The 72,089-nt window shown below is 43.8% G+C and overlaps 1 protein-coding gene and 3 pseudogenes across 1 annotated transcript; 1 reads left to right on the top strand and 3 right to left on the bottom strand.

Moving 5' to 3' along the window:
* Positions 1-599: 599 nt before the first annotated feature.
* Ccnb1ip1-ps2 (cyclin B1 interacting protein 1, pseudogene 2) lies at positions 600-1,470 on the bottom strand (annotated as a pseudogene).
* A 15,850-nt stretch (positions 1,471-17,320) lies between these two features.
* On the bottom strand, positions 17,321-39,581 carry Kng2 (kininogen 2). Its single transcript, NM_012696.2, is given in 11 exon segments — positions 17,321-17,527; positions 19,859-19,930; positions 21,323-21,409; positions 21,511-21,618; positions 23,639-23,811; positions 24,783-24,867; positions 27,832-27,939; positions 29,754-29,926; positions 35,135-35,216; positions 37,290-37,400; positions 39,140-39,581. Coding segments are annotated over 11 exon segments (1,293 nt in total). The 5' UTR covers positions 39,335-39,581; the 3' UTR covers positions 17,321-17,428.
* Positions 39,582-56,013: 16,432 nt separating this feature from the next.
* Positions 56,014-67,379, bottom strand: Prkaa1-ps1 (protein kinase AMP-activated catalytic subunit alpha 1, pseudogene 1; annotated as a pseudogene).
* On the top strand, positions 69,985-71,480 carry Prkaa1-ps2 (protein kinase AMP-activated catalytic subunit alpha 1, pseudogene 2; annotated as a pseudogene).

Raw genomic sequence — 72,089 nt, 5'->3', positions numbered from 1 at the left:
CCAAGTGCTGGGATTAAAGGCTCCCACCACCACTGCCTGGCAATTTAATTCTCTTCAGAATGTAATTTAAAAAAAGAAAAGTAAAGCATCTTTATTTTAAAACAAAGATCAATAAAATCAACAAATAACTTTATCAGTATAAATTATTTTAAAATATAAACAGAACACATTTCTTTCACTGGCATAAGCACACCTCCAAACCAAAGTAGCACAAATGGAAATACAAAACTGTAAAACACATGTTAAGTGCAAGCCAACATTTTCCAAGACCATCATTTTTGCAGAAATATACTAGCAGAGAAAAACAATGCACACACTTGACATAGACACACTAGAATCCAAAACGCTATGTAAACCTATCACTGGTGCTTACACAAGCATAGACACAGCTTGGTCTGAAACAGGACCTGTGCAGCAGCGTGACTGTGTGAGCAATGGCAAACTAGAGACCGACATTCATGAAATGCCTGTGCCCTAAGCAAACAGTGATGAAACCAACCAGGAAGCCACACACCACACTGCGAGCCAACTTCTTCTAAGGCCGACATGTGAAGAGAACCCAGGGATGCAGGAAAACAGTCTTGAAATAAAAAAATGAGCTAAATTCTTCTTGCTTTTAAGGCCCTGCCGCAGACTCGCTGCTCTGTTTCATGCCTTTGAGACGCAAAACTAAAGAAGTTGTTAACGGGTTCGGGTGCTGTGGGAGAACACACAAAAAATGGTCCGAACTGAACACCTTCATCTTCACCACCTTGATTTCCAACTGGTGTACGGTCCAAAGAAAACTTTGACCTCTTCCCTGGTAGGAAGTGGAAGACCCCAGACTGTGGGATCACACCTGGTTCCAGGGAGCCTTCTCGGCTAGCCATGGTGAAATTCCTCAGCCTAAGGCTATTATAAAGGCCTTGGATGTTTTGGTACTGGCAATTGCACTCCATATGTTTTTCATAGATACCATTAAAGTTTCTCTTGTTTCCTTCTCGAACTTTCATCATGGAGATAATCTCCCAGTTCACAGAGGCCAATTCTACTTCCTTGCTCTGTGTTTGCTGGCATCTGTCTTCTCTATCTGTTTTAAGTGGTTCTCAGCCTTGCTGAGATTATATTCTTGATAGAGACGTTCCTGGTGTACCTGGTATGTCCAGAAGGCCAATGCTCGGGGGCTAATGTCCAACCTCTGGTTGAATCCCTGCTGATGCCATCGATTTGCTGATACCACAGCGCTGCACTCCTCTCATGGACTGAGCTCTGTTTGGACAATATCTAGGCTTGCCTTCCAGAAAGGGTGCTGTTGCAAGCAGGGCAACTTGCAGATGGATGACTGAACTCACCATTGCATGCTGATCACAGAAGATGTGAGAGTGGGCTGTGACCCAAGCATAACCAGAGAGTTTGACACAACACTTGAGACGATTGCAAAGCAACATGTCTTCACGCAAAGACAATGATGAGTCTCCAAAAGAATCCTGCATTTACAGGGCCATCGACCTTTAAACCTTCCTCTTGAGAATATCCGAGCACTACAGTCCCAGCTCCTTCCTGGACACGTTTAACCTTCATCCTGGAACAGACCACCAGAAGCAAGAGATCCATAATGCAATTTATATTCAAAAATTTTATTTTGGTTGTGACAGTTTTAACTGCTGTCTAGACTGAGACTCTTCATCTGGAAGCAACGTCACCATCGCTTTGCTCCTGGTTCAGAAGACATTTAAGGTTTCAGTCTTTGTGGACTTGCAGACTAGACTTCCTGGTGGGTTTTGGAAAGTCCCGGGGTGCAATTTCAAAGCTGGGCACCAGGTGGCGGATGATCTCTTCTGATAATCATTAACACTCGAGTCTACAGAGCAGCCCCCACAAGGCCTGGCAGAGTTGAACAGTTTTAAACTATTTAAGAAATTGCCCTACGGCAGATCTTGTGGGGGCATTTCCTCAGTTGAGGCTCCCTCCTATCTCATGACTAGCTTGTGTTGCATTGACAGAAAACTAGCGAGCACAGCATGAAATGCATTCACCAAGAGGAGAGAACAGGTTCTCTGAGTAGCCACAGTCCACAAAGAAGCCCCTCATGACTCTGGGCGTGGGTGATGTGGAGTAGGGACCAGGAAGCACTTCTCTACAAAGGATGAGGGGCAGCCTCAGGCAGGAGCAGCCCCAGCCAGGAGCAGCCTCCCAGAAACTCACCCAACTCTAATGTTACTCTCCACTAGGCCTCAGGCACAAAGACTCCTCATGTGCACCTGAATGAAACTAAAAACGTAAGTGAAATCACGTTTTAAACATGGGAATACCTGTTAGTGAAGGACCCTTGGTTTCCCCCGGAAGCCAGATTTCAAAGGCTGACGATGTCCACCGTGGTTCAGATCTGCACTCGTGAAGGCAGTCACACTGTTTGTGCTACCAGAGTTTCTTTCTGAAGTGTTCAGCCGTGCATTGTTAATACTGGGCAAAGGTTACACATAATGAAATAGTTATGAATTTATAAGATTTAAAACTAAAGATGCGGGGTTGGGGATTTAGCTCAGTGGTAGAGCGCTTGCCTAGCAAGAGCAAGGCCCTGGGTTCGGTCCCCAACTCCGAAAAAAAGAAAAAGAAAAAAAAAAAAAAAAAACTAAAGATGCACCTAAAAGATACCATTGTCTCACAGAGTGGCTCTAGCTACTCTGAACTTCAAGACCAGGGTGGTCTTGAACTCTAAGAGACCCACTTGACTCTGGTCTGGCTGCCTGGATTGAAGAAATGTACCACCAGGCCTGGACTTCATTATGTTTGTATATAGTAACAAAAGAGATTACAAGCTGCCCTTACAGCATGGTTCCAGTGGGGGAAACACACTGTTGGAAATGATATTTCTTAAAAGCTATAAGCAGCCTGCTGGGGTGGCACATGCCTTTAATCCCAGCAGGCAGATCTCTTGAGTTCAAGGCCAGCATGGTCTACAGAGAGAGTTCCAGGACAGCCAGGGTTACACAGAGAAATCCTGTTTTGAATAAACAAACAAACAAATAAATATTTAAAAACAGTTAAAAGGGATGGAAAGATGGCTCAGAGGTTAAGAGCACTGGCTGCTTTTCCATAGGTCCTGAGTTCTATTCCCAGCAACCACATGGTGGCTCAAGACCATCTATAATGTGATATAGTGCCCTCTTCTGGCCTGCAGGCAGAATGCTGTATACATAATAAATAAATAGATCTTCAGGGGCTGGAGAACTCTTCCAGAGGTCCTGAGTTCAATTCCTAGCAAGTACTGGAAGTTATTTACCTTGATTTTTCAGGAGAGGAAGCTGAAACTGGGTCAGCTAAGTAACTTACCTGATAGTTGGCAGGATCCCTTAAAAATAAAAACTAAAATAAAATGAACTTATGAACAGATACAGACATCATTATTAGGAGGGTGGCCTTGTTGGAGGAGGTGTGGTCTTTTTGGAGGAAGTGTATCACTGTGGGGATGGGCTTTGAAAAAACTCCACCCGGTGTGGAAGAGTCAGCCTGCCCCTGGCTTCCCTTGGGTGAAGATGTAGAATTTGAGGCTCCTCCAGTGCCATGCCTGCCTGGAAGCTACCAGGCTCCTGCCTTGATGATACTGGGCTGAACCTCTGTAAGCCAGCCCCAACTAAATGTAGTCCTTTATAAGAGTCATCTTGGTCATGGTGTCTGTTCACAGCAATGGAAACCCTAACTAAGACAATATCTATTGTGTTGTCAGCTTTCTGTTATTGCAACAAATTACCTGTGTCATGATGTGCACTCTAAAGGTGCATTTGCCATGAGGAGCACCACCCTGTATGGTCGTGAGGAGCACCACTGTGCACCTGTCATGAGGAGGACCACTGTGTACCTGTCATGAGGAGCACCACTGTGCACCTGTCATGAGGAGCACCATTGTGTGCGTGTCAAGAAGAGCACCACTGTGCACCTGTCATGAGGATCACCACTGTGCACCTGTCATGAGGAGCACCTTGTACACCTGTCATGAGGAGCACCTTGTACACCTGTCATGAGGAGCACCACTGTGCACCTGTCATGAGGAGCACCACTGTGCACCTGTCATGAGGATCACCACTGTGCACCTGTCATGAGGAGCACCTTGTACACCTGTCATGAGGAGCACCACTGTGCACCTGTCATAGGATCACCACTGTGCACCTGTCATGAAGAGCACCACTGTGCACCTGTCATGAGGAGCACCTTGTACACCTGTCATGAGGAGCACCTTGTGCACCTGTCATGAGGAGCACCACTGTGCACCTGTCATGAGGAGCACCACTGTGTACCTGTCATGAGGAGCACCTTGTGCACCTGTCATGAGGAGCACCACTGGCACTGCCTGTTTAATGGAGCTATGGACTCCCAACTGTCCATTGGAGAATCATTTTCCTCAAAGTTAAACATTTCTCTTTAGTTTACATCAAAAATGGGAAATTTTAACCTGGCATGGCAGTGCATGTCTGTAACCATGTCAGTCAGGAAAGTGAAGCAGGGGGATCAGAAGTTCTAGGTCAACTACTACACACAGAATTCAAGCCTAGTTTGCGACACATAAGACCCTGTGTCAGGGAGTAAAACTCAAAGCAGTTCCAGCCCATGGGTGAGAATGGCAAACCCACTTTCCTAAATGTGAGGTCAAGGAGGACACAGGGGAGCAGTGACTGTTGCATGGACCACCTTCCCTTGTCCCTGTTGTTTACCTTGCACTCTGCATGAATGAGGAAGCAGGGGTTGTGTGTGACAAGGGCCAGGCAAGTCTACTGTCTGGGTGTACCTACTGACTTTAGATCTGATTTTCTTCAAGAAATGATTTGGTAGAACTACCTTGCAAGAATTGTCGTGGCTGCCCCAGGGACATACCTGTAGACAGCCCGGAGCTGAAGGAGGCACTTGGTCATTCCATTGCACAGCTTAATGCAGAGAATAACCATCCTTTCTATTTCAAGATTGACACCGTGAAAAAGGCAACATCACAGGTCTGTAAATAGAAAAGGGAGTTGGAGTCTCTGTACGGAATGATTGGCACTATGTTCCCTATGTTGGCTCTGGTTGGGGACACACTACTTGGCAACAGGATTTGGTGGATTAAATCCCAATTCCCAACTCTGCAGTGTGCTTGAGTGTCTTGGACAAGTATCTTTAAAAGGCTCTGGTTTTGCTGGGCAGTGGTGGCCTGCAACTTGAATGCCAGCACTTGGAAGACAGAGGCAGGCACATCTCTGAGTTCAAGGCCAGCCTGGCCTACAGAGTGAGTCCAGGATAGACAGGGCTACACAGAGAAACCTTGTCTCAAAAAACAAAGACATTTAAAAAAAAAGCTGTGTTTTCTACCTGAAAATAATTGAGGCAAAACTCAGGTAATGAATAACAGCACATCCAAATCCAAAATGGTGTACAAACACCAGAAACCACTGTGTAATTAGCAAAATTCAAGCAATGAAAAGCATGGTTTCTTTCTCCAAAATAAGTCTCCTCTCTCACAGGACACGCATCTTAACATGCATACACCCACGCACGCGCACGCACGCACGCACAGCCTTTACTCTCGGAGCCATGTTCTTTCTCCCGCTGCTCCCTCTGTCCTGGACATCCTCATTTCTTATAATTCTATCCCTAGGGACTTAACTCTCCTTTCACCCTGTCAATAAAGGCTATTTCCCTTCTCCTGTGGTCAGAGGATCAGGTCTACATCACCTCTATCCTTGGTGACTATGTGGTTATTAAAATCTCATCCTTTGCGGCACCATCTCTAAAAAATTTTTTAAGATTTATTTATTTGTAAGTACATTGTAGCTGTCTTCAGACCAGAAGAGGGCATCAGATCTCACTACAGATGGTTGTGAGCCACCATGTGGTTGCTGGGATTTGAACTCAGGACCTCTGGAAGAGCAGTCAGTGCTCTTTTTTTTTTTTTTTTATAACACAGTTCATTTCTTTCTTTATTTTCCTTCATGGATATCCCTAAAATTCTACATGTATATTACATATTTAATCCACATCTAGTCAGATACCCTAGGCTTTAGACTCCACAAATATTAAAAATCTTTGATAAAAACATGTTGGAATTGTATTTTGAATACCTTAACATACATGAAGAGCATAATGAAGGTATTATAGCAATAAACATAATCATAACTTTAAGTTTGCTTACGCATCTGATGTTTTATGTCAGATAATATTTTGAGTAACTTCTGGTAGTAGAAATGGACAGTACTTTATTTTCTAAAATATGAACCAGTCAGCTTCCTTAATACTTACACCAGAAAAGATATTTTAAAATTTGCTCTTGCAGGCTTTATTTTCTTTTTTTTTTTTTCTTAAGAAGAGTATTTGCTATGCATTTACTCAGAAAGTAAAATACATGGATATATGATACATACACTATATAGTTGAAGCTCTTTTATGGTGTTCTGCAAGTGTTTAGCAAACATGTATCATATGTCAGCTATTGCATTAGTTACTTTTTTTTTATTTTTTTATTATTAACTTGAGTATTTCTTATATACATTTCAAGTGTTATTCCCTTTCCCGGTTTCCGGACAAACATCACCCTCCCCCATCCCCTTCCTTGTGGGTGTTCCCCTCCCAAACCTCCCCCCATTGCCACCCTCCCCGCATAGTCTAGTTCACTGGGGGTTCAGTCTTAGCAGGACCCAGGGCTTCCCCTTCCACTGGTGCTCTTACTAGGATATTCATTGCTACCTATGGGGACAGAGTCCAGGGTCAGTCCATGTATAGTCTTTAGGTAGTGGCTTAGTCCCTGGAAGCTCTGGTTGCTTGACATTGTTGTACTTTTGGGGTCTCGAGCACCTTCAAGCTCTTCCAGTTCTTTCTCTGATTCCTTCAACGGGGGACCTATTCTCAGTTCAGTGGTTTGCTGCTGGCATTCGCCTCTGTATTTGCTGTATTCTGGCTGTGTCTCTCAGGAGCGATCTACATCCGGCTCCTGTCGGTCTGCACTTCTTTGCTTCATCCATCTTGTCTAATTGGGTGGCTGTATATGTATGGGCCACCTGTGGGGCAGGCTCTGAATGGGTGTTCCTTCAGTCTCTGTTTTAATCTTTGCCTCTCCCTTCCCTGCCAAGGGTATTCTTTTTCCTCATTTAAAGAAGGAGTGAAGCATTCACATTTTGATCATCCGTCTTGAGTTTCCTTTGTTCTAGGGATCTAGGGTAATTCAAGCATTTGGGCTAATAGCCACTTATCAATGAGTGCATACCATGTATGTCTTTCTGTGAGTGGGTTAGCTCACTCAGGATGATATTTTCCAGTTCCAACCATTTGCCTACGAATTTCATAAACTCGTTGTTTTTGATAGCTGAGTAATATTCCATTGTGTAGATGTACCACATTTTCTGTATCCATTCCTCTGTTGAAGGGCATCTGGGTTCTTTCCAGTTTCTGGCTATTATAAATAAGGCTGCAATGAACAAAGTGGAGCACGTGTCTCTTTTATATGTTGAGGCATCTTTTGGGTATATGCCCAAGAGAGGTATGGCTGGATCCTCAGGCAGTTCAATGTCCAATTTTCTGAGGAACCTCCAGACTGATTTCCAGAATGGTTTTACCAGTCTGCAATCCCACCAACAATGGAGGAGTGTTCCTCTTTCTCCACATCCTCGCCAGCATCTGCTGTCACCTGAGTTTTTGATCTTAGCCATTCTCACTGGTGTGAGGTGAAATCTCAGGGTTGTTTTGATTTGCATTTCCCTTATGACTAAAGATGTTGAACATTTCTTTAGGTGTTTCTCAGCCATTCGGCATTCCTCAGCTGTGAATTCTTTGTTTAGCTCTGAACCCCATTTTTTAATAGGGTTATTTGTTTCCCTGCGGTCTAACTTCTTGAGTTCTTTATATATTTTGGATATAAGGCCTCTATCTGTTGTAGGATTGGTAAAGATCTTTTCCCAATCTGTTGGTTGCCGTTTTGTCCTAACCACAGTGTCCTTTGCCTTACAGAAGCTTTGCAGTTTTATGAGATCCCATTTGTCGATTCTTGATCTTAGAGCATAAGCCATTGGTGTTTTGTTCAGGAAATTTTTTCCAGTGCCCATGTGTTCCAGATGCTTCCCTAGTTTTTCTTCTATTAGTTTGAGTGTGTCTGGTTTGATGTGGAGGTCCTTGATCCACTTGGACTTAAGCTTTGTACAGGGTGATAAGCATGGATCGATCTGCATTCTTCTACATGTTGCCCTCCAGTTGAACCAGCACCATTTGCTGAAAATGCTATCTTTTTTCCATTGGATGGTTTTGGCTCCTTTGTCAAAAATCAAGTGACCATAGGTGTGTGGGTTCATTTCTGGGTCTTCAATTCTATTCCATTGGTCTATCTGTCTGTCTCTGTACCAATACCATGCAGTTTTTATCACTATTGCTCTGTAATACTGCTTGAGTTCAGGGATAGTGATTCCCCCTGAAGTCCTCTTATTGTTGAGGATAGCTTTAGCTATCCTGGGTTTTTTGTTATTCCAGATGAATTTGCAAATTGTTCTGTCTAACTCTTTGAAGAATTGGATTGGTATTTTGATGGGGATTGCATTGAATCTGTAGATTGCTTTTGGTAAAATGGCCATTTTTACTATATTAATCCTGCCAATCCATGAGCATGGGAGATCTTTCCATCTTCTGAGGTCTTCTTCAATTTCTTTCCTCAGTGTCTTGAAGTTCTTATTGTACAGATCTTTTACTTGCTTGGTTAAAGTCACACCGAGGTACTTTATATTATTTGGGTCTATTATGAAGGGTGTCGTTTCCCTAATTTCTTTCTCGGCTTGTTTCTCTTTTGTATAGAGGAAGGCAACTGATTTATTTGAGTTAATTTTATACCCAGCCACTTTGCTGAAGTTGTTTATCAGCTTTAGTAGTTCTCTGGTGGAACTTTTGGGATCACTTAAATATACTATCATGTCGTCTGCAAATAGTGATATTTTGACCTCTTCTTTTCCGATCTGTATCCCCTTGATCTCCTTTTGTTGTCTGATTGCTCTGGCTAGAACTTCAAGAACTATATTGAATAAGTAGGGAGAGAGTGGGCAGCCTTGTCTAGTCCCTGATTTTAGTGGGATTGCTTCAAGTTTCTCTCCATTTAGTTTAATGTTAGCAACTGGTTTGCTGTATATGGCTTTTACTATGTTTAGGTATGGGCCTTGAATACCTATTCTTTCCAGGACTTTTATCATGAAGGGGTGTTGAATTTTGTCAAATGCTTTCTCAGCATCTAATGAAATGATCATGTGGTTCTGTTCTTTCAGTTTGTTTATATGATGGATCACGTTGATGGTTTTCCTTATATTAAACCATCCCTGCATGCCTGGGATGAAGCCTACTTGATCATGGTGGATGATTGTTTTGATGTGCTCTTGAATTCGGTTTGCCAGAATTTTATTGAGTATTTTTGCGTCGATATTCATAAGGGAAATTGGTCTGAAGTTCTCTTTCTTTGTTGGGTCTTTGTGTGGTTTAGGTATAAGAGTAATTGTGGCTTCATAGAAGGAATTCGGTAGGGCTCCATCTGTTTCAATTTTGTGGAATAGTTTGGATAATATTGGTATAAGGTCTTCTATGAAGGTTTGATAGAATTCTGCACTAAACCCGTCTGGACCTGGGCTCTTTTTGGTTGGGAGACCTTTAATGACTGCTTCTATTTCCTTAGGAGTTATGGGGTTGTTTAACTGGTTTATCTGTTCCTGATTTAACTTCGATACCTGGTATCTGTCTAGGAAATTGTCCATTTCCTGAAGATTTTCAAGTTTTGTTGAATATAGGTTTTTATAGTAAGATCTGATGATTTTTTGAATTTCCTCTGAATCTGTAGTTATGTCTCCCTTTTCATTTTTGATTTTGTTAATTTGGACGCACTCTCTGTGTCCTCTCGTTAGTCTGGCTAAGGGTTTATCTATCTTGTTGATTTTCTCAAAGAACCAACTTTTGGTTCTGTTGATTCTTTCTATGGTCCTTTTTGTTTCTACTTGGTTGATTTCAGCTCTGAGTTTGATTATTTCCTGCCTTCTACTCCTCCTGGGTGTATTTGCTTCTTTTTGTTCTAGAGCTTTTAGGTGTGCTGTCAAGCTGCTGACATATGCTCTTTCCTGTTTCTTTCTGCAGGCACTCAGCGCTATTAGTTTTCCTCTTAGCACAGCTTTCATTGTGTCCCATAAGTTTGGGTATGTTGTACCTTCATTTTCATTAAATTCTAAAAAGTTTTTAATTTCTTTCTTTATTTCTTCCTTGACCAGGTTATCATTGAGTAGAGCATTGTTCAATTTCCACGTATATGTGGGCATTCTTCCTTGATTGTTATTGAAGACCAGTTTTAGGCCGTGGTGGTCCGATAGCACGCATGGGATTATTTCTATCTTTCTGTACCTGTTGAGGCCTGTTTTTTGACCAATTATATGGTCAATTTTGGAGAAAGTACCATGAGGAGCTGAGAAGAAGGTATATCCTTTTGCTTTAGGATAGAATGTTCTATAAATATCCGTTAAGTCCATTTGGCTCATGACTTCTCTTAGTCTGTCTACATCTCTGTTTAATTTCTGTTTCCATGATCTGTCCATTGATGAGAGTGGGGTGTTGAAATCTCCCACTATTATTGTGTGAGGTGCAATGTGTGTTTTGAGCTTTAGTAAGGTTTCTTTTACATATGTAGATGCCCTTGTATTTGGGGCATAGATATTTAGGATTGAGACTTCATCTTGGTGGATTTTTCCTTTGATGAATATGAAGTGTCCTTCCTTATCTTTTTTGATGACTTTTAGTTGGAAATTGATTTTATTTGATATTAGAATGGCTACTCCAGCTTGCTTCTTCTGACCATTTGCTTGGAAAATTGTTTTCCAGCCTTTCACTCTGAGGTAATGTCTGTCTTTGTCTCTGAGGTGTGTTTCCTGTAGGCAGCAGAATGTAGGGTCCTCGTTGCGTATCCAGTTTGTTAATCTATGTCTTTTTATTGGGGAGTTGAGGCCATTGATATTGAGAGATATTAAGGAATAGTGATTATTGCTTCCCGTTATATTCATATTTGGATGTGAGGTTATGTTTGTGTGCTTTCATTCTCTTTGTTTTGTTGCCAAGATGATTAGTTTCTTGCTTCTAGGGTATAGCTTGCCTCCTTATGTTGGGCTTTACCCTTTATTGTCCTTTGTAGTGCTGGACTTGTAGAAAGATATTGTGTAAATTTGGTTTTGTCATGGAATATCTTGGTTTCTCCATCTATGTTAATTGAGAGTTTTGCAGGATACAGTAACCTGGGCTGGCATTTGTGTTCTCTTAGGGTCTGTATGACATCTGTCCAGGATCTTCTGGCCTTCATAGTTTCTGGCGAGAAGTCTGGTGTGATTCTGATAGGTCTGCCTTTATATGTTACTTGACCTTTTTCCCTTACTGCTTTTAATAGTCTTTCTTCATTTTGTGCGTTTGGTGTTTTGACAATTATGTGACGGGAGGTGTTTCTTTTCTGGTCCAATCTATTGGGAGTTCTGTAGGCTTCTTGTATGCCTATGGGTATCTCTTTTTTTAGGTTAGGGAAGTTTTCTTCTATGATTTTGTTGAAGATACTTACTTGTCCTTTGAGCTGGGAGTCTTCACTCTCTTCTATACCTATTATCCTTAGGTTTGATCTTCTCATTGAGTCCTGGATTTCCTGTATGTTTTGGACCAGTAGCTTTTTCCGCTTTACATTATCTTTGACAGTTGAGTCAATGATTTCTATGGAATCTTCTGCTCCCGAGATTCTCTCTTCCATCTCTTGAATTCTTTTGGTGAAGCTTGTATCTACAGCTCCTTGTCTTTTCTTTTGATTTTCTATGTCCAGGGTTGTTTCCATGTGTTCTTTCTTGATTGCTTCTATTTCCATTTTTAATTCCTTCAACTGTTTGATTGTGTTTTCCTGGAATTCTTTCAGGGATTTTTGCGATTCCTCTCTGTAGTCTTCTACTTGTTCTCTAAGGGAGTTCTTTATGTCTTTCTTGAAGTCCTCCAGCATCATGATCAAATATGATTTTGAAACTAGGTCTTGCTTTTCTGGTGTGTTTGGATATTCCGTGTTTGCTTTGGTGGGAGAATTGGGCTCCGATGATGCCATGTAGTCTTGGTTTCTGTTGCTTGGTTTCCTGTGCTTGCCTCTCGCCATCAGATTATCTCTAGTGTTACTTTGTTCTGCTATTTCTGACAGTGGCTAGACTGTCCTATAACCTGTGTGTCAGGAGTGCTGTAGACCTGTTTTCCTGTTTTCTTTCAGCCAGTTATGGGGACAGAGTGTTCTGCTTTCGGGCGTGTAGTTTTTCCTCTCTACAGGTCTTCAGCTGTTCCTATGGGCCTGTGTCTTGAGTTCACCAGGCAGGTTTCTTGCAGGGGAAAAATTGGTCCTACCTGTGGTTCCAAGGCTCAAGTTTGCTCGTGGGGTACTGCCTAAGTCCTCTCCGCTGTGGCAGCGACCGGGAAAATCTGTGCCGCTCCTTCCGGGAGCCTCCGTGCACCAGGGTTTCAGATGACGTTTGGTGTTTTCCTCTGGCGCCTGGATGTGCACAGAGTGCAGTCTCTTCTGGTTTCCCAGGCGTGTCCGCCTCTCTGAAGGTTCAGCTCCCCCTCCCACGGGATTTGGGTGCAGAGAACTGTTTATCCGGTCTGTTTCCTTCAGGTTCCGGCAGTGTCTCAGGCGCAGGGGTCCTGCCGCTCCCGGGCCCTCCCCCACGGGAGCCCAGAGGCCTTATACAGTTTCCTCTTGGGCCAGGGATGTGGGCAGGGGTGGGCAGTGTTGGTGGTCTCCTCCGCTCTGCAGCCTCAGGAGTGCCCACCTGATCAGGCGGTGAGGTCTCTCTCCCACGGGGTTTGGGAGCAGAGAGCTGCTGCGGTCCGGGATCCGCCGGTGTGGGACTTCCGGTAAACAAAGGAAGTGCCCGGCCTTAGAGGAATTTTGCCTCTGTGTGTCCTGAGTTCACCAGGCAGGTTTCTTGCAGGGGAAAAGTTGGTCCTACCTGCAGTTCCAAGGCTCAAGTTTGCTCGTGGGGTACTGCCTAAGTCCTCTCCGCTGTGGCAGCAACCGGGAAGATCTGCGCCGCTCTTTCCAGGAGCCTCCGTGCACCAGGGTTCCAGATGGCGTTTGGTGTTTTCCTCTGGCGCCTGGATGTGCACAGAGTGCAGTCTCTTCTGGTTTCCCAGGCGTGTTCGCCTCTCTGAAGGTTCAGCTCTCCCTCCCACGGGATTTGGGTGCAGAGAACTGTTTATCCGGTCTGTTTCCTTCAGGTTCCGGCAGTGTCTCAGGCGCAGGGGTCCTGCCGCTCCCGGGCCCTCCCCCACGGGAGCCCAGAGGCCTTATACAGTTTCCTCTTGGGCCAGGGATGTGGGCAGGGGTGGGCAGTGTTGGTGGTCTCCTCCGCTCTTCAGCCTCAGGAGTGCCCACCTGATCAGGCGGTGGGGTCTCTCTCCCACGGGGTTTGGGAGCAGAGAGCTGCTGCGGTCCGGGATCCGCCGGTGTGGGACTTCCGGTAAACACAGGAAGTGCCCGGCCTTAGAGGAATTTTGCCTCTGTGTGTCCTGAGTTCACCAGGCAGGTTTCTTGCAGGGGAAAAGTTGGTCCTACCTGCAGTTCCAAGGCTCAAGTTTGCTCGTGGGGTACTGCCTAAGTCCTCTCCGCTGTGGCAGCAACCGGGAAGATCTGCGCCGCTCTTTCCGGGAGCCTCCGTGCACCAGGGTTCCAGATGGCGTTTGGTGTTTTCCTCTGGCGCCTGGATGTGCACAGAGTGCAGTCTCTCCAGTCAGTGCTCTTAACCACTGAGCCATCTCTCCAGCCCAACAGCACCATCTCTAAAATGAGTAGCTGGATAAGAAAAGCCAAAATCTCCAACAACTCCTGCATTTCTTCCTTCCTTCCTTCCTTTCTTCCTTCCTTTCTTTCTTTCCTTCTTTCTTTCTTTCTTTCTTTCTTTCTTAAGATTTATTTATTTATTATATATGACTACACTGTAGCTGTTTTCAGACACATCAGAAGAGGGCATCAGATCTCATTACAGATGGTTGTGAGCCATCATGTTATTGCTGGGAATTGAACTCAGGACCTCTGGAAGAGCAGTCAGTGCTCTTAGCCACTGTGCCATCTCTCTAGCCCAGCTCCTGCATTCATGATGGGAATGTTTAAGGACAGATTTCACCTCTAGAGACGCTTTCCTGGATGCAGGGTAATGAAAATTTCTCCAGATAGAAGCAACCTCTTGTGGAAGCCAACAGGATCTTCAAAGCGTAGTAAGAAAATTCTCACCTAAAAGTTCATACTTTTGCCTTAGTAGTCGCATTTCTGGGAATCTAAAACAAAAGAATTTATATGCAACCATAGTCTTTGCCCTTTTAATTACAAGAACAAAAGACATGGTAAACTGTCCAATTGATCCACAGGGCCAGTAATGACTCAGATGATAAAGGCCTTTATCCCAGGAACTCACAGGAAGACAGGAGAGAACCGGTCCCACAAAGTTGTCCTCTGACTTCCACACACATGCATGGCATGCACCCTTCTCCCACGCGCACATGTGCGCATGCACACACACACACACACACACACATACACACACACACTAATAACAAGATCAACAACATGGGAAGATTAAATGAAGCCAAGCAGACCCCTATGGTGGAGTGTTAGGCAGAAGCTTGAAGGCATTTTTGTAAGTAGTGTTTGCTGTGGGGGCGTCTCTCCTGCTTCAGTAGTCAATAAAAAGCAGAGCATGAAAATGAATACACTTATACGTGAGTACAGACCTTTTGGGCCTTGGTTACCTCACTTAGACGTGTCCTGCCTACAGGATGTGCAGGGACAAAGACAGAGCAAAGACCGAGGGAATGGCCCACCAAGTGCTGCCCCCAATTGACAGCTATCCCAAGGGCAAGAACCAATCCCTGACACTGTTAATGATACTCTGTTGTGCTTGCAGACAGGAGCCTAGCATAACTCTCCTCTGAGGGGCTCCACCCAGTAGCGAATGGAAAGAGATCCAGAGACCCACAGCCAAACATTGGATGGAGCTCAAGAAGTCATGTGGACGAGTTGGGGGAAGAATTGAGGGATCAGAAAACAAGGACTCCACAGGAAGACCTACAGAGTCAACTAACCTGAACCCTTGGGGGCTCCCAGAGACTGAACCACCAACCAGGAAGGGAGCATAGGCTGGACCTGGTTCCCACGTATGTGGCAGACATACAGCTTGGTCTTCATGTGGCTGTCCCAATAACTGGAGCAGGGGCTGTGTTTGAACCTGTTACCTGACTGTGGGTCCCATTCCCCTGACTGGGCTGCCTATTCTGGCCTCAGTGGGAGAGGATGTGCCTAGTTCTGCAGTGACTTGATGTGTATGTGGGGTGTATCGTTGTGTGTGGGAGGAATCCCCTTTCTCAGAGGGGAAGGGATGGAGAAATGGGGGAAGGATATGTGTGAAAGGGACTAGGAGCTGGATTGGGATGTAAAGTGAATAAATAAATTAATGGGAAAAAATTGCATGTGGTAATTTTTGTCTGGGAAAGTATAAACACTGAGAGTGAAAATAAAGTGATCATGTACCCTTTCTGTTTCATCCAGTGTGCATACTTCTGTGTGTGCCTGGCTCGTGCTCTCTCTCTCTCTCTCTCTCTCTCTCTCTCTCTCTCTCTCTCTCCTTCTTTCCCTTCTTTTTTTCTTCCTTCCTTCCTTTCTTTTCCTTTTCCTGTGGCTCACAAAGAGTAACAAACTTGCCTGGCCAGCTCAGGTCCCAGTCACAGAATAAAGAGCCTAAATAACTAAGTTTCTTTTCTTAATCCCAGGCTGAGATCAGCAGGTGTTAATAGCCAGAAGTCATCCCCTTCCCCCACCCCATCCCCACTCCCCACTGACCATGCACCTCACTGCTTTTCTCACTAGCTCTCAGCAATAACCCTTGTCTTACTGCCCTACATGAGTACTAATGAAGAGAATCGTCAGCCTTGTCTGGCTCATGATTTTAAAGATATTGCTTTAAGTTTTTCCTCCATTTAGAATGATCCTGCTCCTATATTGGGTTGAGATGTGCTTGTTCCAAATCAGTCTTTTTTCTTTTCTTTTCCTTTTCTTTTCTTTTCTTTCCTTTCCTTTTCTTTCCCTTCCTTCCTTTCTCTCTCTCTCTCTCTCTCTCTTTCTTTCTTTCTTTTTGGAGACAGTGTTTCCCATCTACCCTCGGCTGGCCTGGAACTTGCTTTGTAGACCAGCAGGGTGGCATCATACTCATAGCAACCCCTCCCTGCCCCGAGTGCTGAATTAAAAGCATGTGTTACCATGTCTGGCTCTCTGGCTCTCTTGACTTTTTATTAAGGGATATTGGCTTTTGCTCTGTGTTGGGTTAGGGTTAGAGAACCAGAGGGAGTTGGACTGAGGGCTCTATCTGTGAGGGGAGCACATGTTACAGGTGGGTCCCAGAATGTGGGCTCTGAGTGTTTGAGGAAAGTGGGGGAATCTTTTTTTGTGGAGAGAGTGGTTCTCAGATGTTAGACACGTGTATGAAGAGGTGTGTGTGTGTGTGTGTGTGTGTGTGTGTGTGTGTGTGTGTGTATGTATGCAGGTGTGTGTGTGCACATGTGAACCTGTTCACGAGACTAATCCTGTGCATGTGTTTTAAGGACAGGTTTCTCTGCTGTAGCTCTGGCTGTTCTAGGACTTTCTCTTTAGCCTCAAACTTAAAGACCTACCTGCCTCTATCTGACAAGGACTGGGATTGAGGGTCAACATCACCATTGCTGGAGATTTTATATATACATATATACATATATATATGTATATATGTATATGTATATATGTGTGTGTATATATATAAATATATATCTGTATATATATAAATATATATATATCCTTTCTTTATGTATCTCAGGCTGTGCTTGGACTCTTGAACCCAAAATACAACCCAGATTAACCTCAAACTCTCAGCAAACCTCTTGTTTCAGTCTCCCCAGTGCTAGGATAACAAGTATATGCCACTCTGGTCACTGGGTGCTTTGTGATGATAAGATGTTTGTAGACACCGTGTTGACATAGATTATTTTCTAGTTGGGTAATTACACAGATTTAGGAACACTGATAAGCAAGTCTAACTATCTTCGCCTTGGCTCAGTGAACAGGAGAGGGGAACAGAAAGTGAGCTCTTAGGTCCTGCAGAAGTGAGGCTCTCCTGTGGCACCTGTGCGATCTATGAGGTAAGGATGTTGCATCCAAAGATTCCTGTCTACCTTAGAGAGAATGTTCCAGAGAGGGACTACAGCCTCTGTGGCCAAACTCAAGCTTTGGAGACAGCTTCAATTCACTACAAGATAGGAATGGCTGAAGGAGACCACTGTGAACTCGTCGAGTCTGAACTTTATTTCACCCAGGATCAGGTGATGAAGAAACATGCTTCCATGCTGCACACATCCCAGGAGTCTTCTGGTCCTTCCACTCCGGGTCTTTGCCGGGCTATGGTGTCACGGTTGAAGCTTCTGCCTGACGCTCAGGTGCTGGGCCTGCCCCTGCCTTTGAGAGTCTGCCCTTGTACTCACATGAGTTTAGGAGCCTCTGTAATATAGTAAAACACTGTTAATCTCGTGCTTCTTCTCAACTTAGGCAAAGCAGCGCAGCCAGATACAGGGTGAGAATGTTTCCCAGTGACATTGGGTCTCCATTTTAAAGGAAAACAATGATTAAAATGAAAGAATACTCAGCTCAAATGCAGTTTCCCACAGCAGCCATACACACACCCACAGGCTGGTGTAGCCATGTGAAGCAGCATCCTTATTTCCTATTCCCACACATCTCTCCACTGCATTCTGCAGGCACCTTGCTTTCTGTAATCGGAGTTTGTGGTGACTCTGCAGTGAGTCCCACAATCACACACATTCTGACTGTTCTGATCCCCCACTCTGTGTTCTCCTTCCATACATGTCAGGGGTCCCTCCTCCCTACAGGGTCACTTCTGGGGTTCAGGTCTTTGTTTAGTGGCCAGAAAATTTACCTAGCGTCTCTCAGAGATCATGGGTACAGACAGAACTGTCTACTGGAGCCTGGAGGACTTATCTCTGCCTTCAGAAAGTCCTATCTTCTTTTTCCAGCAAAAGCACAGCATGGGTTGTAAAGCACACACCTTCCTCACATTCTAAGGCCATGAGTGATAACCTCTTTCTCTTTCTCCAAAGTCAATAGTCTTCAGCGTCATAGCAAAAAGATAGAGCAATTTAAGGTAAGGCTAAGGAACTGGCTTCTAAAAGGTAGGAATGAAGTTTCCATCAACTCCCACGACATGCCTTGTCACAAGAACTAAAAGATTGCTGTGGCAAACCTACTTCAATATTCTTCCTTCTACTTTCTGTCCTTGGTGTTAGATGCAGAACTTCTGAGAACTAAGGATTGCTTGATCTGACCTCAGCAATACTACCAAAAAGCTCTTGCTTGAAAGCTATGACAAAGACTAGCCAGGGGGTAGACTAGTGAGTAACATCATCACCCACAAAAGGAAATTCAAGGCTAACCTGCTCAAGTGAGAGTCTCATTTGATATACTTAACCTGCTTGAGAATCATAAAGTCAAGTCATTACTGCCCACTTTCTCCCTTTGATCAGCCTGTTTCTGTTTTCTTATCTTTCTCTGACATCTGGAAGTTTTGCTGTTATTTTCCCCCATCCATAAACCTCCAGTCTCTTGATTTTCTGTTTTCTAAACACAGAGACCATAGTTCTGTATGGAAATGGTAATGTGTATCTTGAGATACCCACTCATTATCTGAGCAGTGGATTCTGGTAGGCTTCTTCCTGTATTGGTTCAGAGAGTATGTGAGGCAGGCTCAGAAGGAATTCAGAAGGATGGCAGTTTGATTATCAGTCCACAGGGATTTATAAAGTCCTACTGACAAGCTGTTCTGAGCCTCATGGCTTGATGACTTATATCATAATATTTGTGTTTGGGCAGTAGAAAAAGAGGCTGGGAAAGCATTTGTAAAAGTACCTGGGCTGTATAAGTTAAGAAAGAGCACTACTATGAGTTCAATTCCCAGCAACCACATGGTGGCTCACAGCCATCTGTAATGGGATCTGGTGTTCTCTTCTGGTGTGTCTGAAGACAGCTGCAGGGTACTCACATATTTTAAATAAATAAATCTTTTTTTTTAAAGAAAGAACACCAAGGAGATCAAAATCAGAAAATTCTGCTGTTTCTGTGGTTGGATCCTTCCTACTAAATGAATTCCATGGGCACCGAGGAGAGTTTTGGGAAGTCTGGAAAATCAGATATCAGCTTAAATGAAAGGCTATCTGGTTGTACATGGATATCAGGGATCAAAACATCATGGGTCTCCGTGTCATATGGTGATGTGGTAGCTATCACACCTTCAGTGAAACCTGAGTCCTGAAAACCATGAGAGATAACAGCTGGCTGAGCTAGGGGAGGGTTCAAGGTGAAGCCCTCTGTCCTCCCCTGTATCTGTGTAGATGTAGTACTGTCTTCTGAAGAGCTTGTCAAAGACTCTGCTCTCTGGTCAGTGTGCTTGACATTGTTTTTGTCTTTATTTGTGTGTTTGCCCTCACCGTGATCATGACCCTGGCCATAACCATGACCAAGACCATGACCATGACCATGTCCCATTGGATGTCTATAATTATAGCCATCATCTCTTTGCTGTTTAAGGTCATCAAGTTTATGTTTATGTCCATGACCAAGGCCATGTGGTTTCTGGTGTCCATTGCTAAGACCATGCCGCTTTGGGGGCCAACAGCCATGGTCATGCCCATGCTTATGACCTTGGTGATTCTTATCCTTTATTTGCTTTGCATGAAACCAGCCATGGCCATGGATGGGTCCTTGTTCATTTCCTGGATCCCTCTCTTCTTGCACCCTGGCAATGTAGGGTGGACTTACAGTCGTTCCTTCTTTAGTTTCTTGTACTCGCACCAGCCGGAAAGGTGAAAATCCTGGAGGCCTAGAAATCATCTACACAGAAATATTGAGAGGAATGCATCGTGTTAGCATCAGGCTGTCTGTGAAGGAAGAAGAGACTAGGAACATGGTGATGCTATTCTGTATTGCAACAGCGTGAATCTTTCCCAGATTTCAAATGCTATATTACCTTCCTAGAAGACTGAATCAACAATACTTCTCCCTTGATTATTCTTGAAATGTGTAGGCTTTGTTTGTGGTCCAAGGGATTGAACTTTGTAAGTGTTGAGCAGGTACCCCTTCACTGAGTTACAGCCTCAGCCCTGTCCTGATTATTCTTAATAGTCCTCTAAGGCTAAGAGTTTTTCTTCATTTAGAAAACAGGGTGATTGAGCACGTAATCCCGGGGGTATGCACTTTGATATCATTTCTGTTGCAACCATTGCTGTTACTATCCTTAAAGGTCTTTATGGCTAAACGTTCTCAGCTGTGCCACCATAGGGCCTTCTCACAAGCTTGACCGGAAGGCCTTTTACAATGTGTTAGAGATATTACACAAATGACAAGAAGCTCAGCTAGGAAAAGAGAGGTGACAATCTGCACAGACATGTGACTTTCTGGATATGCTCCACCTCCCTTTTACCAATGTGGGGAGGCCACAGTTGAAGCCAGTCATGAGAGAGGAGAGAACGAGGCTTTGGAGTCAAACATCTTCTAACAGTTAGGGTCATGATGGAACGGGTGGGCTCAGATAGGAGCTGCACTCAACACTCTACAGACTGAGTCTACTTTGCTGCCAAATGAAAACCACAACACCTGCTTCCCAGGGCCCCCGGGACCATTGAGAATATGTAAGGAGCTGGCTGTTCACAGCCTGGCTTGAGGGACTTAGTGACATGATTCACTCTGGAGCCTCAGAGCATTTCAAATCTTAGTGTCCCATCGTTGGCAAGGGATGAAGCCCTAGGCACATTAAGACTTAAAAAACCTGGTGCAGAGTGCAGCCTTTCAGATTTGAATTGTGTGTGTGTGGACCCCTTGAGGAGCCTTTTAAAATGCAGTTCACATTCATTAACTGTGGAAGGGGAGTGAAGCCACCTTCCTCACAAGGTCCTCCAATGAACGGAGGAGAGCACAGCACACAGTAGTACTCAGGTCTCGGGTAAGTCTCAGAAGCGTGTGCCTCGTGTTAGTATCCAGGCCCTCTCCTCAGTACCAGACACAGAACTACCTGGGAACACTGACAATGAGTTAAGTTACTGGGAGGTTACCTGTTTTCCTTTCCAGCCATCAACCTCAAGATCAGCATAGAAATGTACAACTTTTTATGGGTTTAAAATGTAGCCCTGGCCCCACTTTGTTTCAGTAATGATTCATTTTCCATACCCAGATATTGCTTTTTGGAATAGGCAGAGCTGACCCCAAGCTCCCGTATTTAAATCCTACCATATCTAGTGCTTGGCATCTGACAGTCGGGACGACTTTGTTCTCCCAAGGTCTCATGTACACGTTAGCATTGCAGTTGAGGCTTTGCTAATCATGAAAGCAGAAGACAAGAGAAAATAAATTAGCATTAGTGATGAGGCACATGAGCAGTGACCCTTAGATCCTCACACAGGGACAGCGCTACTCACACCGAGGTGTTTGGTCTCACAATCCGCTGTCAGTTCTGTTTTACTTTGCTTGGAACAGTTAGTTTCTCTGGCTATGAACTCAATCACATATATTACTCCAGCAACCACCTGTAAAGTTAATAGGACAAGACAAATATTTAATAAGAATTTCTATAATAAATTAAACTTTTTTACTACAGTGAGTTTAAAGTTAGGATCTTGAAATTTTAATTATAAACTGACCATCTAAAGTGTCACACTTCCTAAGCTACCCATATCTGGTACATATCCGTACACATAACTAAGACTTCTGGGTATTAGTCTGGCCAGCTTCCTTCACTATGTAAAAGATATGTGGGCTTAACTTTTACTTTAATATACACATATTAATTTTAATGTTCAAAGGCTTCAAACCACACCTACAAAGTAACTCAAGGGCTTAGATTTTAGCACAATCTTAGGTTTTGGGAAAACAAAGTATTTTCTTCAAACGTTTTTGTTGTCTTTTTGCCAAATACTGAATCAGAAATTTCTTATGTAGTTTAAATTATTATATTAGGAAAATATTTATATTATCTATTGATTCTCTTATACTTTTAATATTAAGAAACCACTTAAACATTTAAACAAGCCAGTCCTTTGTGGAACATGCTGTATCCCAGCACTGAGGAGATAAAGGAAGGTAGATCTCTGTGAGTTCATGGCCAGCCTGGCCTACAGAGTGAATTTGAAGTCAGTCTGGACTGTATAATGAGATCCTCTCTCAAAAATTAAAAAAAATTGTTAGGGATATGTCTAACCAAATGATTCAAAGACGATTACAATAAAGTTCTCTATAATAAAAATCTCTAGATATTGGCAAAGAAATTACTGAAGATACTGGAAATGGAAATATCGTCCATGTGCCTTCACAGGCAAACTTGATAGTGTGAAAATGTCTATACTACCAAAATTAACATACAGAATTAATGCGATATCTATAAAAATTCCCATTGCTTATGTCATAGGCTTAGGAAAAATACATGACTTTATATGAGACCACATAAGATTGAATGGCCAAACCAGTCTTAAGGAGTAAGAGAATACTGAAGGTATTGTAATACTAGACCTCAAAGTACACTATAGAGCCATAGTGACAGAGACAGCCTGTGACTGGAACAAAAACAGACAGGAAGACCAACAGCACAGACAGGAATCTGCCCCAGGTATCAACAGATGGGACTGCATGAAAATACAAAGTCTCTACAAAGCAAAGGAACCAACCAGCAGGGCCCATAGCCCATGATGGGAGAAAATCTTTACAGCTACCCTTCAGACAACAGCTGATATCCAGAATTAACAAAAGATTTGAGCAACTAAACAGCAAGGGACAAAAACTCTCAACCAGTGCATAGGAAACAAACTAACAGGCAGTGAGGAAAGCAGGAGACTCTCCCCCATCAAATACTCTTTACAAAGCTGCCTTAACCTTTCTGCCAAACACTCAAGAGTAAGGCTCTGCTTGGCTTCATTTAGCCACGGCCATATTGTGGATCTTGTTGTTATTGGTGTGTGTGTGTGTGTGTGTGTGTGTGTGTGTGCGTGTGTGTGTGTGTGTGTGTGTGTGTGTGTGGGTGGGTGGGTGTACTTGCTATGTGTAGAACAAGCTAGCCTGCAACTTGTGGCAATCCTCCTGTCTCAGCTTCTGAGAGTTTGCATTACTGTTGTGCACCATAAACGCAGCACAAGATGTGTCTATGAGAGATGAGATCAAGATGCCAGAGAATAAAACAGTGCACTCCATCGCTTGCATTTTGCTAATTGCACTGTGGTTTCTAGTATTTTACACTATTTTGGAGTTTGGAAGTGATGGCTTATACAATTTAAGCTTTGCTTCAGACATTGTCAGGTAAAAACCACACCTGAGCTTCCCACCCTCCTTGTTTGTTTGTTTTTGAGACAGAGTTTTGCTGTGTAACCCTGGCTATCCTCGAACTCACTTTGCGGATCAAGCTAGCCTCAAACTTAGGGATCCTACCTCTGCCTCCCAAATGAAGGAGACCCCACCAAATTCTGTTGCCAAGTACTGTGTCCCCAACCAGAGCCATAGGGAACATGGTGCCAATCAATCCATACATAGGCTCCAAACTCCCATTTTCTATTTACAGACCTGTGATGTTGCCTTTTTCACGGTGTCAATCTTGAAATAGAAAATATGGTTATGCTGTGCATTAAGCTGTGCAATGGAATGACCAAGTGCCTCCTTCAGCTCCGGGCTGTCTACAGGTATCTCCCTGGGGCAGCCACGGCAATTCTTGGGAAGTAGTTCAAACAAATCATCTCCTGAAGAAAATAACATTGAAAGTCAGTAAGTTCCCCCAAAGAGTAGTCCTGGCCTCCTCCTGTCACACACAACTTCTCCGTTCTCATGTACACAGGGTGTGAGGGAAACAGAACAGAATTACAGGAATATTGGCCCTCAGACCATCACTTCTCCTTGTTCTCCAGGAGTTCATATGCATAGGAGAGCATATTTGCACCTGTTGACCCATTGGCTATAATTTCTTTTTATTTTTACCCTGATACAGGGTCCTAAGGCAGCATTGAATTCTATAAGTCACAGAGGTTGACCTAAAACTCCTGATTCCCCCTGTTTCAGTTTCCTAACTGACATGGTTACAGATGTGCACTGCCACGCCCAGTTTAAAATTTCCCTTGTTTGATGTAAACTATAGAGAAATGTTTAATTTTGAGGGAAATGATTGTGAACATAAAGTAATGACTCTCCAATGGACAGCTGGGAGTCCATGGCTCCATTTAACAGGCAGTGCCAGTGATGCTCCTCATGATAGGTGTACAAGGTGCTCCTCATGACAGGTGCACAGTGGTGCTCCTCATGACAAGTACACAGTGGTGCTCCTCATGACAGGTGCACAGTGCTGTTTCTCAACATGACACATTCACAACTGTTTGTCAGTGTGAGTGAACTCGGCTGTTTGATTAGAAATGCTGATCTAACTACAAGCTTTCCAGAAAGCTCCCCAGAAACACCCTGGAAAACCTACCTTTACCTGGAAGGATTTCATGGTGACTGGTTAAAAACAAGATACAGTTCTCTCTAACTCAAAACACCAGATTTAAGGACAATTCATATAAAAAGAAAGGCAGGTGCCACTGTCTCTGAAGGCTACATTGTCTGGAGAATCCACACTGTTCCTTCATCCTTCATGCTGTCTTGGTCACTTACAGACACAGTGCAGCTAAGTAAGAAGGAGGCCCCACCACTTCCTGTGTCTCCATGTGTGATTTCTCACCTGGATAAAGGTCACAGCTCTGTGAGAAGCCGGCAATTGTGTTATGAATATCCACGTGGGTATGACCCGTACACTCACCATGATCCTGGTGGTTCAAAATCATAAACAGAAATCATTGTGAGAACAAACATCTATCAAAAATGAATGACAGTGTGTCTATGTTACAGTTGATTGCATCAGGAAAATGAAGAAAAAGGAATAAGAGCTGAAAGCAAAGGAGAAATGAGAAGCACAGGTAGCCCTGACATCCATGGCGAAGAGAAACCACAGAGAGGGAAGAAATACGATTGCACACTGCACAGCAATGCCCAAGCAAGACAGGGTCTCTCACTGAACGCTGAGTTTGTTGATTGCTGTAGCTGCTGTCAGGTGAGCCCAGAAGTCCTGTCCCAGTCTCCCTGATGATTGGCTTATTGATGTTTCCAAGGGACAGAGAGAGCCAGAGACAAGCCTTCGACTGAAATAGTTATTCCCTGGTTTCAATTTTACCTTTGTTTTGTTTTAGAGACTGCTGAGCACATGGTTTTCACATGTATGTACACAGGTGTGCACTCCCATACATACATGTACATACATGCATATATCATACACACAAAGAAAGGAATGGGCAAAAAAATGTAATTAGTTATCCATAAATTCAACCCATAAACTTCTCACATCCTTATGAAAATATTTCAGCAAAACAAACAAATTACCTCAACTATTGACTGAGAAAATAAAATATACTTAGCCATAACATTCTGAATTTTAATGCAACAGAATTTCACTTATTTATTTAAGCAAATAACTAATGAATAAAATGAAGTTTAAAAGATTTTAATAACTGTGTTTATCACCTATAAAACTGAGACCCTACTCTGAAGGAAATGATACCAAATACAAAAACACTTTCGTTTTCAAAAATGTTTGCTAAGTTAGTAATTATATTAAAAAGTAGAAATAACCTAGGTATCGAAAGGTAGGAGTGCTGTGGTAAAAAACGATCTATGGGATCCTTGCTGGAATATTATTACAGAGTCATTTTTAAAGTTTACCAAGATTTCTAATGATGAGGAAAAATTCTTAGGTGAAAAAAGTAGAGCATTTAAAATAATCACAGGACTGGAGAAATGGCTCGGAGGTCCAGAGCACTAACTATTCTTATGGAGGACCGGGGTTTGATTCCCAGCATCCCCACCGCAACACATAACCATCTACAAATTCAGTCCCAAGGGATCTGATGCCCTTTCCAGCCTATGTGGATATTGTAAATACATAGTCTACGGATTATACATGTAGGCAAAAAGCCCATATATTTGAAATAAATGAATCTAAAAAATTTAAATAAAAGAATCACAACTTTTTTTTTTTTTTTTTTTTTTTGGAGCTGGGGACCGAACCCAGGGCCTTGCGCTTCCTAGGTAAGCGCTCTAACCACTGAGCTAAATCCCCAGCCCCAAGAATCACAACTTTTAAGAAAGAAAAAGACACTGGAAAGTTCCCACAACTCTCCTTCATCTCCACCCAGGAAAAAGACAAAGAGAATGTGCAGGAATCGCTCTGGGGGTTAGGACCATTCTGCTCGCATTTGCATTTCCTGATGGCTAGTGGTCCTGTGGGTGTCCTCATGGGCTTGTGGGTCACCTGTCAATCCGGAAGCATCCGTTCAGTCCTTTGCCCATTTTAGAAGTGGTCTGTCTTTTGGTGTTGAGTTCTGGAATTTTGAACATTATCTTCATGTTAAGCCCTTAAAGGGCAGAAGATTCACAAATGTTTTCTTTCATTTTGTGTCTTTCTTGATAGTCATTTATGATTCTTTCAGCGGCTATAAATCAATACATAATTAACCAGAACATTCGAGAAGTATTGGATAAATCCGCCAAAGTATGTAAAATCAGAAAAGAGCACCCACAACTCTTCCTGAAGGTAACAGCTTTCTGAATTATAACACATTTATTTTCTATTACTTTTATATTTATATTACTTTACTTTGTATATTTGACTGACTCTGCATACATAGTTGCCCTTTCTTCCTTTCCTTTGATTTTAATTTACTTGAAAACAAATTTTGATACAGCATCATCGCTCTATAGCCCCGATGGCTTAGAACACTGTAGAACAGCCTGGTCTTGAACTCATGGACATCAGCTGTTTCTGCAATGCTGGCAAAGGTGTGTGCAACCACACCCACCTCCCGCTTCCTCCTTCTCTTCATTTATCTGCTTATGTCTTTTTTGTTTTCTTTCTGAAACAGCAGCTTTTCAAACCACTGATGGCCTCAATCCCACTGTGCAGCTAAGGACGCTCTTGAACTCCTAATCCTCCTTTCACCATGCTCTTGTGAGTACACTTTGTGTCCTGATTTTTGACTTCTCCTTAACATATTACAATGATTTTCCAGTGACACAGAAGGTTCAGGAAGCAGGATTAATCTATGGTCCACTGTAACCTACATATGCATGACCTAAGAAGGCATAATAGCATATGTCCCAAGTGCTCTACCATTAAAATTAGCAAAGTGTGGTCTAGATTTCCCACCTTTCCCTCACAACATAGAACTCTCAAAGCAGAGACACTAGATTAAAGAAATATCTACAATAATATCCCAGAAAGGATCGGTCCTTGGTCACCTTGGCATCCACAAGCCACTGGTCAGCCACTGACATCATTATAATGACAAGATGTCATGCACAGAGGGAGAGAATTCCCAGAATGCATTCATTGGAATGACAGGAGAAGAGGGAGGGTGAGCAAACACCACAGGAGAGTTTATAGGAAGAAGCTGGGACACAGAGCATCCTGTGTGAATATGGAACACACAGGAAGGTGGAGGAGGCCAGGAGAGTGTGACAACCCATCAGCATGGCAAATCCCATTCTAATCCCTGACAGGACGGAAATACTTAATGTGACACACATGGATTGCCTGACCAGCAACTTAGGTCCTAAGACCCCGGGTGAACATGAATGTGAACCACTAAATGACATCTCGGTGTCAAGTCCCAGAGCTTGACATTCTGGAAATGCTGTCAGCAAATGTGAAAGACTATTGCTAAATGTCTACTACTTACGCCATAGGGAAGGGGTACACAGTCTTCATGGAGGGAAGGAAAATCCTCCTTTGAACAATTTGTTTGCACAATGGAGTAGATAATTTTATAATTCATGCCAGCCACCACCTGAAATGATTTATGTGGAATGAGTACTGGAACCTCAGGTTGAACAATATTCACACTGAGCAAAAGTTATAAATGTCTTGAAACATTGAACTGAATACAGTAACTTTTCCAGAAATACAAACCATTATTTTTAGTAGACCATAGAATCACTAAGCAAATATTGGGTATTGTGACAAACACATGTACAGACACCCACACATACACATACAACACATTCCCATGGCATTTCTCAGTAACTGCAAACATAAAAGAATATGCATATATATCATATGTGTATACATTATATATCACATACATGATATATCTGTATCTTCAAAGACACCCACAATCTTTCTTTCCCAGGTTGTCAAGAATGCATGTATGTTAGTGGAGGAGTATCAGGTTAGTGAAGCAGTATGATTGTCTAGCTTGGAGCAATGGGGAATGGGAGTGGCCTCTCCTGGTGAGCCCTCTGGGTGCAGGTCACCAGGTAGTGAAGTTCTCCTGCTTTGCTCTTCGCAGCCCCTTCCCACTATCTTTGTCCATGGTCACCATGTCCCTGTGCTGAGCGCTGTTCAGGACCTCAGGTGGGCAAGGTCCACATCTCACACAGGAGCAGGTTGAACTAAAAGTAGAGAGTGTTACTCTCTAACCTGAGGGATTCTTAAGAGACCTCAGAAAAGCCTTGATAAAGGAGCCAATACAAAGCTAGGCCTGGTGGTCAAAGCCTTTAATCCCAGCATCAGAGGCAGAAGTAGGAAGATCTCTGAGTTTGAGAACAGCCTGGTTTACAGAGTGAGGTTCAAGGCAGACAGGACTTGTGGAGACTCTGCCTCAAGCGAACAAGAGAAGCAAAAAAATAAATGGTCAGATTAGTAGATATTCCACCCCACGCCACCAGGAAGAAGTGGGCAGTATAATTTAGCTGTGTCCACCTTTTTACAAACAATTTAATGTATTGATGCTATTTTAAATTAATGATAAGATAAAAATATAGATTTGGTAAAACCTTGAAGCCACAATGCCATCCATTTTTCCATTTCTGGGAAGAAAGCACGTAATGCCGGGGGAACTGGAGTGTGAGAGTTTCCTTTCCTTTACATGGGTCTCACAACTCCCCTGGATCCTGACAAAGCCCCTTGTCATACGAGTTAATCTCATGAAAACATAGGACACTCCAGCTCATGCCAGCATGTGGCCAGGCAGGTTGTCCTGCCAGTGGTTCTTTTTAAGCGACAAAATGCCAATCTAACAGATTTTCAACCATATTGAGATGCTACATCTTTAAGTTCAGACCCCATTTTAGACCTGACCTAAGTTTGATCTCAGGTAAACTAACAGGCTTGTCCCTCACTCCAATCTCTAGGCTAATCCCCAACCCAACCAACGTTTCCAGGATACACCCTCAACAAGAGGAGTGTCTCCAGGTTACTCCCCAGGAAACCTGCACCCCAGGTTACAAGCCCAACCCCTGTCTAACAACAACCAATGCAGAGGGGAACAGAACTTAAGTTTATGATGTGACTCCCAGCACCAGACAATTATGTTAAAGGCCACAGATGCTTTCCAATTAGATGCTTACCCACTTACCCCTGCTTGCTGCTTAGTATAAAACCTTGCCCCATAGACATTTGGGTCCCCCCCTCCTCCAATATCAAAACCATCCTGCGTGAAGGTGGCACACTGGGGTGGAGGAGGGGAGGTGATCTAACTTGAATAGAACAAAGATCCTGCTGGGAGGTGTGTCAGATCAGCTCCTCTCTGTTTTCTTGGGGAACCACTAACATTTCCTTGTCACTACAATATCTCATGTCACGAACAACTGGACAACAAACCTGTGAGTGGGCACTCTTTACTTCTCTGAGAGCAAAGAGGTGGGTGTGCTTCGTGTTGTTGTTGAAATGCTCCACAGCGTGTTTCAGAACAGGCTTCAGGTCTGAGCTATCCATCGGTATGGGTTGGAAACACCCGACACAGAGGTCCTCCTCTGTCTTCTTAGGACCCTTACCTTGACAAAGAGCAGACAAAGACACAGCATTAATAACTGAAAACACATCTCATAGTCATGGTCCTAAAGCTCAAGTCCATTTAGTAAGATCCTGAACACCTGACTTTGCTGTATCTCCTTCCGGTGTGAGTTAGAGCTAATGAGAGTTTAAGACTCCAGTACAGTCAGAAGCAAAGGTGCAGAGCATTAAGAATGGATATGCTATTGATTTCCGTTTTCACAGGGTCTCCTATAGCCAAGGTTGGTCTGGAACTGTCCATGCAGCTAAGGCTGGCCTCCAGTGCTCATCCTCCTTCCTCTGCTCTTCTCCAGAGGCCTCTATGCCTGCTGTGTGGACAGAGGGGATGGAACCCAGGTGTGCAGGCATTCAGCTTCTCACAGCAGGGTTGAGGAAGGAAGTTGTATGAGGAGAATTCTGAGTGCTTGTGAGAACACTCCGAGACTACAGGACAGGAGACTTGTGACTTCAGTTTCTGGAAAGCAGAGAATTGTTCTTGGAATGAGGGTTCAGGCTCCTCCCAGATGTATTGGTAGGAATGAGTTTACTTCAGAATATTCATTATTGTTTGCTGTTGTTCTTCAATTCAGTCTTTAAACTCTCCTGTATATGATTGTATTGATTCGGGTTTTCTAGAGTCATAGAACTTATGGAATGTCTCTATGTATTAAGGGAACTTATTGTAATGACTTGCAGCCTGTAGTCCAACTAACCCCAACAGCGGGCTGATGTGAACGGGAAGTCCAAAAGTCTAAAGTGTCTCAGTCCGTGAGGCTAGTTGTCTCACCTAGTCTTCTGTATAAGCTGCAATCCTGAAGAAGTAGGTTCTAACAGATGTGCTGGCAAGTAAATGCAAACACATGAAGGAGAGTCAGTCTTCCTTCTTCCAATGTCCTTATGTAGGCCCTCAGCAGGAGGTATGGCCCAGAATAAAGGAGTGTTTTACCATGCTTGGATCTGGAACTTGCTTTGTTCCAGGCTGACCTTGAACTCTTAGATCTCCTTGCCTCAGTCTCCTGGAGTTAAAGGTGTGTGCTACCTTGCTTGGGCCTAAGCTATTTAAGGTCACTAGTCCTCAAGATCTCCATGTCAAGATCCAGGTCAGAAGCCTGTGTCTTCTTACAGTCTCAAGATCTAGATCACAGGCTTGCCCTCCATTTCCGGATTTTAATTAATTCCAGATATAGTCAAGTTGACAAACAGAAATAGCCATCACAATGACTTTATGGCTGACATTGTTTTGTCACTGTGAATTGTATGTTGCTTGAGCTCATGACAACCTTACTGAGCTGACCTTCCTCAACCCTCAGAGCCTACATTATCTGAAGCTCTGATAAAGTTGGTTATTTCATGAGACTGTAGCCTGCCTCGTTTATCAGTTATATTCTCCCAGGTCCTATTGCCTTAAGAGTCGTGAATTTAGCTGAACTACATCATTAGGTCTTTATTTTAATGACCACAACAATACACTAACCTTTTTATAAAAGGGAAGACATTACAGATATATCATTGTTTTTCAAAGTTACTGAGAGCTCCCTGACACCTAACTCCATCTGATAATGTCAGTGTAATGCTTTGGCCCTGGAGAAGAGCCCCCCACACCCAACCAGGACGGTCTTTCTGTTTTATGTCACATGCTATTGTTAAACTTGTTAACACATTCACTGTTTCACCATCTAAAGCAAGTCAATGTGAGGTAGTGAGCTGGCCAGAAAGTGTTCCTCTCTGTTTTCATCTGACTAGAACACAAGACAAGGGGCTTTCTTATCGGTCAGCCCAAGAGAAGCCTCTCCTTTAAGTCTATGTGCCCTTGCTATCCCCTGGCAGGCAATGAGCCAGGTTATAGGGAGATTTCAAGTGTCCCATCTGTGAAGGAATGACTGTCAGGTAGAAAGGAAAGAGTGTAGACAGACCATTTCATGGGATGGCCAAGAGGTAGGAAAATACATGAGGGCCGAAGGGGCTGAGGAATAACAGGTATGGAAAAGGTGAGAATGCTGAGAGAAAAGGAAGAAGGTGGCAAGAGGAATCGACAAGACATGTGGGGGTGACTCGCAGTGGGGGGGGGCAGGGAGAAGGGGGTGATGGTGCTGAGAAATCAGGATGGGAAAGGAACAGTAGTATGTGACGTGGCATCTATTCAGTTTGCCAGAGTGCCCAATGTGACACAGAGAGGGCTAGTTTGATTTAGGGACAGTCAGAGAGAGAAGGCTATGCTCCAGGCAGGAGATACTGACCCTGTTTAGATTCACTGTCTATACTCAAAGCTCACAAGCTCTTAGGCATTCTGATGAGAGCTGTAGCCTCTCCCTAGGAAAATGCAAACAATCACAATATTTACAGAGGATTTTTAGGATTCCCATAGACTCTCTGAAGTGAAGACTATGCTGTGTGGAAGGAGGAAACACTGAATGGTTTGCAATAAAATGATGTCAAACATTTTTTATAGGTATTGCTATTAAATACCAAGGGGAGAGCCTTGACTGAGGGAGGAGTGCTGCAGAGTGAGTGACAGCAGAGATGTCTCCTCAGGATCAAGGCTTCCTTACCCTTGGGAACACACTTACTGGGTGCCTACTGTCCCTGGGTCTCTCCTCCCACCTTTCTCTTTCTCTTTCTCTCTCTCTCTCTCTCTCTCTCTCTCTCTCTCTCTCTCTCTCTCTCTCTCTCTCCCTCTCCCCTCTTTCCTTTTAAGACAAGGCCTCATATACTCCAGGATATCCTCCAACTTGCTCTGTTGTTGAGAATAAATGTAATGTCCTAATCCTCCTCCTGCCTCAACCTCCCCAGGGTGGGATTTACAGGTGTGCACTATGATACTCAGATGTAGCTAGATCTTAACTGTGCTGCAAAGTCCAAGTCAGGTAATTTGTTGCATTGTCCAAAAGCTCACTTAACACAGTAGGTGTGATCTAGTCAGTAGACTAAGCCTTGGGCTCTGCTGATGATATTCAACCCTCACATTGCTAGGTGCTCAACACAGCTCTCCTCAGGACTGTGTGGTGTATGGCATCTCTACGGCAGTCAGGAAAACTTTATAAATGATTTCACCTTCTCTTCTTTCAGAAGAGGTTGAATCAGGGCACTGTAGAATTTGATGGGAAGGATGGGAGACTTACTGATCAAAAGAGGTGAAAGCCACATAAGCTGTGGAGATGATCAGGGCAGATTTGTCCCCCATGAGCCAGCGCTCATTCAAGGCAGAATGGAGTAGAAGAGAGCGGTTTCAAGGGAGGGAAGAGTATGAAGGGTGACATTTCTTTCCTGGATAACTCAGTGCCTTTCAAGCTGCATATTTCTATACAGATGGGTTTGAAATAGGAATAGAACTTTTCAGTGCTGATGGGGACTGATGAGCTCTTCTCTGCCTTGGTCTGATATCTTTATATGCAACTTCTTGCAAGAGCTGAAGTATGGTGCCTTTGCGGGTTCTATACGGACAACTTAGGCCAGTGCAGGGAAAGCATGCCCGTATGGTGTTGAACCATATCGAAGCCAAAAATGCTGCTCCATATTCTCTCTCCCCCTCCCCGTCCCACTCCTCCTCCCTTCCCCCTTTTTCTCCCCCCGTCCCTCTCTTCCACCCTTTGCACCTTGCAGAGGCCAGCTCCAGGAAGGTTTTCATGACTGCCATTGGCCATGAACACATCACTCTATAAAATCTTGGCACCTTTCTAGCATTAGAGAAAATGACAATAATGGCTGTATCTGCTCATAACTTGCCGTTTCTTTTTATTCTTAAAGGAGGGTTTTTTTTTGCTTTTTTAACTAAGAACCTACTCTACCCAGTCTCTACAGACTATCTGTATAATTTTAGGTAAATTACTTCACTGTTCCAGCCTCAGTTTCCTCATTTGACAAATGAGGATGTATACCACACTGACTGACCTGTAATGTTGGGAGGAGTCGATGTATGTAATGTCCCCAGATCTTAACTGCTCAGTGAGTATCAGCCATCAATGTCCTGGGTCTATGGTAAGATGCCCAGACATTGCAACTTTAGATTTATCGTCTCCTTTCCCAGCACGCCACCCTGTCAAGGGTGCAGTTCTCTTTTGTCCCTTCTGAGACATGGAAAAGGAAAAGGAAGAGGATAAAAATTTGGAATGAAGCTGGACGTGGTGGTTCACAACTTTAGTCCCAGGACTGAGGAAGTAGAAGTAGGTGGATATCTGTGAGTTCGAGGCCATCCCGGTCTAGAAAGCCAACTCTAGGACAGCAGAATTGCTACACGGAGAAACTGTGCATTGAAAAAGAAAACACAACCAAAACCAAAGCAAACTAACAGAAAACAAAACAAAGAAACCAAAAAAAAGAAGTGCTGAGGTTTCTTCAATCGCTATCTGTTGTGATGCTAAGTGTGGGCCTTCAAGACCTGGCTGTCCCAGAGCACACTTATCTTGGTCCGAGTTATTTTTGATTGGTAAATAAAGATGCCAACAGCTAATAGCTTCACAGAAGAAGAATAGGTGGGGTTTAGGTTTCCCAGACTGGGGGTCAGACAGCAACCACTAAGGGAAAAAAAGGTGCAGAAGGAGAAGGAGAAGCTACCATGGGGTGGGTGAACCATAGAAACATATCCCTGTGGGTTGGCCAGTTGTAGTTAACAGCAGCCAGGTGAAATATAGTAAGTAATTATTCAGCCTTATTTATAGGAAAGTAGATTCTAACAGCATAGGGGATAGGCAGCTGCCCAGAATTTGTACTGTTTAAGGTTTGTTGTAAATACGAAGGCTGAGTGTATCTTTTATCCAAGAACTAAATGACCTAAGGCAAAGTAGAAACCCTGGAATGAGATTAAATAATTTCGAGAACAAAGAAGGAATGATTCCAGACCAGGGCATGCCTCAAAGCCCACACTCGGCTCCATGGAGGATGCTGTGAAGGATTGGAGGCAGGTTCATGGTGCCTCATTCAGTGAACCCCAAATACCCACCTCCACCTACCCCTGCTGACACAGCACAGGGAGTTCGGATAGGTCTCAGGGGATGATTGACACAAGCCTGACCCAATCCAAGAACTTCCTGCAGTGCTACTATACCCAACATGTACCACAATTCCAACACTGCAGATGGCATTGCCACCTTCTGGGAGGGTGAAGCAGTCTGGTCTGGGCTGTGTTCTTGGTACACAGGAATAATTAACATCACCAACCCCCGGGCTCTGACACACTGCCACCAACAGTCCAGGTCCCCAGATGGATCACCCACCTGGAGTAATATTGCAGATCTGGGTGGCTACGGAGAATTTATTTTCTTTCTTCCCCAAAGTTGTTGTGCATTCGCCAGTAGCCTAAAAGAAAAAAAGGAAGAAAAGAGGGCATTTGATTTCCTCTTTCTTCCTCCTGGAGACACCTAGCTAGTGCTGGTAATAAAGGTGGATTTTTAAACAGAGAAAGGACTAAGGTTTTTCTCTAATAGAGATTTTGTTTCGTTTCCTTTTGATTTACTTGTTCTTATGCACATGAGTGTCTATGCACCTCATGTGTGCCTGGTGCCTGCAGAACCCAGAGGACAGCAGCAGAAGCAATGGGACTAGAGTTACAGATGGTTCCAAGTGTCCGTCTGGATGCTAGAAACCCAACCCAGGAATTCTCAAGAGCAGCAAGCGCTCTTAACCACTCAGCAACATTTCCAGTCCATTAACAGACTTGTGAGATTTGAGAATGAATATTTATGTGACCTTGTGATTGTTTCCACTGACCACTGATCTTCACAGGACTGGGGAGAGGCAGAGCAAGGCCTCTAAACTTGAGGCACAATGTGGAGATCTGTGGCTGCTTCCTTGCCACTATGATGGACCAAGAGGACCAACAGGATGAGCTTCCTTTTGATTCCCCCCTCAGTTTCAGTGTTTGCCTGCTCTTTACATAAATCAGTTTAACCTCTTAGAACATCCCACTTCCACACCGCTGGCTGCTACTTCTTCCTGCTGCCCTGGTGCCCCCCACTGCCTCAGTTTACCCACCTTGTGGAAACAGCACCACATGTACTTAAGAGGTTGCTGTGGAGAATCAGTGTGCCCACACACAGAAAGCGCCTAACAGAGCAGCGCACAGTCGGTGCTTACACAGGTCTGCCCACTCTTAGTGATGAATAACGTTTGTAGAATAGCTTTGACTTGGCCTTCACTTTAGCCCCCAGTCCTGAGTATCAGGAGCTATTGCGTGAAGCTAGAGCTCACTGTGATGTCTCCTGGTAGCTCTGAGAGACTGACTGCAGGGCATAGCAGCTGCCACACAACCTCACAGAGCCAGAGCCAGAGGTGCAATCCTGGTCTCCTAATCTGGAACCCAGTGCATGTTACAACTGTGAATGAGCACAGTGCTTAAACAAACACATGGACAATGCTGACATCTTGGTTAAGAGGGGAATGCTAGCCTGTGAGAGGACAGGCTTGCTTCTCAGGCAGATAATCCCCTCTCACAGTGCAAGGCAAGCATCAAGTGGACACAGTGTTTCTTTAAGATGCTTTTGTTAACAGCTCCTTTGTATAATGTATCTAGTGTCAGCCTCCTACAGCCAGTGAGATCAAGAATGTCTCATTTTAATAAGATAAAGTACCTACCGAGGGAGGATGAGTAGCAGAGTCAAGACTAGTACTGGGGCTCAATAGAGCTGAAACTGCCATACTCTTCCTAAACTAGACCTCGAACTCAGCCCAAATGTCTTCCTGTTGTCTCCCTGGGGTCCAGTGCACAAGCTTTGGTTGTTTGCATGGACCACCTTCTACTGAGTGGACACACACATGTTTAACAATCGGCATATTCCCGGCTTTCCTTTCTTCTCAAGAACACAGATATAACATGCACATCCTGTATGAATAGGCTGTATAATATATACCATCTCCTTATAATTAATAAAAATCCATATCTAATGGTGGGCAAGCAGTTGGGTGTATATACAGAACAGAATAATAATTATATCTTGCCAATTGCAACATGGGAGGAACTGGACACCAGCCGGTTAGTGAGAGCATCTAGAGACAGGACCTCAAAGGATGACAGGGGGCGATGTCCCTTAAGTTAGGAGCAGAACAGGAGTCACCAGCAGTTGGAGGCTGGCACAGGACAGGGATGGCCAAGGATTACTGAGTGACAGACTGGAGTGGACACAGATGACAATGTTGTATTTTTAACTGAGAATGGCTAAAAGGACTTTAAATTTTCTCACCATGAACAGTTGATGACTGAGGTGACAGGTGACCCTGCTTTAAACAAGTACCTGGGAACCAAGTTATCCGGTGTACCCCACGCTAGACACAAGTTTCATACTTGGTCTATCAGTTTTCCTGTCTCATTTATATTTTATAGCACCGAGAGGGTTGTGTGTCAGGCTGGGGCTTTTGTATAAAGAGCACACTCACGGCTTCCTCAGCGTCCTTGAAGTCACAGTCCTGCCAGGTGAGGCCACTCTGAACAGAGCAGTTGCCCTCCTTGATTTGATACTTGAAGGAATACAATGTTTCAGCGCCATCCTGGGGAAAGCAAAGGTGACACTTTGAGTCACTCAGGGCACCCAGCAGCAAGTTTGTGGACCCTGACATCACAAACACCAGTCCTGATCAGACTCAAGGAGAGCCGTGTTCATTAAAATATAAGTGCTTATAGTTGTGTAAATGCCCCTTGGAAGGATGTTCTTACTATGCCTGCATTATTAGTGGTCTCATAGCAGTATCCGTGGTTTTGTCCCTGCCCTCTCTTATGTAAACCCTGGCTCTCATGGACATTTATGAGTCCATCCTGTCTGGTTGAAACTGGTCATAGGACAAAGCCTGTAAGCCCAGTAGTGCACTTGGATTGAGACAGGGGGAGTGTGAGTTCAAGGCCAGGGCAGATATATGAACATTGTGCAACCAAACTCCTATGGGCCCCCATCTGTCAGTCAATGAAGATACTAGGAGACTGTGGCCCTGAGTGGAGTGAGCAGACTGCAGGTTGTGCTTCAGTGACAAGCAAAATGCTTCATTTCCCCTTCTGAATCGAACATGTCTGTGTCCCATAATGCTTTCTTTTCATCCTCATGGTGTCAAAGTATCCTTTTTTTCCCTGCTGAAATAACTTGACTGATCCAAAGAATGATTCTTGTAAGGTAAAATTTATTTTATTATTTATTTATATTTTGAAAGGTTTAAATTTAACTCTATAGGCATGTTTGTTTGCCTTAATGTAGTTATGTATGTCATCTGTCTATCTGTCTGTCTGTCTGTCTGTAAGTATGTATGTACAGTGCAAATGTGCCTGGTACCCTAGGTGGACAGTGGACTCCCCATAGTCCCTAGAATTGAAGTTATAGATGGTTGTGTGCTACCGTAGGTGCTGGGAACTGATCCCAGGTCCTCCTGAAGAATAACCAGTGCCCCGAACCATTGAGCTGTCCTCCAGCCTGTGAAGTTTATATTTAAAAAAAAACTCTAGGGGTTGGGGATTTAGCTCAGTGATAGAGCACTTGCCTAGAAAGTGCAAGGTCCTGGGTTCAGTCCCCAGCTCGGAAAAAAAAGAGAAGGAAAAAAAAAAACAAACTCTAAAGGATTTTCGATATTTTGTATTATTTGTACATCCTGCTTTCATTTGTTTCATACCTGAGTGTACTCACAGAGAAATAAAAGTATAGTAAAAACTAGCCAGAGTGTGCATGGGATGTGGCATAGGTGGTAAAGTCCTTGCTTAGCATGTACGGAGTCCTGAGCTTGCTTCCCTAGTACCACATAAACCGGGCATGGCAGCCCATGCCTGTATTCATAGCTCTAGGGAGTTGAAGGCAGAAAGATCAAAAGTTTAAGGTCATCGTTAGCTGCACAGCAAGTGCGTGTGTTGGTCTAAAGCTACAAGACACCCTGGCTCAACCGAACTAGTGGAAACATCTATTAACCTCAAAGAATCAGCTGTACACACTCTGTGGTAGATATTTGGTCCAAGCAATAATGCCAACTCCCTTCTCGTCCCCTGTATCCATCCCCGTGTGGAACTCTCACTTAAGGCTGGGAGATGGCTGAGTTCACACATGCAGTGGATTCTCCTGCTGCAAGCTGACTGAGATGCTGGAGTCCCACCATGCCTGTCTCTTTCAAAAAGCTCCATCTGCTGTTGTTTCTTTCTTCCTGGGATACTGCTTTCATGATCACCCAGGAAGCCTAAGGACCAGCCATCTCCAACCCTCTAGCCTGTGCCTGAGAGCACCAATTACAAGTGGTTTCACAGGAAAACCGTCACTCACCTTCTTAGTGCCCTCAGTCACTCGGTACAACACAAACTGGTTGCCGCTTTCTAACTCAGCGTTATATTTCTTCAGAGCAGTATCCACAGCCTGAAATACAGTCTCATCATTGCAGTTCAATTCCTGGGCGCCTTCTTCCTGCGCTAAACTTGGCAGGAGCCTGGAGCAGAGGAGCAGGATAGTAATTAGCTTCATGATTAAAGGTTCCCTCTGGAATTGAGGAATTGTTTTGCCAAGACCAGGAAACCAACTCAGAAGCTGCTTTTAGCAGCCTCCAGTCTCTGACTTCTCCTGCCTATGCTCTCTCTGTCTCGCCACTCTGGTCCCTTTTAGATTCCTGCAGTCACCCCTTGTTTGCCCTCTTCTCAGAGAACAAACAGGACTCTGCTCCACGTCCAAGCAGGTACCCAGCTGGGGCATTGCAACAAGGGGTTGTTGACCTGATGTTTGCCTTTGGAAAGAATGTGGGAGTACACAGCCCATTCCCAAAACATTGCCCAACTCTCCCCAGGGAATTGCAGCAGAAACCAGTAAATGCTAAACCAACAACCATTTCCAGTATCATCTTACTACTCCTGGCCCAGTTACAAAGGTGTCTGCATACGTGAACAATGAGGACAATGTACAAGCACCTCTTCCCACACATCACTGCTCATGGCACGTCAGGGTGTACAGATACAGACACAGACACAGGGTTTTGTCAGCTCTGGTGCGTTCCTGAAATGCACAAGTGCAGGAACATCAGCCAAGGGCTGGGAGCTCCACCCAGGACACTGGGACATCTGACAAACCGTGGGCATCCTGTCTGGCCTCTGGCCATGCCAGCCTCTCTGCTCAGTTCTATTAGCCCATGAGAAGAAGGAGCGGAACCAGCAGGTTCTCACCTGAATGAAGTGCTCGCCTCACTAGCCTCAGGCTGACAACCCGGGTTTGAACCCAGGAGTTCACAGGGAACTTCTGGATGGTGATACACATTTGTGACCCTGGCATTCATATTTTTAACTGGGAGGGGAAGGCCATAGAATCACCAGGAAGATGAGGTGCCCTCAAGTGTGAAAGTGCAAAAACCAAGGAAACCTGTCTCACCCAGGTGTCTGCCGAGGCACCCACTCCTGGGAGCTCTCTGACATCCACATGTGGGCTGTGGCTTTTGTGCATGTGCACACAGACATTTTCATGCTTTATCTGTCTTTCACAAACACACACAGTAAAATAACAATGAAGAATAAAAGAAAGGAAAGGAAAGATAGAGAGAGGGAAGGAAGGAAAGAAGGAAAAAAAAAGAAAGGAGAAATAAAAGAACCAAATCTTGGAAGTTGAATTCCGTGTGGTTGATGTCTAGTTGGAGGTGGAGTCTGCCTGAGAGGCCTGGAGGCCTGAAGCAGGGTGCTGTCAATGTGGGCTGAATGGTGACTTTACAGAAGTGCAGCAGGAACAGGTGCTGGGCTACAGGTCCTAAGTAATGGGAATCTGGTTCTACCCATGACCGTCTATGTGACTGTGTCTGTGCAGCTGTGTGCATGTATGCCAGTGTGCATGTGTTTCATGCTTGTCTGAGTGTGTACCTAGGCCTCCATGTATGTGTGTCTAGGTGGGAGTGAGTCGTATGCATGAGTCGGAGTCACATAACCTTCCCATCACGGTTTCTTGCCCTGAACAGTGGGGAAATCATAGTATCTTTATAATATTGCTTTAGGGTTTTCACAGAAATCCTTCTCTTTTACGCATGCAGAAGTCAGACTGAGAAAGAGTTCTGTATAGAACAGAAGGTATGCCCAAATGACTTTTCATATTCATATAAGCCACCAAATGTCACAAATATTAAATAACAAAAAGAAAAGTTGGCCAGGCAGTGGTGGCACAGGCCTTTACTTCCAGCACGTGAAGGCAGATGTTGGCAGATCTCTGAGTTCAAGGCCAGGCTGGTCTACAGAGTGACTTCCAGGAAAGCCAGGGACACACAGAGAAACCCTGATTCAATAAACAAACCAAAACAAAACCAAGGAAAGCTTAGTTTGGCAGCAGGCTGAGGAACCAGTCCAGAGTGCTTTAATACAACCGAGCTTGTACACTGTTCCCCAAAAGCAGAAATGGTGGGCAGATCAGTTAGGAAGTCATGTGCTCCTGGTTGACTCATTATCTACTTTCTAATATGCAAATTAACCACCCATTTGGAAAAGGTTGCACAAAGCTACCGCATTTATAAAAAGCACTGAAGTGAGCACAGTAGTTAGTACAAGTGCACAGCCACTCACACCTTCAAGGACTGCAGATCCAAGGAAGAGCAGGTGCTTCTAGGAGACCTGGCAAGGGCTCCAGCCACACAAGTCACTCCAGGACAGGCAAACAGGTCAGATGCTCTGGTTAAGACTGGAAAGCAGGCTTACAGCTGTCAAGTCCAGGCACATTTTCAAACCTTTTGCATCCATCCACTGTGTCTGAATTATGTGACTTGTATTCCAACTTGTAGCCAAAACCTTGTGGTTTTAAAACCCCAAAGGAAAGCACAGAGGTAATCAGTATATTACCTATTAAATAAGGGCCTATTAAATAAGAACGGCCTACAAAGCTGTAATTAGAAGGAGACAAGGAAAGCCAGAGCAGTAAAGTCAGAAAACTTGCTTGCTACTTGGTTAGAGCCAGTCCCATATTAGCTAAGCTAATGTATAATTATCGTGACATTAATTTCTTAGGTTGCCGTTGATCCACCTCTGTATAACTGCATGTTAAACTAACTGAAACCTGCCCATCCCCTTACAACAACAGCACACACCTACCACTTCAATTATGTACAGTTTTTCTTTCTTACAGTTTCTAACAAGTCAGTCCAGGACACCTCTTACCTTCTAATTGTATCAGAAACAGAGCTCCTTTAACTAAATTCTACTTTGTGTAATTAAATATTTCCCAAGAGTGCTGATCAGTAAATTCTTTTTTTTTATCTTTATTAACGAGTATTTCTTATTTACATTTCAATTGTCATTCCCCTTCCCAGTTTCCTGGACAACATCCCCCTAACCCCTCCCCCTCCCCTTCTATATGGGCTTCCTCTCCCCATCCTACCCCCATTACCACCCTCCCCCCAACAATCAAGTAAATTCTTTGTAGTATCAAACCTACTTCAGGTTTCTCCTATATTAAAGTGACCCATATAACAAACACACAGTATCCGTGTTACATCCAACAGTTATGGTTGATACTCATTTGTAAGGCCACTTTGTATCTATTTGCTGGTTTCATCAAAACACACATGCATACACGTGTGCATTACTCTTGGCTCAGGAGCATGGAGAGTACATAACTTAAGACTACCCCTGTGCATCCAAACAGTCGTAGCACATGCCTTCAACTCCAGCACTCTGGAAACAGAGGCAGGCGGGTCTCTGGGCTCAAGGGCAGCCTGGTCTACAGAGTGACTGCTAAGACAGCCAGGATTACACAAACGAACTCTGTCTCAAAGAACAAAACAAAACAAAGATTAGTTTTGAAAAGCTGACTATGTGGGAAATCCAACTTAAGCTTGGTTTCGGCATCCTTCTCAAGAAGGGAGGTCAAGCTAACATGCTGAGTACATAGTAGGACAGCAGTCTGTGGGTTTACATGTATTATTACCAGTGTCTGTGAGGTCCAGCAATAGTTCCAGGCTACTAGATGTATAGATGTCTTTGTACTGTCTCAGAACCCTAGATAGGTTTCCAGGTGAGAGGAAGGGTAAAGAGAAGGAAATGGAGGAGCTGGCAACTGGGAAAGGAGGAAGTTAGGAAGCACAGTGTCAGGAAAGACTTGGATCACTGTGGCATTTCTAGTGTAGACTCACTCCCAGGACAGTCAGGAGGCAAACAATGCAGCATTGGAGGGGGAGGTTCCGAGTGATCATCTGAGCTGTCCGGGTTACTAAGGGTCAAAGCATGTGACTGAGTAAGCTTCCTTATGTCTGATTATGGCAGTCTGTGTATCACACCCAATCTCACTCCTCCCTGGATACATTTAGACTGTGTCTCAGTTTTGCATCAAGTGTGCCCTGAGGGTGTTTTTTTTTTAAATTTCTTCCTGGTTTTCTGATTACTTCTCCTCCTTTTTCGGCTCAAGCAGCTGACTCTGTTTTCATCCTTCTGTATCCAAAGTGACCAAAGTGACTCCTTAGGGTAACATGCAGCTTGCCCCCTGAAAATGGACACCCCAGTTAATTCTGGTCAGCAAATGTTCCACATGCTTGCTGGAACTGACCAATGTATGTGACGTGCTGGTTATTGAGTATTTAGACCATTGTGGATGCAAAGCAGAGAAAATCTGAAAGTGTATTAACCTGACTCCAAATGCTGGAGTCCAGATTTCTAAATAAGCAGGAAGAGGTTTAAAGTGCAAGACAAAAGTTGTTTAGCACCAAAAGTAAATATGGAAAACTCATCTGAGATCGGAGAGAAGCCATTTTGTGGAAAAGAGATGAGAAGGGCATTGGGATTGGGATTCCTGAGACACAGAGATCTGACCTCTCTTAAAAAAAAAAAAAACACATCCTGGGCCAGATCCTCGGAGGGCAAAGCTCTGTGGTATATCTTGACACTTCTGTCTCCTGACCTTCTTTCTGAGAAGTTCTTCATCCTTAGTTGAACGTAGAAGTAGCAGTTAAAGTAGCCTCACAGAGAGATGTGTTCAGGTCAGTCGTCCTCTGTGTCCACCCAAACTTGGCACTATGTGAGATTCTAGAACAATGGTACAAATCTATGTGGGGAAGAGCAGGCTAAAGGGATTCCAGGAAGGACTAGGGTTAGTTTCTCCTTAGCCTAGCAGATTTTCTAAGTGAAATGGGAATTAATTGTACCTTTAGTGATATTTTTTGAACATCTTAACTCATTCCCATGTGTATACTAAAACTTTTTTTGTGTCTGGTAGCCAGTTTTGATTGTTTTTTGGTTTTCCATGTCATGGTTATTCTGTAGGCTTAGATTTTTCAACTTACTTTAATCATAGTTCTTTAACACCTACCTCCCTTCTAGACCATCACCCTCTAAGGGTAGAGGAAAAGGAAGGTTAATAGGAAACGGGGGTTGTGGACCTGTTAAAAAGAATTCTGTGAGGGTGATTCCAGTCTTCATTGTTAGCAGTCGAGTCCACAAGCAAACACCAAACACATTAAGCAAGTATTTGGTCCAGAAGAAACCTCAAGGCTCTGTCAATTGGCCTGAGTCTGAGGATTGTCCACTGTCTGTGAGTTACACTTATGCTCTTCCAAACACCATATGTCCTCCCAAGCATCTGTTTTAGCAAAACATCACAGGCCCTTTCACCAGGCACCTCTCAGGATTACATCACACATCTGCTTCAGCAAAACATCCTCTCATAAGAGGATTTCCAGAACTCTGGGGAGGTGTGCATTGAAAAATGGTTATGGGTTGGAGTGTTGGTCCAGCAATGAAGAAGACTGGCTGTCCTTCCAGAAAGCCTAGCTTTGATTGCTAGCACTGAATGGATCTGTGATTACACGGTCCCTACACTGTATCTCAGAACAGTGTGCAATTATGATGTCAGAGGATATGATACTGTAAGACCCCAACCCTTGGTATTTAACTTCGAGACACTCCCGAGTGACACAGAGACTCAGATCGATGCAAAATGAGAGGTTTATTTTCTGGCATGTCGGGGTCAACCTTCAATTAGTCCCTCCGGTAAATGACTAGAGGGTGACCCCAAATAGCTATTACAAAAGCAGTTTTTATAGTTTGGGGGCACAGGTTACATCAGCAAGTTTACAGTTCAAACTTATTGGCTAAGCATATCGACCTTTGAGTCTATTGGCTAACAAGCATCAGACAGTACATTCTGAGAATTTTCTACTCAAAAATGTTCCTGTGGGTGGAGGATGGAACTTGACCTAGCCTTGCCCTGAGGCAGGTGGGTGTAAAGCTCCTAGGGTCCTTCATTTCCCCTTTTTCTTGTACAAGCTCCAATCTTGGAGCTATGCTTAGGGGTCTCTGGTGACTAAATCTTATTCTCCAGGTCCTGTCCTCAGGGTCTCATATTGTGGGCGTAGGACCATCAGATGTACTGCACCTATTCTCTCTTTTATTAAGGCTATAAGCTTGCTCAATATGCAGGGTCCAAAGGTCAACAACAGCAGGAAAACAATTAGGGGTCCCAACAAGATGATGAGTTAAACCAAGACTTGAACCAGCATCTGTTCTCTTTCTCTCTTCTGTTTGCCTAGCCCTTTTTGCACTTTGGCCATCATCTTCTCCCAATTTGTACAACCTGAGTTCCCAAGTTTTTCCCTTTAGCCATCCTGTTCTTTCTTTGACTTTCTAGTGAATCTGATTATTATTGGGTTACAGGTGGCGTTTGCACAGGGGGTGTCCCAATACCCTCGGTTCCCCGGGTAGGGTCCCCCAGTCATGTAATTTCTTTTTACTGTTATCAAGTCCCAAGAGGAGGAGGGGTTCCAGTATGTGTCTCCTGTAGTTTCACATCCCTGGGTAGTGCAATAAAATTGGTCTGGACCCCTGCATTGGTGAACGTCTGCCCCTTCTCTTCCATCTCCAGGCAAACATAAATGGGGGTCTCCTGCAGCTGATACCTCCATGCCGTGAATGCACATCTTATTGTCCTCCCCCTCAAACCCCCAGCCCATATGGGCAGTTTGCTTCTGCCTGTGTTCCCATCATGGGTAGAGATGTCCCACGAGTCTTGACCTGCAGCCAGCTGGCACAGCTTGAAGTGAGGGCGGGCCACCACGTGTTGGGGGATTTGGAGGCCATCAGGGAGGTGACCCCATCTCCATGTCCAGTGGAAACCACAGTCCAGGTTTGACGAACAGGCACATGGGGCTGCATAGGATGGAGGAAAGAATCAAAATCCAGAGGTACCACCAGGTAGACATGATGAGGGCTGAGCAATCTTGAGCTTGGGTGGATTGTCCCTCTTCTGTACCAACCAGTGTGTGTGCATGGGGTCTGCGGGGAGTGGAACGTCTACAGGTTTAATATGGTACATGTGTACCCAGGCCATAATACCATCCACCTTGAGGGCTGTGGGAATGGTTAACAGCACCAGAAAGGGTCCCTTCCACTCGGGTTCCACCGACTGTGCCCAATGCCTTAGGACACAGACCCAGTCACTAGTCTAGAAATTGTGAGGGCGTCTCTGGCATTCCTGGAGCATATAAGGTTTGGGCCAAATCTCATGTTGTATTGACTGAAGGGTTAGGAGCCTCAAGAAGAGATTCCTATCAGCAAGTTGGAATACCTCCAGGGAGGGTCCAGTGGACACCAAGGGAGTTGGAGTACCAAACAAGATCTCAAAAAGGGTCAGGTTAAAATGGTAGGTAGTGTTCCAGGCTTGGAAAAGGACCAGGGGAAAGAGCACCACCCAGTCAGCACCAGTCTCCAAGGACAATTTAATTAAGGTCACTTTTAGGGTTCTGTTCATTCTCTCTACCTTCCCTGAGCTCTGGGGACAGTACGCACAATGGAGCTTCCAATTAGTCCCCAATATCTTTCCCAATGCTTGACTTACCTTAGAAACAAAAGAAAGACTATTGTCCGATCCAATTACCTTGGTCACTAAGAACATGGGGAAAATTTCTTCTAATATCTTCTTGACTCTCACATTAGCTGTTCCCTGCTTTGTGGGGAAAGCCTCAACCCATCCCGGGAAAGTATGTACAAACACAATGAGGAATTTGTAACCATATTTTCCTGGCTTAACTTCTGTGAAATCAACCTCCCAATATACCCCAGGTTGTTCTCAACTGGGTGGATGTCAGCCACTTGACGGTTTACCTCTTATAAGTCCTGGACTGGGCAATAATCATTAGTACCCGGCTTCAACTGGCAGGAGTGGTGAGGTCCAGGCTTTTATCCATAAGTGTGTGTGTGTGTGTGTGTGTGTGTGTGTGTGTGTGTGTGTGTGTTCCTCCACTAGATCCTTCCAAATAACTGTATAGGGTACTTGGTCTGGGTGCCCGAGGGATCCTGGCCTAAAGACTCTTTCCTCTACCCCCTTGATCACCTGCAAATCAAAGGTCCCTATGGGTGGCCACTCTACTCCAAAGGTGGGCCATTTTGGAGGAGCAGAGAGTAACTAACCTGCCTTTCTTTACTACTACTGACAAGATTTCTCCTCTTTCCTAACTTCCTTCCCTCCAGTAGTTAACTAGGATGTTTAACAGGGTAGATTCAGTCTGTCCCATGTCCAAAAATAACGTCAGTCCAAGTCCAGGAACACAGAGAAAGACAATCAACACACGACAGTTTGCCCCTGCAACGGGCGCACAAACCAGGAAATCAGGTGACTTGGCTAACTCCCACCAGTATAGAGTCTAGCAGGTTCCAAAAGGAGAAGAGTCCTCCCAACTCACCACGGTCACAGCGTTAAGGCACGTCTGCCCACCGCAGTTGACCATACCAGACTAGAGGCTTTCCAGTGACACCCTGCTTGCAAGACGAGAGTGGAAACAAAAGGCACAGAGAAATAAACACTTACAAGTAGATGCCTGTTGCTGAGCTCAGTCTTTTTCCCTCCCATCAATCTAGTCGGTGGTTGCTGGGGGAGGGGGCTCTCCTCGATCCCAGACAAGCCTCCAAATGTAAGACACCCAATCCTCCGTCGATGGTACTTATTTAGAGACACCCAGATGCAGATCAATGCAAAAGCAAGGTGTTTATTTCGGACTGAACCATCTCACAATATTTTCCTGAATTTCACTGGCACACACACACACACACACACACACACACAGAGTTTATTCCTAACTCACGTCTGCCTCTGCCTCCTGAGTACTGGGATTAAAGGTATGTAGTACCACTGCCTGGTGTATTCATATATTCTTAATAACCAACTTAAAGAGTAAAGGTCAGATCTGGGGATGTAGCTGTGTTGGTAAGTGCATGAACTTAACCCTGTGTTTGGTCCCTGGGTGGTGCATGCACTAGTCTACATCCACCCTCATCACTGGATCAGAACTTCAAAGGCATCCTTGCTCTCAGCCAGTTTAAGGGCAGCCGGTGCTACATGGGACCCTGTCTCAAAGTCAGACAAAAAAAACCTCAAGGAAAACAATAAAGAAAAAGAAACATTCCAGGACCTGGCTGTAGTAAGCATCCAGACAGAGCCACTGAACAGAGAACACGGTTAATATTCCTTCCTAGCTGCTTCTAGCACCCATACCTTTCTTCTTTCCTCTGTCACTTGTGAGGCAGTTCAAGCAATACTCAGAATCTAGTACAGACTTGGAAGAGTGACAGAACAACCCTCCTTCCAATTCCTACAAGCCCCACCTCCAGTGGGAGGGGCCTGAATGCTTGCTCAACTGGCATCTTCACAAGGTTCAGAGCACAAGCCAAGCACGCTCTTTGCTTAGTCTGTTGTGCTGGTTTCACTTTTGGTTTTGTTTTGTTTTATTTTTCGAGACGATGTTTCTTTCTGCAGCCCAGCCTGTCCTGGCACTAGTTCCAATTCACAGAAATGGGCTTGCCTCTTCCTCCTGCAATTAAATGCCAGGAATGTTTTTTCGTTTTCGTTTTTGTTTATTGTTTATTTGTTTTTGTTTTGTTTTGTGTTTTTCAATTCCAATCAAGTAGGAGCACTTGCAAAGAGGGAACCTTGAGAAAAGTTTCCATTACACTGGTCTGTAGGCAAATCTGTGGGAGCACTTCCTTGATTAATGATTCACCTCCCTGTGGGAGGGCCTGGGGGGAGACCTGTGCAGGTGGTCCTAGACTGTAAGAGAAGCCAGACTGAGAAAACTATGAGGAGCAAGCTACTTAGAAGCATCCCTCCATGGCCTCTGCTTCAATTCCAGACTCCTGGTTCCTGCCTTGAGTTCCTGTCCAGAATTCCCTCACTGATGACCTAAGAGTTGTAAGCTGAAATAAACTCTTTTATCCTAAGTTGCTTTTGTTCTATGTTTTATCTAAAGCAGTGGTTCTCACCCTTCCAAATGCTGCAGCCCTTTAATTCAGTTTCTTATGTTGTAGTGACCAACCCCCCAACCGTAATACCATTTTGTTATTATTCATCACTGAATTTTTGCTATGAATCCTAAAGTAAATATCTGTGTTTTCTAATACTCTTAGGTGACCCCGGTGAAAGGGTCATTCCACTCCCCCCAAAGGTGTGGCAGCCCACACACAGTGGAGAACAGAGAAGAAACTAGAGTGGCCATGTAGCACTGACACGTGACACCTCTTAGCATGCTCAAGATGTGCAGCTTCCAGCTTGCTTCTCATGTCGATGGCACTTGTTCAAACGAGTTTCTTCATTGCAGCTAAACAGGGCAAACATGCCTCTGTCCTTGCAGTTGTTCCCTCTGTATAGCAAGACCTGCTGGGAACAAGCAAAAGACACTTACTCTCAGTACTACCATTTGTTTTCAGACTCCATAAATTCAAGGTCCTGAAAGATCCCCATTTGATATTAGTGCGGCCATTTCTTAAGAATGAGAATCTTTTAAGCTGGCCCTTGCTTAGCCCCTAGATGTAGGACAATAGACCAGAAAGTACAGAAAGCACATTCCCACCCTCTCTCTAGGAAGCTGCCCGACCATAAGAACAGATGGTATAGAACATATTTATGCAGGGCAATTACAGGACAGGAAACATCTCCAGGAAGCTACTGACCACTATAGATTGTGACCCAGAACAAGAAAACCTATATCAAGTCAGACGTCCTTGGTACTGACATAGCTGTGCTGACATAGCTATAGCCTTGTCCTGGGAACTCCAGAAGAGAAACATCTGCCAAGTCAGATATCCTTGGTCCTTGTCCTGGGAACCCCAGAATGAGAAAACATATATCAAGTCAGACATCCTTAGTACTGAAATAGCTGCATTAATATGGTTACGGCCTTGTCCCAGGAATTCCAGGATGAGAAACATCTGCCTAGTTATCCTTGGCACCGAAATAGCTGAGCTAATGAAACTGTGTGATCTTAAATGACTATTTAAGCTGTACATTTCTGTTGTTTGAGGCTCTTAACATCCCTCCTGTGTGAGGACCGTGTCAAGCCCCAGTGCATTGGTATCCCAAAATAAACCTCTTGTTCTTACATCAAGACTGAGTCCCGTGTGTTCGTGGGGTGTTGGGTGTCCTCAGGACTGGAGCGAGAGTCTCCCCTGTCTGAGGGTCTTTCAGTCCTAGGCCCTAGGGGAGCTTGAAGCTTCACAACAGCTGACCGGCTTCTTAATAAGGAATCAGTTGTCTGAGTCCAGACATCTCAAGGACAACTTCTCCATCTTGCTGGCAGGGTCAAACTAAGTTCATATTCCCAGGCCCAGGAAACTACTTCTAACCTGATTGGTGAAAACTACCTCATTCAACTCTGTATGTCAAAAAACAAAACAAAAAAAAATTGGACAGTGCTACAGCCCACCCTGCTCTCCCTAGGTTTGTGGTCTCATCCTTTAAAGAGGCTGTGCAATGTCCCTTCAAGGTTGTGGTTCAGCTCAATATTCTATAATACTCGGTTATTAAAGTTCAGCTCCCGAGTCCGTTATGTGACTCTGATGGATCAGTAGCAGCTGGATTATAACCAATTTTTTTTGTTGTTTGCATTGACCTGGTGTTTGAGTCACGTTGGATTTATGTTGGATTTAAGCAGACCTCACAACAGAGCCTTCTGTCCCTTCTCCCAGGACAGAAAGAGAAAAATAACATTGATGGTGGAGGAAAAAACTGAATGCTTGCTGGGCAGTAGCAAACATATTTGCATTATTTAACAAAGGCCCCATATGGAAATCCAAGACTTTCCATTGGTACATGAAGTGAGAGCCTGTGTCAGCCCTGAGGGGGTCTTCCTATTAAACCTGACAGTTTGGAGACTCAGAACAGTGTCTCCTCCTCTGGTCATTTGCTTGAATGTCTCCCCAAAGCATCATAGTCATCTGACTAAGCCCCTGAGCATGTCAAGAGGTGGACCAGGGACTCCAAGGCTTGCTTACTTCAACTTCCAACTTGGCTTCATTCCACCATCCACACTGGCTCCTCTGCCTCTTCAATGTCCTCTTATTTCATTGGTTAGGTTTGGTCATTGAACTGCCAATGACCATGGTGGTTTAAGTCCCTGTTACATATGCTTTAAAGCAAATTCATTTTAGATTTGTCTGTTTTGTGTAGAGATGTATGCTTGCCAGAATTAAGGGGACAACATGAAGGAATATGGAAACAGGACAACTCCATCTGCCATGACGTTTCTAGGGCTTGAGCTTAGATGGTGTGTTTGCACAGAGCTATTCTGCTAGCCACTCACATGCTTTGGTCGTGACTTTTTTTTTTTTTTGGGTTCTTTTTTTCGGAGCTGGGGACTGAACCCAGGGCCTTGCGCTTCCTAGGTAAGTGCTCTACCACTGAGCTAAATCCCCAGCCCCTGGTCTTGCCTTCTTATAATATAATATCCTTATATCTTCTTTTTCTTTTTTCCATTTTTTGTTGGATTTTTTTATTTACATTTCGAATATTACTCCCTTTACCGGTTTCCTGTCCATAAGCCCCCTATCCCCTTCCCCTACCACATAAAGGTGTTCCTCCCCGTCCACTTCACATTACCACCCCCCCTTGATATTCCCTTGCACTGGGGGTCCAACCTTCTCAGGACCAAGTGTTGGTGCCTGGGCTGCCAGTGTGTGAATATCGGAAGTAGGTGTGTGGGATTGAAAGAAAACAGGTACACAGGTCACCCATTTTCAGAGAGTGCCCCCAAGGCTTTATTGACATCTCCTTATATACCCAAGGCAAAAGTCATGGAAAAACAAGGCAGGTGAAAATCCCCAACCAGGAAAACAGGAAAAGTCTGTGTGCTTGAAAGTTCTGGGCCCAATCAGGGGCATAAACAACTTCTTAACAACAACAAGCTGGAAGACTCAATGGGGAGGAAGAGTGCCATGGACAGTCCCAACCCCAAATCAGCGGCCAAGAGCAGCTGCCAAGGATGTAAACAACTTCTTGCTATAGCAGGCTAAAAGGCTCAGCGAGGGGGAAGGGAAACACACCAAGATAGGGCCCAACAATTTCCCCTCTTTTATTTTTTTAAGTTGCACCTCTCTTAGGATCAATCTGGGGTTCAAAACTCTTTCCAGTCTCTGAAAACCCTGCCAGCCTCAGGGTTTCTGTCTTAGGCGAGTATGGTTCCAGGAGGTTGCCCGTCTTTGACTAACTACTTGTTGTACAAACTGAGCCTCTAATTTGAGTCGATGGATTATTCCCGGTCAATGAAAACCAAACCTATTTGGTTTCAGCCTGAGACTGGATCTGTTGGTACTTTAAAACAGCCCAGGGGCAGCTGCTAAGAGTGAGCAATCAAGATAAGCATTCAAATCCCCAACAGCCTTGTTGTTATTAAGGACCTTAACAGGGGTTATACATAGAATGATAAAAGGTAGAACAAGATATAACATGGGTTTCCCAGAGGAAGTCCAATAGAGAGCAGTTTGTTGGTTGAGATTAAGAATGACCAACTGAATCTGAATTTTAACCCTATTCTGTACAGTCAGTATCATGGCGACTTCTCCAGAATGTATTCATAGTCCCAACCACAGCTGCCGATTGAGATATGGCCAAACTGGCCACTGCAGCAGCAGGGGTGGCTGAAATGGTGATGGCAGCAATGAACATCACAGTAATGCCAAAGTCTCTTTTGTGCCTGTAGAGTAACACTGGGAATCAGCCTTTCATCCAGAGGTTATGGGGATCACACAGGAACTCAATCAATGCAAAATCTGCCTGTTCCTCACAACTGATCAATAGACAGGACCTGGAAGAACAATTCAGAATCTCCTCCCTTGACACTACCTTAGTCCCAATTCCGAACAAAAAGGGAAAAATGGTGCCAACATGCATGGCACAGACTTCAGAAAAAAATTTTTTTCTTCTTAATTGACCAATGTCTCAAATATTGAAAAGAAATATCGAATCTTTTTCTGGAGCAGCAGCTACTCCCCAAAATGTAAAGCACGTTGTAAGAGTAAAGGCTTGTACTAAAATTAAAATGTCTATATAATGAATAATATACACTGAAAGATTCAAGTCTTAGCTTCTTGTATTGAAAAAGTGACAAAAAAATTTCCTCAAGGCAAAATTTTTCAATGGTATCACTTCATGGACTCTCCAAAATTATAAGCAAACTCACTAAATGAAAATCTTTCACAATCGCCACCATGTAAAGAAACAGCATAAAAACAATCTTTTAAATCTGTAATAATGCTACATGTATTTCTTGAAATAGCAGTTTGAGTAAGCAAACAGGCTATAATGCTCTTATAAGTTCCATAGGCACATCAACCCTTCCTAAATCCTGTAACAATCTCTACCTGTTTGATTTTTTTAATTACAAATATGTGTGAGTTAGAATCTTGAGCCTGTCTGTGATCAAACTGTAGACTGTAGCCAATGTAACCTGGCAATCTTTAACCACAATCTTTAAGTTTCCCTTGTAACACCAGAGCACAACCATAACTTTGGAAAGCAAAACTCAACCTCCAACAAACCATCTATTCTCCAAAATCCAGTCTCTCCAAAACACCAAGTCCATTCCCCATGCTCCAAAGTTTGACTGCCAATTCTTGCCTGTGAACGAATGATGATGGTGCAGGTTCTAATTCCTCAACGAAGACATTACTCTAAATTCTTTTATAAGTCTGGTTTCTAGAATAAGAATTATATTAAAATATTATTCCTATTTAGACCTGTTTCCTGGGGTTGGTTCATGCCACTGGTTGTCTAGAATGACTCCAGTTTTAAGCCAACTTTCTGTTACCAATGTTACAAATTATTAACCATACCCAATAACTTAAAAGTCAGTAAACTATAACCAAGACATCTAGAGTGTATTATACATCTAAAACTAATCAGAAACAAAAAATGAAGTGACTACACATATCTTTAATATTTAGATCAAACACCATTTTTACCTTTTCTAACTGTAATTTTAAGAGAAGCACCTTGTCACCTGTTGAGTCCAATAAACACAGTCAAAGATTTTCTAAGAGAAACAGCCATCAGTTCCATTACCACAGAAGCTGTGAAGCTCCTGGTGCCTTTAGGATCTGGCTAATGTAAACATTCAGCCAGCCCCCTAGGGAGTTTCCCCAGTGGACCTAGGCTCCTAGCTACAGATGCAGGGTTCCAAAAGTCAGTTGAAACTGCTTTTTATGTATTTGTTCCTTTCTTGAAAGGAGTTAAAACTACATCAAGGGGTGAATCAACCAGCATTTAAAGTTTTAACCATTTTTTTAAAACATGAAACACAAAACATTCAAGCAATGAGAAGAAAAACCCAGACATAAATTGGCATTCATGGATAGCCTGGTGCACCAAGGACAGACAATAGACATACAGGGAGAAAACTAGATGGCGTCCCACCAAAGGGACCCAGATATCCTACCTGAAGGACCCAGAACCAGAAATAAGCACTTCTCCAATACCAGCAAGGAGGCAAGACGTCTCCTGCCTTCCTTCTGTCCATGGAGAGCTCTTAAAAACCTTAAGCTCATGTTCCTTCTCTCTCCAAAGCATCTGTGGAGAGTCTGGAAGAACTGTATTTCTCAACCCCATTCTCTCTCTTGTCTAGGTTGTAAACTGTCTCTAGTCAGGGTCGAAAGACTAAAAGCATCTATGAGAACTGACTTTGCTTCTCTAGGTTTTAGCATAACTTTAAAAGAACACACACACAAAAACATTTTATCATTATTACCTTGTCCCTTTTTACAAGGTTTACTCACCACTACCCCAAATCTTTATTGTTCTTTGCACGTGCTTTCAATTCCTGCGGCCCTTCTGAATTCTGCTTACTGGGGCCTTTCCTGGCCCATTTTCTCCCAATTTCTCAGTCTCCCTTTCCACTGTTATCTCCTCATCTGCATCAGACTCATAGGAAGTTGAATCAGAGTCACCGCTGTCCCTACAATTGACTCTTTAATATGTTCATTCTGTGCAGTTCCAAATGCCCTTTCAATCTCCATCTGCTCCATCATCTGCTCTTTGACCCTCACATTTTCACTAAGTAAAGTGTCCTTCACTAACCTCCATAAGGAATAGGTAGCAATTGGAATGCTCTCTGATCCTCCATCTTGGAGGGCCTTCTGTGAATCCCATTTAATCTATTTCCAATCGGGAATATTCAATCTGCCACTAGCTATAAACCAAGGACTGACTTGTTTTATAGTTTTAACAAAATCTTGGGCTGTCTTTACCTTAATACCAGTACCTTGTTGTTTGAGTAAACTTACAAGCTGATCTACGACCAATAACGAGGAACTTGTGGTTCTCATGGCTAAGACAAAACCTTTGTAGGCTACTTACTTGCAGCTTTGCCCCGTGGTCGCCACTTCCTTGCCGGCCAGCCTTTTGGAACAATCCTGTCAGGTTGTCCTCTCTTTCCTGATCTCAGTGGGACCTCCAGATAATGGCGCCTGCACCGCCAGTGTGTGACTATCGGGCTTAGGTCTGTGGGATTGAAAGAGAAAACATACACCCATCACCTGTTTTCAGAGAGTGTCACCAAGGCTTTACTGATATCTCCTAATATACCGGAGGCAAAAGCCATGGAAAAACAAGGCAGGTGAAAATCCCCAACCAGGAAAACAGGTAAAGTCTGTGTGGTGAAAATTTCTGGGCCCAATCAGGGGCATAAACAACTTCTTAACAACAACAACCTGGAAGACTTGGTGGGGGGGGGGGGAAGGGTGCCATGAAAATTCCTCACCCCAAATCAGGGGACAAGAGCAGCTGCCAAGGGTGTAAACAACTTCTTGCTATAGCAGGCTAAAAGGCTCAGTGAGGGAGAAGGGAAACACTCCAAGGTAGGGCCCAACAGTCACAGATGAGGTAAGAGAGACTTCTGAGGGCTTTCCCTGGGCCTCAGCAGTGCAGTCACTCCTTTGGCAAGATCAGTAGCTGCTGATGGATCCTGATCTCCGTAGATTAGCGGTCCCTGTTTCAGCTTCTGTAATTTCATCATCAAAACTACAGAAATCCAGTAAGTTAAGGCCTACTGTCCACTTGGCATAGCTCTAGACTCATTTTGGAAAATAAGCTTGTCACAGGGTTCTTCCTTCATACAAGCAAATAATGGGGCGTTACAACCTTCCATTCACAATCCAACTGCTTGACTGTTCTATATACTTCTACCATGACATCACTGGGTTGGCTTTGACCTCTAATTCCCAAATACCACCTTGCCTTCCGTACACCTTGGTGTCTGGATTTCTGTGGGTTTAATTCATCCAGGGTGTGTCAGGCCCTTGGTGTTTCAGCAACCAAGAATGGTACTCTTTCCAGGTTTTGCCAAGTTGGTGATCATAGAGGAAAGAATCAGGTGGGCTTTTTGCCATGTAGAAATCTTTGGCTTCGTTCATTATTCTCCTGTTGTCTATTATGAGATGGGTCCTAGTGGTTTCCTTTGCACGGGTAGCTGAGGATCTCCTCCTTGGAGCACTCCAACTTCTCACACACTTCTTCCAAGGCTTCATCATTAATCCTGGTTGAACTATAAGAAGGGTCCTCGGGAAAGAGATATTTCGGAAGGTCCTGTTTAAACCATTCACGTTCCATGGTATCTTTTAGTGTGGCCCTCTCCATGGGATCTACCTTCAGCAAAGGGTTCAAAGGCGTATTACAGAGGGATTTAAATACCGAGGGGTATAAAATATCCCATCACATATCTTCTTACAAAGATTTGGCATGTGGTAATCATCAAAAGGGAGGGTTCCACATGGCAAAGCATAGAGAATGACACTGCTGCTCCAGATGTTCACCTCAGGGCCTGCATACAATCTTTCTGAAATTACTTCTGGTGCAGCATAATTGGGTGAGTCACAGCTTGCCTTAAAAATTCACCTTCTGACACCCTGTTAGAAAGACCAAAATCGAAAGAATTCCAGGAAAACATAAATAAACAAGTAGAAGCCCATAGAGAGGAGACACAAAAATCCCTGAAAGAATTCCAGGAAAACACAATCAAACAGTTGAAGGAATTAAAAATGGAAATAAAAGCAATCAAGAAAGAACACATGGAAACAACCCTGGATATAGAAAACCAAAAAAAGAGACAAGGAGCTGTAGATACAAGCTTCACCAACAGAATACAAGAGATGGAAGAGAGAATCTCAGGAGCAGAAGATCCCATAGAAATCATTGACTCAACTGTCAAAGATAATGTAAAGTGGAAAAAGCTACTGGTCCAAAACATACAGGAAATCCAGGACTCAATGAGAAGATCAAACCTAAGGATAATAGGTATAGAAGAGAGCGAAGACTCCCAGCTCAAAGGACCAGTAAATATCTTCAACAAAATCATAGAAGAAAACTTCCCTAACCTAAAAAAAGAGATACCCATAGGCATACAAGAAGCCTACAGAACTCCAAATAGATTGGACCAGAAAAGAAACACCTCCCGTCACATAATAGTCAAAACACCAAACGCACAAAATAAAGAAAGAATATTAAAAGCAGTAAGGGAAAAAGGTCAAGTAACATATAAAGGCAGACCTATCAGAATCACACCAGACTTTTCGCCAGAAACTACGAAGGCCAGAAGATCCTGGACTGATGTCATACAGACCCTAAGAGAACACAAATGCCAGCCCAGGTTACTGTATCCAGCAAAACTCTCAATTAACATAGATGGAGAAACCAAGATATTCCATGACAAAACCAAATTTACACAATACCTTTCTACAAATCCAGGACTACAAAGGATAATAAATGGTAAAGCCCAACATAAGGAGGCAAGCTATACCCTAGAAGAAGCAAGAAACTAATCGTCTTGGCAACACAACAAAGAGAAGAAAAGCACACAAACATAACCTCACATCCAAATATGAATATAACAGGAAGCAATAATCACTATTCCTTAATATCTCTCAACATCAATGGCCTCAACTCCCCAATAAAAAGACATAGATTAACAAACTGGATACTCAACGAGGACCCTGCATTCTGCTGCCTACCGGAAACACACCTCAGAGACAAAGACAGACACTACCTCAGAGTGAAAGGCTGGAAAACAACTTTCCAAGCAAATGGTTGGAAGAAGCAAGCTGGAGTAGCCATTCTAATATCAAATAAAATCAATTTTCAACTAAAAGTCATCAAAAAAGATAAGGAAGGACACTTCATATTCATCAAAGGAAAAATCCACCAAGATGAACTCTCAATCCTAAATATCTATGCCCCAAATACAAGGGCACCTATATACGTAAAAGAAACCTTACTAAAGCTCAAGACACACATTGCACCTCACACAATAATAGTAGGAGATTTCAACACCCCACTCTCATCAATGGACAGATCATGGAAACAGAAATTAAACAGAGATGTAGACAGATTAAGAGAAGTCATGAGCCAAATGGACTTAACAGATATTTATAGAACATTCTATCCTACAGCAAAAGGATATACCTTCTTCTCAGCTCCTCATGGTACTTTCTCCAAAATTGACCATATAATTGGTCAAAAAACAGGCCTCAACAGGTACAGAAAGATAGAAATAATCCCATGCGTGCTATCAGACCACCACGTCCTAAACCTGGTCTTCAATAACAATAAGGGAAGAATGCCCACATATACGTGGAAATTGAACAATGCTCTACTCAATGATAACCTGGTCAAGGAAGAAATAAAGAAAGAAATTAAAAACTTTTTAGAATTTAATGAAAATGAAGGTACAACATACCCAAACTTATGGGACACAATGAAAGCTGTGCTAAGAGGAAAACTCATAGCACTGAGTGCCTGCAGAAAGAAACAGGAAAGAGCATATGTCAGCAGCTTGACAGCACACCTAAAAGCTCTAGAACAAAAGGAAGCAAATACACCCAGAAGGAGTAGAAGGCAGGAAATAATCAAACTCTGAGCTGAAATCAACCAAGTAGAAACAAAAAGGACCATAGAAAGAATCAACAGAACCAAAAGTTGGTTCTTTGAGAAAATCAACAAGATAGATAAACCCTTAGCCAGACTAACGAGAGGACACAGAGAGTGTGTCCAAATTAACAAAATCAGAAATGAAAAGGGAGACATAACTACAGAATCAGAGGAAATTCAAAAAAATCATCAGATCTTTCTATAAAAGCCTATATTCAACAAAACTTGAAAATCTTCAGGAAATGGACAATTTCCTAGACAGATACCAGGTACCGAAGTTAAATCAGGAACAGATAAACCAGTTAAACAACCCCATAACTCCTAAGGAAATAGAAGCAGTCATTAAAGGTCTCCCAACCAAAAAGAGCCCAGGTCCAGACGGGTTTAGCGCAGAATTCTATCAGACCTTCATAGAAGACCTCATACCAATATTATCCAAACTATTCCACAAAATTGAAACAGATGGAGCACTACCGAATTCCTTCTATGAAGCCACAATTACTCTTATACCTAAACCATACAAAGACCCAACAAAGAAAGAGAACTTCAGACCAATTTCCCTTATGAATATCGCTGCAAAAATACTCAATAAAATTCTGGCAAACCGAATCCAAGAGCACATCAAAACAATCATCCACCATGATCAAGTAGGCTTCATCCCAGGCATGCAGGGATGGTTTAATATACGGAAAACCATCAACGTGATCCATTATATAAACAAACTGAAAGAACAAAACCACATGATCATTTCATTAGATGCTGAGAAAGCATTTGACAAAATTCAACACCCCTTCATGATAAAAGTCCTTGAAAGAATAGGAATTCAAGGCCCATACCTAAACATACTAAAAGCCATATACAGCAAACCAGTTGCTAACATTAAACTAAATGTAGAGAAACTTGAAGCAATCCCACTAAAATCAGGGACTAGACAAGGCTGCCCACTCTCTCCCAACTTATTCAATATAGTTCTTGAAGTTCTAGCCAGAGCAATCAGACAACAAAAGGAGGTCAAGGGGATACAGATCGGAAAAGAAGAAGTCAAAATATCACTATTTGCAGATGATATGATAGTATATTTAAGTGATCCCAAAAGTTCCACCAGAGAACTACTAAAGCTGATAAACAACTTCAGCAAAGTGGCTGGGTATAAAATTAACTCAAATAAATCAGTAGCCTTCCTCTACACAAAAGAGAAACTAGCGGAGAAAGAAATTAGGGAAACGACACCCTTCATAATAGACCCAAATAATATAAAGTACCTCGGTGTGACTTTTACCAAGCAAGTACAAATTTGTACAATAAGAACTTCAAGACACTGAAGAAAGAAATTGAATAAGACCTCAGAAGATGGAAAGATCTCCCATGCTCATGGATTGGCAGGATTAATATAGTAAAAATGGCCATTTTACCAAAAGCGATCTACAGATTCAATGCAATCCCCATCAAAATACCAATCCAATTCTTCAAAGAGTTAGACAGAACAATTTGCAAATTCATCTGGAATAACAAAAAAACCAGGATAGCTAAAACTATCCTCAACAATAAAAGGACTTCAGGGGGAATCACTATCCCTGAACTCAAGCAGTATTACAGAGCAATAGTGATAAAAACTGCATGGTATTGGTACAGAGACAGACAGATAGACCAATGGAATAGAATTGAAGACCCAGAAATGAACCCACACACCTATGGTCACTTGATTTTTGACAAAGAAGCCAAAACCATCCAATGGAAAAAAGATAGCATTTTCAGCAAATGGTGCTGGTTCAACTGGAGGGCAACATGTAGAAGAATGCAGATCGATCCATGCTTATCACCCTGTACAAAGCTTAAGTCCAAGTGGATCAAGGACCTCCACATCAAACCAGACAAACTCAAACTAATAGAAGAAAAACTAGGGAAGCATCTGGAACACATGGGCACTGGAAAAAATTTCCTGAACAAAACACCAATGGCTTATGCTCTAAGATCAAGAATCGACAAATGGGATCTCATAAAACTGCAAAGCTTCTGTAAGGCAAAGGACACTGTGGTTAGGACAAAACAGCAACCAACAGATTGGGAAAAGATCTTTACCAATCCTACAACAGATAGAGGCCTTATATCCAAAATATACAAAGAACTCAAGAAGTTAGACCACAGGGAGACAAATAACCCTATTAAAAAATGGGGTTTAGAGCTAAACAAACAATTCACAGCTGAGGAATGCCGAATGGCTGAGAAACACCTAAAGAAATGTTCAACATCTTTAGTCATAAGGGAAATGCAAATCAAAACAACCCTGAGATTTCACCTCATGCCAGTGAGAATGGCTAAGATCAGAAAGTCAGGTGACAGCAAATGCTGGCGAGAATGCGGAGAAAGAGGAACACTCCTCCATTGTTGGTGGGGTTGCAGACTGGTACAACCATTCTGGAAATCAGTCTGGAGGTTCCTCAGAAAATTGGACATTGAACTGCCTGAGGATCCAGCTATACCTCTCTTGGGCATATACCCAAAAGATGCCCAAACATATAAAAAAGACACGTGCTCCACTATGTTCATCGCAGCCTTATTTAAAATAGCCAGAAGCTGGAAAGAACCCAGATGCCCTTCAACAGAGGAATGGATACAGAAAATGTGGTACATCTACACAATGGAATATTACTCAGCTATCAAAAACAATGGCTTTATGAAATTCGTAGGCAAATGGTTGGAACTGGAAAATATCATCCTGAGTGAGCTAACCCAATCACAGAAAGACACACATGGTATGCACTCATTGATAAGTGGCTATTAGCCCAAATGCTTGAATTACCCTAGATGCCTAGAACAAATGAAACTCAAGACAGATGATCAAAATGTGAATGCTTCACTCCTTCTTTAAAAGGGGAACAAGAATACCCTTGGCAGGGAATAGAGAGGCAAAGATTAAAACAGAGACAGAACGAACACCCATTCAGAGCCTGCCCCACATGTGGCCCATACATATACAGCCACCCAATTAGACAAGATGGATGAAGCAAAGAAGTGCAGACTGACAGGAGCCGGATGTAGATCGCTCCTGAGAGACACAGCCAGAATACAGCAAACACAGAGGCGAATGCCAGCAGCAAACCACTGAACTGAGAATAGGACCCCCGTTGAAGGAATCAGAGAAAGAACTGGAAGAGCTTGAAGGGGCTCGAGACCCCATATGTACAACAATGCCAAGCAACCAGAGCTTCCAGGGACTAAGCCACTACCTAAAGACTATACATGGACTGACCCTGGACTCTGACCTCATAGGTAGCAATGAATATCCTAGTAAGAGCACCAGTGGAAGTGGAAGCCCTGGGTCCTGCTAAGACTGAACCCCCAGTTAACTAGACTGTTGGGGGGAGGGCGGCAATGGGGGGAGGGTGGGGAGGGGAACACCCATAAGGAAGGGGTGGGGGGAGGGGGATGTTTGCCCGGATACCGGGAAAGGGAATAACACTCGAAATGTATATAAGAAATACTCAAGTTAATAAAAAAAAAAAAAAAGAAAGAAAAGAAAGACCAAAGTCGGCTATCTTTGCATTCATGTGTGCATCAAGCAGGATGTCTTCAAGTTTCAAATCTCTGTGGACCACCATATGCCTGGGACAGTAATCCACACAAGGATCTGCTGGAACAGATGTTGACTTTCCTTTTTGGCCAACCTTCCATTGTTACAGATATAATCAAATAGCTCTCCTCCTGAGACACATTCCATCACCAGGCAAATATCAGATGGTGTACCGATGACCTGGTACAGTTTGATTATGTGAGGGTACTTGAAAAGCCTCAGGTTCTGAATATCTCTGAGGATTGTTCCAACAACGACAAGGTTTCGAATCTTCTAACAGTTGAGTATCTTCACAGCAACTTTATGTCCAGTCAACTCATGCTTGCCCACCTTCACTTTCCCGAAGGTGCTGCCACCACTCAGCGTGTCCCCCAGGATGCAGTGGCCGATCTTCACCCGCCTGTCGCCATCTTTCTCCAGGATGCAGACTCAGCCTTAAAGATTATCAGAAGAGGGCATTGGGTTCCATTACAGATGATTGTGAGCCACCATGTGGTTGCTGGGAATTGAACTCAGGACCTCTGGAAGAGCAGTCAGTGCTCTTAACCTCTGAGCTATCTCTCCAGCCCCGCCAAAAGATGCCCCAACATATAACAAAGACATATGCTCCACTATGTTCATAGCAGCCTTATTTATAATAGCCAGAAGTTGGAAAGAACCCACATGCCCTTCAACAGAGGAATGGATACAGAAAATGTGGTACATCTACACAATGGAATATTACTCAGCTATCAAAAACAATGACTTTATGAAATTCATAGGCAAGTGGAGGGAACTGGAAGATATCATCCTTAGTGAGGTAACCCAATCACAGGAAAACACACATGTAATACACTCATTGATAAGTGGCTATTAGCCCAAATGCTTGAATTACCCTGGATGCACAGAACACATGAAACTCAAGAAGGATGACCAAAATGTGAATGCTTCACTCCTTCTTTAAAAGGGGAACAAGAATACCCTTGGAGGGAATAGGGAGGCAAAGTTTATAACAGAGGCAGAAGGAACACCCATCTGAGCCTGCCCCACATGTGGCCCATACATATACAACCACCCAATTAGAAAAGATGGATGAAGCAAAGAAGTGCAGGCTGACAGGAACTGGATATAGACCGAACCCAGGGCCTTGAGCTTGCCAGGCAAGCGCTCTACCACTGAGCTAAATCCCCAACCCCAGTCTCCCTATTTATAAAGCTCTGGCCACTCCATAGACCAGGTTGACCTCAAACTCTCAAAGATTCACCTGCTCCTGTCTCCTGAATGTTCAGACTTGGCTGCCCCCATGCCCGGCCTGTTTCCAATTTTAGTGTTATTGTTTATCTGTAGCAACTGCAATGGGATATCAACTAAAATGAATGGAAATTTTTAAGATCTGTGTTTTTTCTAAAAGTATTTTCATATAGCAAAGAAATGTTTGTCAACATGCTTTGGAAATTACAAAACTAATGTTTCTGTGAGAGAAGAATATTTTGAGTGACCAACCTGAGTTTGTTTATTTTTTCCTGATTTCCTGATAACTGCCCACTCCCCTTTCTGCTCAAGCAGCTGACTCTGTGTTTGTGCTTGGTAAAAGAATGTAGTTCCTCAGGGCAACATTCAGCTGGCTCCCTTAAAATGGTCTTCCTGGTTAATGTGCTCGGGTAATGTTCTAAATGGTTTCTGGAACTGCTCAGATCCAGTGCTGTGCTGGATATTCAGTATTTAGAGTACTAATGGCCATTGTGGATGGAAGGTAGACAAAATCTGAAATTATAATAACCTACTCCTGATGCTTGTGTTCAGATTTATAAAAAAGGGGGATGAGGAAGAAAGTGCAAGACAAGAGTTGTTTAGCACCAAAAGTAAATAAGGGAAACTCATCTGAAACTGGGCAGAAGCCGTTTTGTGGGAAAGAGATGAGGAAGACCATGGGGAGTGGGATTCCTGAGACACAGAGCTCTGCCCTCCCTTCTGGAAACAGCCTGGACCAAATCCTTAGAGAGCATAGCTGTGGGGTGCATCTTGGCACTCCTGTCTCCTGATGCTCTTTCTGAGAAGTCCTTCATCCATAATTGGACATAGAAGTGGCAGTTAAAGTAGCTTCACAGAGAGATGTGTTCAGACCAGTGGTCCTCTGCACCCACCCAGACTCTGGACTATGTGAGATTCTAGAATGAATGTATAAATCTATAGGGGAAGAGGTAAGCTAAAGAGACTCCAGTAAGCACTAGGTTTAGTTCCCCCTAAGCCCAGCAGAGAGTCTATGTGAAATGGAAATTAATAGAAACATAACTTATATTTCTTGAACATCTGAATTCATGCCAAAGAGTATGCTAAAACTTTCTTTGTAGTTGGTATCCAGTTTTGTTTGTTTTGGGGCTTTTGTTTGTTTTTTGTTTTCCATGATAGGGCTTCTCTATGGGCTTATATTTTTCAAACTATACATTAATTATGTTTCTTTAATGCTTCAACTTCCCTTCTAGCACATCACCCTCTAGAGGTAGGGGAAAAGAAAGGTTCATAGGAAAACGGGGTTGTAGTCCTGTTTACAAAATAGTTCTGTGAGAGCGATTCCAATATTCATTGTCAGCAGTCCAGTTCAGCAACAAACATCAAACATGAATCAGCAGCTGTGTGATCCAGAAGAAACCTCAAGACTTCACAGATTAGCTGTGAAGAAGTCATGAGAAGCATTCGGAATACTACCAGAAGTTCTTTGGTGCTTTTCTCTCTAGGAAGTCAAAGTCATGAAGAACGCAAGGCAAACCAATGCAAGAGCATCATCCACTGCCTGTCGGGTTATACTTACACTTTTTCCAAACATCATGTGTCCTCTCAAGCATCTATTTTAGCAAAACATCACATGCCCTTTTACCAAGCTGCTTCCAGCAATACACCACATGTCAGTTCTGAGCAAAACATCCTCTCACATGTCTACTTCAGCAAAATACCCTCCCATAAGAGAGTTTCCAGAAAAACATCACAGGACACAATTGAGTCGCCAACGAAACCAGAAATTTCTACTTCATCACCTCGGCTGCTTAGGAGTTCTGAAAAAGGGTTGTAGGCTGGACAGTTGGTCCAACAATGAAGAGGACTGACTGCTCTTCCAGAAGGCAGAGGTTTGATTACCAGCACTGAATGGTTCTGTAATTACACTGTAGCTCAAAACAGTAATTACAACATCTGACATCCTCTCCTAGCTACCTTAAACTCTGAACGTATGTACTGCACTTAAATACATGCTGGTAAAATACTAATATTCATAAAATAAATAAAAGTCATTTTAGTCAGAATGTTGTGGACATATCTTTATGCCCAACATTGGAAAGATAGAGATAGATTTCTGTGAGTTCGAGGCTTATCTGGCCTATAGAGTTAGTTCCAGGACAGCCAGGCCTACACAAATAAAAGAAAGAGGAAAAGGATGAGAAGGAAGAGGGAAAAGAGAAGGAAGAAGAGGAGAAAAAAGAAGAGGAGGTGGTGGAGGAGGAGGAGGAAGAGTAGGAAGAGGAGGAAAGAAAGCATCGTTATGTAGACCTGGCTGGCCTTGAGCTAAGCACCCTTCTGCTCCTGCTTCCTGAATGATTTACAGCCTCCACTTACCAGGAATGGTATCTTCAGAAATTGTGCTGTTTGGCTCGTTTTTATGAATTACATTGGATTTGTTTCTTATTTATTTTAAAGCTGTGTTGTAATTATATGTATGTGTGTTGAGGCAGTATGTGCATGTGCATTCAGGATCTTGCAGAGACCAGAGGCATCGGATTCCCTTGAGCTGGGGTTGTAGCTGCCACGTGGGTGCTGGGAACCAACCCACGGTCCTCTGCCAGAGCAACAAGCTTTCCCACTTGCTCAGTCGTCTCTCCAGCCTCTACTTACTCTGTGCTCAGGTGTGTTTCTGTGCCACAGTCATTGTGTGGGAATCAGAGGGCAATGTGTGAGAATTGTTCTCTCCCTCCGCCATGTGGATCCTGGGAATGAAACCCAGACCTTCGGGGTTGGTGACATGTGACTCTACTTGCTGGGCCATGGACAGGAACATTAACTGTTTTCTGAGACAGGGTCTTGCTATGCAGCCCTGGATAGACTAGAATGTAATGAGTCCCCTTTACTCTACCTCCCAAATGCTATGATTTGTAGGGGTGCACTACCACACAGAACTTTTGATTTTGTTCTGAATAGACAATATATTCACACAAATTACCCATCTCCCCGCACCACATTATTTTCTCAAGATTCAACCAATGATACTGATTTCTTTTGCATGTTTAATATGCAAGGAAATGTGGTCTTCTCTCTCTCTCTCTCTCTCTCTCTCTCTCTCTCTCTCTCTCTCTCTTTCTGTCAGAAAATGCTAGCATACTTTGTTTTCCTGTATTTGTTTTGTTTTTGACAGTTTTAATACACAATAGCCCAGGGTGGCCTGACATTCTCTCTATAACCCAGGCTGGCCTTCAACACAAGGCAATCCAACTTTTGTATCTCAAATGCTATAATTACAGATCTGTGCCATCATGCACAGTCTCCCAACCCAGCCCCTAGATTTTCTTATTTTCTATGTATGGTGTTTTGCCTGCACATAGGTATGTGCATAACATATGCTCTTGGTGCTTGCTGAGGTCAGGAAGAGGGGCTGAGATTCCCTGAGACTGGAATGACAGACAGTTGTGAGCTGCCATGTGGGTGCTGGTACACAGACCTGGGTCCTTTGCTAGAGAAACAAGTGTTCTTAACCACTGAGCCAATTACTTGGGACGTCAGTTCCACATCATTACATAAGAGACCCTTGGAGCCTTTCTTGGGTCTGCATTGCATTCCATTGTAGCAGGAATTCATGGAGTTGGAGCTCACACATTCACACACATGTGGTCATCTGTAGTTGACTGATATGTATTTGAATGTGGCAGCATGATGTGGTAGAAGGAGGTGCCACAGAGGGCTCATGTTGAACCCTGGCCCCCCATATCAGCCATAGGGCTGGACTAGTAGAAAATGAAATTTGTTTGGGACATAGGAAAGGGATGTGGGACAGGGAGTAGAGACAGAGAAAGAAAGGGGAGAGAGAAGGAGAGAGAGAGAGAGAGAGAGAGAGAGAGAGAGAGAGAGAGAGAAGCCAACCTGGAACATGTTGGGGGTGCAGAGAGAGAAAGAGAGAAGGGGACAGGGAGAGGAAAAGAGAGGGAAGAAGGGTGGGGGGAGAGGGAGGCCAAACAGACCTTTCACAACAAGCCTGGCTATTGCTAGGTTAACTGTTGGGCAGAGCCTAGAGGAAATGCTAATAATGACAACCATAAACAAGTCGACATCATCATCATCTACACATATACAGATGTGACTGAAAGGGTCATAGGTCATGTGTATGGTACTCATTTTCAAGGAGTTATTTTACTCCTTCTGTGAGTATGCAAAACAAACAAATATCCTTAGTTCAAAAGGACAAAGGCTAAGTGGACTCCCTTTTCAAATCATTTCGCTCTCTATCCCTCCTCCACAGCCTCCCTCTCAGATCCTGGACAGAGGGTGGTCCCTCATTCCACTCGACCCTCTACCCTCTCCCTCTTTTCATAGTTTATCAGTTGTTGCCTTGATGTACACATGTGGCTGTCTTAGCCTTTATTTTGTAACTGAGAAGGTCATTCAATAAATGAACAATTTTTACTGAATAGATTTCTTTTAAAACACAATATACAGATCCAGACCACTTTGAGAATTTCCATGTAACCCTCTAGCAGGCAGCATTCCGATCTTCTCTATATTGGTCTGATTTTACTATGTGTGCTGCTGAAGTGGGTACAAAAAGTTCAAATTTTGTGTTTCTCCATCTAATGAATACTTTTGATTACATTTTATTAATAATCTCTCTCCCCCCTTTTTCCCCCCACCCCATCTGAGACAGGATTTCTCTGTGCAGTCCTGGCTGTCCTAGAACTCACTCTGTAGACCAGACTCGCCTTGAATTCAGAGTTCCTCCTGCCTCTGCCTTCCAAGTGCTAGGATCAAAGATTTCTACCACTACCGCCTGGCAGTTGAATTCTCTTCAAATAGCAGTTTATATTCATAAATTTTATTTTGCTTGTTACAGTTTTAACTGCTGTCTAGACTGAGACTCTTCATCTAGATGCAAAGTCACCATCGGTTTGCTCCTGATGGAGAAGACATTTAAGGTTTTTGTGACTTGCAGACTAAACTTCCTGGTGGACATTGGAAAGTCTCAGGGTGCAATTTCACAGATGGGCACCAGGTGGCGGATAATTTCTTCTGATAATCTTTTTTTTTTTTCTTTATTAACTTGAGTATTTCTTATTTACATTTCTATTATTATTCCCTTTCCCGGTTTCCAGGCCAACATCCCCCTAGCCCCTCCCCTCCCCTTCTCTACCGGTGTTCCCCTCCCCATCATCCCCCTATTACTGCTCTCCCCACAACAATCATATTCACTGGGGGTTCAGGACCAAAGAGTTCCCCTTCCACTGGTGCTCTTACTAGGCTATTCATTGCTACTTATGCGGTTGGAGCCCAGGGTCAGTCCATGTATAGTCTTTGGGTACTGGCTTGGTCCTTGGAAACTCTGTTTGGTGGGCATTGTTGTTCATATGAGGCCTCAAGCCCCTTCAACCTTTCAGTCCTTTCTCTGATTCCTTCAATGGGGATCCCATTCTCAGTTCAGTGCTTTGCTGCTGGCATTCGCCTATGTATTTGTTGTATTCTGGGTGTGCCTCTCAGGAGAGATCTACATCTGGTTCCTGTCTGCCTGCACTTCTTTGCTTCATCCATCTTATCTAGTTTGGTGGCTGTATATGTATGGGCCACATATGGGGCAGGTTCTGAATGGGTGTTCCTTCTCCCTCTGTTATAAACTTTCCCTCCCTATTCCCTCCAAGGGTATTCTTGTTCCCCTTTTAAAGAAGGAGTGAAGCATTCACATTTTGGTCATCCTTCTTGAGTTTCATGTGTTCTGTGCATCCAGGGTAATTCAAGCATTTGGGCTAATAGCCACTTATCAATGAGTGCATTACATGTGTGTTTTCCTGTGATTGGGTTACCTCACTAAGGATGATATCTTCCAGTTCCCTCCACTTGCCTATGAATTTCATAAAGTCATTGTTTTTGATAGCTGAGTAATATTCCATTGTGTAGATGTACCACATTTTCTGTATCCATTCCTCTGTTGAAGGGCATGTGGGTTCTTTCCAACTTCTGGCTATTATAAATAAGGCTGCTATGAACATAGTGGAGCATATGTCTTTGTTATATGTTGGGGCATCTTTTGGCGGGGCTGGAGAGATAGCTCAGAGGTTAAGAGCACTGACTGCTCTTCCAGAGGTCCTGAGTTCAATTCCCAGCAACCACATGGTGGCTCACAATCATCTGTAATGGAACCCAATGCCCTCTTCTGATAATCTTTAAGGCTGAGTCTGCATCCTGGAGAAAGATGGCGACAGGCGGGTGAAGATCGGCCACTGCATCCTGGGGGACACGCTGAGTGGTGGCAGCACCTTCGGGAAAGTGAAGGTGGGCAAGCATGAGTTGACTGGACATAAAGTTGCTGTGAAGATACTCAACTGTTAGAAGATTCGAAACCTTGTTGTTGTTGGAACAATCCTCAGAGAGATTCAGAACCTGAGGCTTTTCAAGTACCCTCACATAATCAAACTGTACCAAGTCATCGGTACACCATCTGATATTTGCCTGGTGATGGAATGTGTCTCAGGAGGAGAGCTATTTGATTATATCTGTAACAATGGAAGGTTGGCCAAAAAGGAAAGTCAACATCTGTTCCAGCAGATCCTTGTGTGGATTACTGTCCCAGGCATATGGTGGTCCACAGAGATTTGAAACTTGAAGACATCCTGCTTGATGCACACATGAATGCAAAGATAGCCGACTTTGGTCTTTCCAACAGGGTGTCAGAAGGTGAATTTTTAAGGCAAGCTGTGACTCACCCAATTATGCTGCACCAGAAGTAATTTCAGAAAGATTGTATGCAGGCCCTGAGGTGAACATCTGGAGCAGCAGTGTCATTCTCTATGCTTTGCCATGTGGAACCCTCCCTTTTGATGATTACCACATGCCAAATCTTTGTAAGAAGATATGTGATGGGATATTTTATACCCCTCGGTATTTAAATCCCTCTGTAATACGCCTTTGAACCCTTTGCTGGAGGTAGATCCCATGGAGAGGGCCACACTAAAAGATACCATGGAACGTGAATGGTTTAAACAGGACCTTCCGAAATATCTCTTTCCCGAGGACCCTTCTTATAGTTCAACCAGGATTGATGATGAAGCCTTGGAAGAAGTGTGTGAGAAGTTGGAGTGCTCCAAGGAGGAGATCCTCAGCTACCCGTGCAAAGGAAACCACTAGGACCCATCTCATAATAGACAACAGGAGAATAATGAACGAAGCCAAAGATTTCTACATGGCAAAAAGCCCACCTGATTCTTTCCTCTATGATCACCAACTTGGCAAAACCCGGAAAGAGTACCATTCTTGGTTGCTGAAACACCAAGGGCCTGACACACCCTGGATGAATTAAACCCACAGAAATCCAGACACCAAGGTGTACGGAAGGCAAGGTGGTATTTGGGAATTAGAGGTCAAAGCCAACCCAGTGATGTCATGGTAGAAGTATGTAGAACAGTCAAGCAGTTGGATTGTGAATGGAAGGTTGTAACGCCCCATTATTTGCTTGTATGAAGGAAGAACCCTGTGACAAGCTTATTTTCCAAAATGAGTCTAGAGCTATGCCAAGTGGACAGTAGGCCTTAACTTACTGAATTTCTGTAGTTTTGATGATGAAATTACAGAAGCTGAAACAGGGACCGCTAATCTACGGAGATCAGGATCCATCAGCAGCTACTGATCTTGCCAAAGGAGTGACTGCACTGCTGAGGCCCAGGGAAAGCCCTCAGAAGTCTCTCTTACCTCATCTGTGACTGTTGGGCCCTACCTTGGAGTGTTTCCCTTCTCCCTCACTGAGCCTTTTAGCCTGCTATAGCAAGAAGTTGTTTACACCCTTGGCAGCTGCTCTTGTCCCCTGATTTGGGGTGAGGAATTTTCATGGCACCCTTCCCCCCCCCCCACCAAGTCTTCCAGGTTGTTGTTGTTAAGAAGTTGTTTATGGACAGGTCTTCCTGGTTGCTGCCGCCGCAGAGAGCCCTTGGGCAGCACCCCGCGAGCAAACTTGAGCCTCGGGACCACAGGTAAGACCAACTTGTCTGCTGCAAGAGAGCTGCCTGGTGAGATCGGGACACACAGAGGCAGAGTTCATCTAGGACCGGGCACGCCCTGTGTTTGCCGGAGGTCCCACGCCCGCGGATCCCGGGCCCGCAGCAGCTCTCTGCTCCCAGACCCTGTGGGAAAGACACCTCACCGCCTGATCAGGTGGGCACTCCTGAGGCTGCAGAGCGGAAGAGACCACCAACACTGCCCACCCCTGCCCACATCCCTGGCCCAAGAGGAAACTGTATAAGGCCTCTGGGCTCCCGTGGGGGAGGGCCCAGGAGGGGCAGGACCCCTGCCTGAGACACCGCCGGAACCTGAGGG

This window comes from Rattus norvegicus, chromosome 11 (genome assembly GCF_021556685.1).
Source record: "Rattus norvegicus strain SHRSP/BbbUtx chromosome 11, alternate assembly SHRSP_T2T, whole genome shotgun sequence".
Lineage (NCBI taxonomy): Eukaryota > Metazoa > Chordata > Mammalia > Rodentia > Muridae > Rattus > Rattus norvegicus.
The sequence above is the reverse complement of the archived record's forward strand: the minus strand, read 5'-3'. Positions and strand labels throughout refer to the sequence as shown.